This window comes from Embiotoca jacksoni, unplaced genomic scaffold (genome assembly GCF_022577435.1).
Source record: "Embiotoca jacksoni isolate LCO1_2020_lvr unplaced genomic scaffold, fEmbJac1.0.p SCAF_109, whole genome shotgun sequence".
In the NCBI taxonomy this organism is placed as follows: domain Eukaryota; kingdom Metazoa; phylum Chordata; class Actinopteri; family Embiotocidae; genus Embiotoca; species Embiotoca jacksoni.
Window position 1 is genome coordinate 302,903 of NW_027185240.1, and position 64,598 is coordinate 367,500.

The 64,598-nt window shown below is 44.2% G+C and overlaps 5 protein-coding genes across 11 annotated transcripts in view; 4 read left to right on the forward strand and 1 right to left on the reverse strand.

Moving 5' to 3' along the window:
- Positions 1-3,917, forward strand: part of svilb (supervillin b) — a 68,675-nt gene extending 64,758 nt beyond the window's left edge. For 5 of the 7 annotated variants that reach the window (XM_069178043.1, XM_069178070.1, XM_069178096.1 and 2 more), the window contains one exon: positions 3,099-3,917. In XM_069178043.1, coding sequence (XP_069034144.1) covers positions 3,099-3,185 — 87 coding nt within the window. In that variant the 3' untranslated portion in view covers positions 3,186-3,917. Of the gene's footprint in view, positions 1-2,641; positions 2,664-2,876; positions 3,071-3,098 lie in introns of those variants that run through there. The other 2 variants (XM_069178078.1, XM_069178087.1) reach the window with 2 other exon arrangements.
- A 5,018-nt stretch (positions 3,918-8,935) lies between these two features.
- LOC138215767 (acyl-coenzyme A thioesterase 2, mitochondrial-like) lies at positions 8,936-15,766 on the forward strand. Its single transcript, XM_069178122.1, has 5 exons — positions 8,936-9,022; positions 11,948-12,278; positions 12,961-13,439; positions 14,555-14,757; positions 14,847-15,766. Exons 3-5 carry the CDS (start codon positions 12,977-12,979, stop codon positions 15,453-15,455), a joined length of 1,275 nt encoding a protein of 424 aa, XP_069034223.1. The 5' UTR covers positions 8,936-9,022; positions 11,948-12,278; positions 12,961-12,976; the 3' UTR covers positions 15,456-15,766.
- A 5,247-nt stretch (positions 15,767-21,013) lies between these two features.
- LOC138215536 (general transcription factor II-I repeat domain-containing protein 2B-like) lies at positions 21,014-25,170 on the forward strand. The gene is made up of 2 exons (XM_069177763.1): positions 21,014-21,037; positions 24,103-25,170. Exons 1-2 carry the CDS (start codon positions 21,014-21,016, stop codon positions 24,961-24,963), a joined length of 885 nt encoding a protein of 294 aa, XP_069033864.1. The 3' UTR covers positions 24,964-25,170.
- Positions 25,171-36,194: 11,024 nt separating this feature from the next.
- On the reverse strand, positions 36,195-38,427 carry LOC138215560 (acyl-coenzyme A thioesterase 1-like). Its single transcript, XM_069177800.1, has 4 exons — positions 37,950-38,427; positions 37,491-37,683; positions 37,213-37,366; positions 36,195-36,604 (listed from the first exon to the last, which is right to left on the reverse strand). The coding sequence occupies exons 1-4, from the start codon at positions 38,414-38,416 to the stop codon at positions 36,195-36,197; spliced, it is 1,224 nt and encodes a 407-aa protein (XP_069033901.1). The 5' UTR covers positions 38,417-38,427.
- Positions 38,428-42,856: 4,429 nt separating this feature from the next.
- Positions 42,857-46,489, forward strand: LOC138215760 (acyl-coenzyme A thioesterase 2, mitochondrial-like). The gene is given in 5 exon segments (XM_069178109.1): positions 42,857-43,001; positions 43,683-44,161; positions 45,277-45,479; positions 45,569-45,628; positions 45,630-46,489. Coding segments are annotated over 4 exon segments (1,275 nt in total). The 5' UTR covers positions 42,857-43,001; positions 43,683-43,698; the 3' UTR covers positions 46,179-46,489.
- Positions 46,490-64,598: the final 18,109 nt, after the last annotated feature.

Below are 64,598 nucleotides of genomic sequence, written 5' to 3' on the forward strand. Positions count from 1 at the left end.
AAGTAATATAATGTGATGTAATATAAAGTAATATAATGTAATGTAATGTAACATAAAGTAATGTAATGTAATGTAATTTAAAGTAATGTAATGTAATATAAAGTAATATAATGTAATGTAATGTAATATAAAGTAATGTAATGTAATGTAATTTAAAGTAATGTAATGTAATATAAAGTAATATAATGTAATGTAATATAAAGTAATATAATGTAATATAATATAAAGTAATGTAATATAAAGTAACATAATGTAATGTAATATAAAGTAACGTAATGTAATGTAATATAAAGTAACGTAATGTAATGTAATATAAAGTAATATAATGTAATGTAATGTAATATAAAGTAATGTAATGTAATGTAATATAAAGTAATATAATGTAATATAAAGTAATATAACATAATATAATGTAATATAAAGTAATATAATGTAATATAAAGCAATATAATGTAATGTAATATAAAGTAATGTAATGTAATATAAAGTAATGTAATATAATGTAATGTAATATAAAGTAATTTAATGTAATGGAATGTAATATAAAGTAATATAATGTAATGTAATGTAATATAAAGTAATATAATGTAATATAAAGTAATATAACGTAATATAAAGTAATATAATGTAATATAAAGTAATATAACGTAATATAAAGTAATATAATGTAATATAATGTAATGTAATATAAAGTAATATAATGTAATATAAAGTAATGTAATGTAATATAATGTAATGTAATATAATGTAATGTAATGTAATCTAAAGTAATATAATGTAATGTAATATAATGTAATGTAATATAAAGTAAAGTAATATAATGTAATATAAAGTAATATAATGTAATATAAAGTAACGTAATGTAATATAAAGTAATATAATGTAATATAAAGTAATATAATGTGATGTAACATAAAGTAATATAATGTAATGTAATATAAAGTAATGTAATGTAATATAATGTGATGTAATATAAAGTAATATAATGTAATGTAATATAAAGTAACGTAATGTAATATAAAGTAATATAATGTGATGTAATATAAAGTAATATAATGTAATGTAATGTAACATAAAGTAATGTAATGTAATGTAATTTAAAGTAATGTAATGTAATATAAAGTAATATAATGTAATGTAATGTAATTTAAAGTAATGTAATGTAATATAAAGTAATATAATGTAATGTAATATAAAGTAATATAATGTAATATAATATAAAGTAATGTAATATAAAGTAACATAATATAATGTAATATAAAGTAACGTAATGTAATGTAATATAAAGTAACGTAATGTAATGTAATATAAAGTAATATAATGTAATGTAATGTAATATAAAGTAATGTAATGTAATGTAATATAAAGTAATATAATGTAATATAAAGTAAGATAATGTAATGTAATATAAAGTAATATAATGTAATGTAATATAAAGTAATGTAATGTAATGTAATATAAAGTAATATAATGTAATATAAAGTAAGATAATGTAATGTAATGTAATATAAAGTAATATAATGTAATATAAAGTAATATAACGTAATATAAAGTAATATAATGTAATATAAAGTAATATAACGTAATATAAAGTAATATAATGTAATATAATGTAATGTAATATAAAGTAATATAATGTAATATAAAGTAATGTAATGTAATATAATGTAATGTAATATAATGTAATGTAATGTAATCTAAAGTAATATAATGTAATGTAATATAATGTAATGTAATGTAATATAAAGTAAAGTAATATAATGTAATATAAAGTAATATAATGTAATATAAAGTAACGTAATGTAATATAAAGTAATATAATGTAATATAAAGCAATATAATGTGATGTAACATAAAGTAATATAATGTAATGTAATATAAAGTAATGTAATGTAATATAATGTGATGTAATATAAAGTAATATAATGTAATGTAATATAAAGTAACGTAATGTAATATAAAGTAATATAATGTGATGTAATATAAAGTAATATAATGTAATGTAATGTAACATAAAGTAATGTAATGTAATGTAATTTAAAGTAATGTGATGTAATATAAAGTAATATAATGTAATGTAATGTAATGTAATTTAAAGTAATGTAATGTAATATAAAGTAATATAATGTAATGTAATATAAAGTAATATAATGTAATATAATATAAAGTAATGTAATATAAAGTAACATAATGTAATGTAATATAAAGTAACATAATGTAATGTAATATAAAGTAATGTAATGTAATATAAAGTAATATAATGTAATGTAATATAATGTAATATAATGTAATATAATATAAAGTAATGTAATATAAAGTAACATGATGTAATGTAATATAAAGTAACGTAATGTAATGTAATATAAAGTAACGTAATGTAATGTAATATAAAGTAATATAATGTAATGTAATGTAATATAAAGTAATGTAATGTAATGTAATATAATGTAATATAAAGTAAGATAATGTAATGTAATATAAAGTAATATAATGTAATGTAATGTAATATAAAGTAATGTAATGTAATGTAATATAAAGTAATATAATGTAATATAAAGTAAGATAATGTAATGTAATATAAAGTAAGATAATGTAATGTAACCCTATGATCCTCTAACTTCCTCTAACTGTCACCTTACAGATGAGTGTGTAGGTGGATTCAGGTAAGACGAGCTGCTCGTCTCATTCTGTCCTTCTCTGGAGAACCTCACCCTCCTCTTCCTCATCCTCTTCTTTCTCACCCTCCTATTCCTCATCCTCTTCTTCCTCACCCTCCTCTTCCTTACCTCTTAATTTTCACCACACTCTTCCTCATCCTCTTTATCTTCACCACACTCTTCCTCACCCTCCTCTTCATCACCTCTCTTTATCTTCAGCACCCTCTTCATCTTCACCACACTCTTCATCACCTCTCTCCATCCTCACCACACTCTTCATCACCTCTCTCCTCAGAGGTCCTCGGAGGTCCTCAGACCTCCACCAGGTGAACATCTTCACACAGACAGTTCACCTGTAAACGAAACCTTCTGCAGTCTCAGAGACGTGTTGGGTTTTAAAATCAGGAAGTGACGGATGTCGTGTCGTTGTTCCTCCTGCAGAGGGCGCTGGAGATGAAGAGGGAGGAATACGAAGGTCTACCAGGGTGGAAGCAGGTGAACCTGAAGAAGGCCAAAGGACTGTTTTAAAAAGAGGAGGGGACGGACGAGACGGAGACGAGGGGGACGTCCAGGTGGAGCTGGCTGGTCCAGGTGGAGCTAGTCCAGATGGAGCTGGTCCGAAGGAACCAACGCAGCAGGATGAGGAACTCGCTTCTAGTCACGTTTTACTTTTTTAACTACCTGTGATGACAGGTGGAGACACACGGACAGGTGGACACACCCGGACAGGTCCTCCTGCCTGTAGGAGTGTCTCAGGTCACCACTGGGGGACTCGTGAGGAAACAGGAGGTGTGTGGTCAGTGATGCTGTGGTTGTGATCGGTTGTATATAACGTATGTATCTGTGTCAACGTGTGTGTGTGTGTGTGTGTGTGTGTGTGTGTGTGTGTGTGTGTGTGTGTGTGTGTGTGTGTGTGTGTGTGTGTGTGTGTGTATGTGTGTGTGTGTGTGTGTGTGTGTGTTTGTGACTCTGTAAAAACTGTTTCCTGTGCTGTCTGGACTCGACGTGACTCCCTGGGAGTCGAGTCGTGCTGAGCTGTGAGTTCTGGTGTGGGTTCTAGTGTGGGATCTGGTGTGGGTTCTGGAGTAGGTTCTGGTGTGGGTTCTGGAGTGGGTTCTGGTGCGGGTCGGGTGCTGAACATGGATGCAGAGTGCCTTTCCTGCTTTTTGTGTACAGTTTATATCCAGAAATTCTCGTCTGCATTTTCAAGACTTTCTTTGTGATAAAAGACTTCTTAGTGAATTAAAAGCTGAAACGCTCTCCGGTCTCTCGTCTCCTTTACTGCACTCAGAATATAACATTAGTTATCTTTAGGTAACATTGAAGATAGTTTATATCATAACAATCTGAGATTGTGTTTAAGAAATTATAAGTGTCTTAATTTGCTTGTTTTATCCGAACTATGTCCTTCCAGGATTTCACACAATTATTTTGTGATTGTTTCCTGTTGCGGTGAGCTAGCAGCAGTTTGTTTTGATGGTGGGAGGAGAGGGGGCGGAGCCAAAGGAGTTGGCGACTGACTGGGAACACCTGGAGCCTCTGGTGTGTTTCACTGGATCACTCCGGGTCAGTGAGTTCGTTATTCAGTCTGTGGTCAGTTCACAGATTTGGTTTATAAGACTTTACATTTTTAAATGCAAACTTATAAAAATGTTTTTAGAATTAAAGTTTGAAATGATTTTTTTAATTTATATCCACGAAGATTATTAAAAATGACCCAAAACAAAACAAGGTAACTTTTAGGGACAAGAAACAAGCTGTGTCCTCAGATAAGTTTAAAATTCTGTCTATTTATATTCTAACTGTTCTGAGAGGAGCCCACTCATCTCTCTATAAATCAACTCTGATTAAACTTTACAGCCTTTACAAAACCTATTTTCAACAAATTGTATTTTTTTTCAAAAATGTCATGGTTAAATATAATAAATAGTTTCCACCTTTGCAGCCTGAAATGTTCACTTTACCAGCAGAAACGCAGCCCGTCTGTTCCCGACCTTTGGCCTGCAACATGTCTGTGTTGAGTTCAGAGATTATTAACGTGTTATTTGGTGGACGACTTCAATGCTGAATTTTCCAGAAGAACCCAGAGATTCATCACATTTTATCCTGGTTGGATATTATGGCCTTTGTTGTCGCTTATTAATAGAGAAAATTTAAATGGTCATATTTTTGAATGGGATTCTGTTTGAAGGTATTCACATGTCCCTGAGATTGACAGCTGCTGTGGCTGTAATTCCACCCTCAGCCTCCAGTCTGCTGCTGTGTTTATAGCAACACATTAAGGCATTCAACCTCATTAATACTTTATTTATTAAAGTTCAAACTGTCTGCATGAAGTTAAAAAACAAAAAAAATGAATTTATTGAGAGTAACTATAATATGAATCAGCTGTCTTTGTCCCAGAGTGTTCTGGATCTTTAGGTTTCTCTGTTGTCTTACTGACTGTCTGCATGTTGGATGTGTTGTAGTTCCAGACATTTTCCCCTCGCTGGGGGGGGGAGCTACGTGGGGGTTGAACCCATGGGTCTGCTGTGGTCCATGAGGCCTCACACTCTGCACAAGTTCTTCTACAAGAACAAAGCTCTGAACCCCCACGTGGTGAAGTTCTCTGTGCACCAGGAGGAGGGGGAGGGCAGGATGCTGGCGGAGGCGACCAATGAGAGGCTTCTGATGGGAGACGGTGTCAGCCGGTCCCGGTCCAACAGGGGAACCTCCGAGGAGTCCTGTTCACTCCTCCAGGTTGGTGTCCGTCTGTATTTCAGATTCTTTCCAGCTGACTTGAAGACAACGTCCTCCATTAATCCTCCTTTCATCATCCTCCCAGTCGTCTTCACTCACCTGCTGGATCTCAGGTGAGCAGCATCAGTGATGGTTCTGTCCTCACAGAGAGGCAGAGAACCTGAACGCAGCTCAGACCTGCAGGTGATCCGCTGTACATGTTCACTAAAGTGGGAACAAAGCAGTAAACATTCACGATTTGAATGTGATAATTAACAAAAAATACAAATCTTCAACGACTTTGAAGTCATCGGGGAAAACACAGATCATTTATGGCTCCAAAGATCAGAGAAGGTAGAAGGTGAAACACGCAGTGAGACGAGACGGTGTGAAAGATCAACCTGCAGGAGGAGCCGGCGTTCTGCTCTGTTCACGTCTGGGTAGTTTCACTTGTTGCCATGGAAACGGGTTCTATATTCAGTTACAGTGTGCTCTGTTCACGTCTCGGTAGTTTCACTTGTTGCCATGGAAACGGGTTCTATATTCAGTTACAGTGTGCTCTGTTCACGTCTCCGTAGTTTCACTTGTTGCCATGGAAACGGGTTCTATATTCAGTTACAGTGTGCTCTGTTCACATCTCCGTAGTTTCACTTGTTGCCATGGAAACGGGTTCTATATTCAGTTACAGTGTGCTCTGTTCACATCTCCGTAGTTTCAGGCCATACTGAACCGTCTGCAGTGGAGAACAACATCCAGAAAAGCTCCTGGTACTAAAACCTAGTAGAGCCGAGGAGGGTGGAGGAGGCGTCGCCATGGAAACAGGTTCTATATTCAGTTATAGTCGATGGGAACAGACGTGGATGTTGAACTGGTGAAGCTGCAGCAGATTCACTCTAACAGGATGTAAACATGCAGGAGTCCCAGATTCTCTGACCCGTCCTCTCTGACCTGTCCTCTCTTTCTGACCCGTCCTCTTTCTCTCTGACCCGTCCTCTCTGACCTGTCCTCTCTTTCTGACCCGTCCTCTTTCTCTCTGACCCGTCCTCTCTGACCCATCCTCTCTGACCCGTCCTCTCTGACCTGTCCTCTCTTTCTGACCCGTCCTCTTTCTCTTTGACCCGTCCTCTCTGACCTGTCCTCTCTTTCTGACCCGTCCTCTTTCTCTCTGACCCGTCCTCTCTGACCCGTCCTCTCTGACCTGTCCTCTCTTTCTGACCCGTCCTCTTTCTCTTTGACCCGTCCTCTCTGACCCGTCCTCTTTCTATCTGACCCGTCCTCTCTGACCCATCCTCTCTCTCTGACCCGTCCTCTCTGACCTGTCCTCTCTTTCTGACCCGTCCTCTCTCTCTCTGACCCGTCCTCTCTCTCTGACCCGTCCTCTTTCTCTCTGACCCGTCCTCTCTGACCTGTCCTCTCTCTCTGAACCGTCCTCTTTCTCTCTGACCCGTCCTCTCTGACCTGTCCTCTCTCTCGGACCCGTCCTCTCTCTCTCTGACCCGTCCTCTCTCTCTGACCCGTCCTCTCTCTCTCTGACCCGTCCTCTTTCCCTCTGACCCGTCCCCTCTGACCTGTCCTCTCTCTCTGACCCGTCCCCTCTGACCTGTCCTCTCTCTCGGACCCGTCCTCTCTCTCTCTGACCCGTCCTCTCTCTCTGACCCGTCCTCTCTCTCTCTAACCCGTCCTCTTTCTCTCTGACCCGTCCTCTCTGACCTGTCCTCTCTTTCTGACCCGTCCTCTTTCTCTTTGACCCGTCCTCTCTGACCTGTCCTCTCTCTCTTACCCGTCCTCTTTCTCTCTGACTCATCCTCTCTCTCTGACCCGTCCTCTCTGACCCGTCCTCTCTGACCCGTCCTCTCTGATCTGTCCTCTCTCTCTGACCCGTCCTCTTTCTCTCTGACCCGTCCCCTCTGACCTGTCCTCTCTCTCGGACCCGTCCTCTCTCTCTCTAACCCGTCCTCTCTCTGACCCGTCCTCTCTCTCTCTGACCCGTCCTCTTTCTCTCTGACCCGTCCCCTCTGATCTGTCCTCTCTCTCTGACCCGTCCCCTCTGACCTGTCCTCTCTCTCTGACCCGTCCTCTTTCTCTTTGACCCGTCCTCTCTGACCTGTCCTCTCTTTCTGACCCGTCCTCTTTCTCTCTGACCCGTCCTCTCTGACCTGTCCTCTCTTTCTGACCCGTCCTCTTTCTCTTTGACCCGTCCTCTCTGACCTGTCCTCTCTCTCTGACCCGTCCTCTTTCTCTCTGACCCATCCTCTCTCTCTGACCCGTCCTCTCTGACCCATCCTCTCTCTCTGACCCGTCCTCTCTGACCCGTCCTCTCTGACCTGTCCTCTCTCTCTGACCCGTCCTCTTTCTCTCTGACCCGTCCTCTCTCTCTCTGACCCGTCCTCTTTCTCTCTGACCCGTCCCCTCTGACCTGTCCTCTCTCTCTGACCCGTCCTCTTTCTCTCTGACCCGTCCCCTCTGACCTGTCCTCTCTCTCAGACCCGTCCTCTCTCTCTCTAACCCGTCCTCTCTCTGACCCGTCCTCTCTCTCTCTGACCCGTCCTCTTTCTCTCTGACCCGTCCCCTCTGACCTGTCCTCTCTCTCTGACCCGTCCTCTTTCTCTCTGACCCGTCCTCTCTCGTCTCACGTCCTCTCTTGTTTGATGTCCCCCAGGAGACATACGGTTCCCCACCGTGTTGGACCTGTGCACCTTGAGGTGTGACAAGAGAGCGTCTCTGCTGGCCAACAAAGGCAAAGGTTCTGTCCATCTCTGTGTTCCTCAACAAAGAGTCCAGCATGAAGGAGATCCATCCGGATGTCTTTGAAGAGGCCGTGGACTTGTTACAGCAGCAACCGAAGGTCAGACGTCTTTATGGTGGTTTATCATGTTTGAAAGGGGGCGGAGCCACAACTGAGATGGAGATAGTGAACATCACATAATCATACGTGTTAAACATCAGATTTTATTGATTGTTTGTGTTTAACATTTAGGGATGTAAACTTCACAGTGACTTTAAGATCAATATGCTCAATATGAAGCTGTAGCTAACAGCTAACCGCTAACCTCTTCATCTCACTTCATTCTTGTTGGTTGAAACTGAAATAAGTCAGTTTTATTTATATTTATAGGAGACTTTGTGATGTAATGATGGTTTTTACAGAAATATTGCAGGAATTTTGCGAAACTACAAGCTGCTGCAAATATTGTGGAGATTGTTTGAATCTGCGTTAATTAACTGCGACTGAAAGATGGAAGTATTCACTAACATAAAACATATAAGAAGTGTAACTTTGAGGCTCCAAATGTTATCGAATATAATCAGAATTAAAACTGCAAGCAGTGATCTGCGGCCCTCGCACGCTGCAGGTCGGGGATCCAGCTGGTCGGGGATCCAGCGGGTCGGGGATCCAGCTGGTCGGGGATCCAGCGGGTCGGGGATCCAGCGGGTCGGGGATCCAGCGGGTCGGGGATCCAGCTGGTCGGGGATCCAGAGGGTCGGGGATCCAGAGGGTCGGGGATCCAGCTGGTCGGGGATCCAGAGGGTCGGGGATCCAGTGGGTCGGGGATCCAGCGGGTCGGGGATCCAGCTGGTCGGGGATCCAGCGGGTCGGGGATCCAGTGGGTCGGGGCCGCCGGCTTCCCGACGTGCAGCACACGAAGGTCCTCATGTTCCCGCTTGCAGTTTTAATTTTTTTCTTGATCTATATATACAATATACTATTGACAATATACAAAAACACTTTTTACTATTTACTATATACTATATACTATTTACAATGTACTATATACTATATGCTATTTACTATATACTATTTACAATATACTATTTATGATATACTATATACTATTTACTATATACTATTTACAATATGCTATATACAATATACTATATACTATTTACAATATACTACATACTATTTACTATATACTATTTACAATATACTATATACAATATACTATATACTATTTACAATATACTATATACTATTTACTATATACTATTTACAATATACTACATACTATTTACTATATACTATTTACAATATACTATATACAATATACTGTATACTATTTACTATATACTATTTACAATATACTACATACTATTTACTATATACTATTTACAATATACTATATACTATTTACAATATACTATATACTATTTACTATATATTATTTACTATATACTATTTACAATATACTATATACAATATACTATATACTTTTTACAATATACTATATACTATTTACAATATACTATATACAATATACTATATACTTTTTACAATATACTATATACTATTTACTATATACTATTTACAATATACTATATACAATATACTATATACTTTTTACAATATACTATATACTATTTACAATATACTATATACTATTTACAATGTACTATTTACAATATACTATATACTATTTACAATATACTACATACTATTTACTATATACTATTTACAATATACTATATACTATTTACTATGTACTATTTACAATATACTATATACAATATACTATATACTTTTTACAATATACTATATACTATTTACAATATACTATATACAATATACTATATACTATTTACAATATACTATATACTATTTACAATGTACTATTTACAATATACTATATACTATTTACAATATACTACATACTATTTACTATATACTATTTACAATATACTATATACTATTTACTATGTACTATTTACAATATACTGTATACTATTTACTATGTACAAAACACTATATAATATTTACAATATACTATATACTATTTACTATATACTATTTACAATATACTATTTATGATATACTATATACTATTTACTATATACTATTTACAATATGCTATATACAATATACTATATACTATTTACAATATACTATATACTATTTACTATATACTATTTACAATATACTATATACAATATACTATATACTATTTACAATATACTATATACTATTTACTATATACTATTTACAATATACTACATACTATTTACTATATACTATTTACAATATACTATATACAATATACTGTATACTATTTACTATATACTATTTACAATATACTACATACTATTTACTATATACTATTTACAATATACTATATACTATTTACAATATACTATATACTATTTACTATATACTATTTACTATATACTATTTACAATATACTATATACAATATACTATATACTTTTTACAATATACTATATACTATTTACAATATACTATATACAATATACTATATACTATTTACAATATACTATATACTATTTACTATATACTATTTACTATATACTATTTACAATATACTATATACTATATACTTTTTACAATATACTATATACTATTTACAATATACTATATACTATTTACAATGTACTATTTACAATATACTATATACTATTTACAATATACTACATACTATTTACTATATACTATTTACAATATACTATATACTATTTACTATGTACTATTTACAATATACTCTATACAATATACTATATACTTTTTACAATATACTATATACTATTTACAATATACTATATACAATATACTATATACTATTTACAATATACTATATACTATTTACAATGTACTATTTACAATATACTATATACTATTTACAATATACTACATACTATTTACTATATACTATATACAACATACTATATACTATTTACTATGTACTATTTACAATATACTGTATACTATTTACTATGTACAAAACACTATATAATATTTACAATATACTATATACTATTTACTATATACTATTTACAATATACTATTTACGATGTACAAAACACTATACAAATTAGTAGATAGTATATAGTAATTAGTATATTGTAAATAGTATATAGTAAATAGTATATAATATATTGTATATTGTAAATAGTATATAGTAAATAGTAATTAGTATATTGTAAATAGTATATAGTAATTAGTATATTGTATATAGTTAGTATATAGTAATTAGTATATCGTATATAGTAATTAGTATATTGTATATAGTGTATAGTAATTAGTATATAATATATAGTAATTAGTATATTGTATATAGTAATTAGTATATTATATAGTAATTAGCATATTGTGTATAGTAATTAGTATGTAGTAATTACTATATAGTACATAGTAATTAGTATATTGTATATAGTAATTAGTATATAGTAATTAGTATATTGTAGAGTATATAGTAATTAGTATATTGTACATAGTATATAGTAATTTGTATATAGTAATTAGTATATTGTATATAGTATATAGTAATTAGTATATAGTAATTAGTATATTGTAGAGTATATAGTAATTAGTATATTGTACATAGTATATAGTGATTAGTATATTGTATATAGTATATATCAATTAGCATATTGTATATAGTAGATAGTAATTAGTATATTGTATATAGTTGATAGTAATTAGTATATTGTATATAGTAAATAGTAATTAGTATATTGTATATAGTAGATAGTAATTAGTATATTGTATACAGTATATAGTAATTAGTATATTTTATATAGTAATTAGTATATTGTATATAGTAATCCCGCGTCCGTCTTCAGGTGGAGACATCCCGCGTCCGTCTTCAGATGGAGACGTCCCGCGTCCGTCTTCAGATGGAGACATCCCGTTTGTTTGTCTGTAAGGGGATCGGTAACTACACTCCTATACAGTAGGTGGCGGTAATGCACCTTTCGCTGGATGCCATCCGCCATAAAACGCAAAAGAAAAGAAAAGAAGAACACAGCTTCCGGTTTCGTTGGATGTTTACTTTTTCCGAGGAGACGCTGGGAGTTTCTGTCTGTTATCGTTTGTTTTAATATCACAGGGTTTAAAATAAAGAACCGGAAGCAGAGAAGAAGAAGACGAGCTTCACCTGTCCTCCGTGTGCAGGTGAGGCCTCTGTTCCCGCGTTAAATACGAAACAGACTCGCTGGAAAAACTTGTGAGGAGGTTCTGAACGTGTCTGAATGTTTAGTGACGTCAAGTTTACCCAGCGTTAGTGGTGTCCAACATGGGGCTCGGGTCCCCGTCACGTGGCCACAGCTAGAATCTGAGAATTAAAGAGAAAGGAAGCAAAAACATTATTTTAGTTTTATTTATTTCAATAAAAAAAAATTAAAAAAAAATGTGCTTTTGCATGCACGAGAATCATCATAAATTTATTTCATCCAATATTTTGTTTAAAAACATAATTCTATATTCAATCATTTATTATTAAAATGTGTAATAAAAACATCCTTTCACTGACACTGATGTCATCTTCTGTAAATAATCAACTGCAACTCAACAGAGATTAAAAGCGTTTTAATGTCAGTAATTTGAGTCGCTGACCTTTAAAACAGCTGGTTTGGTCTTTATGATGATGATGATCTCACAAAGTATAAAAAAACAACACAAGCTAGTAAGAAATATCTTTGTACATTAAACAGCTTTGATTGGTAAATCAGGAGAAGTGGAAATAAATAGAAAGAAGAAAATATGCAAACAGTCTCAATGATAAACAAAGTGTTTTAATAATAATAATAATAATTAATAAACAGATTCAGAGTGTAATGAAATGGTTTTTTTTTAGTCCAAACCTCCAGAACATGTCCTCCCAGGTGCGACTGAGGCTGCTGCCCAGCGCCAGGTGTTTGTTTGACGAGCCCGTCCAGGTGAAGCTGGGCGGGCTGAGGTCGAGGCAGGTGGTCACCATGAGAGCCAGATCGAGCGACGACAGAGGAGTGGAGTTCAGCTCCTCGGCCTCCTACAGGGCCGACGGGGACGGGGAGGTGGACCTGGACACGGACCCCTCGCTGGGGGGGAGCTACGTGGGGGTTGAACCCATGGGTCTGCTGTGGTCCATGAGGCCTCACACTCTGCACAAGTTCTTCTCCAAGAACAAAGCTCTGAACCCCCACGTGGTGAAGTTCTCTGTGCACCAGGGGGAGGGGGAGGGGGAGGGCAGGATGCTGGCGGAGGCGACCAATGAGAGGCTTCTGATGGGAGACGGTGTCAGCCGGGTCCCGGTCCAACAGGGGAACCTCCGAGGAGTCCTGTTCACTCCTCCAGGTTGGTGTCCTTAAACTCAGAACGTTTATTGTTTTATGAAAAATATTTCCTTATTTTGAATTTGATTCCAGCGACCGGCCTTCAAACAGACACTATTCTGGAGTGGAAATCACTGCATGGGCTCAGGAACACTTGTGGAAACCATCGTCTGTGAACACAGTTCATCGCTGCGTCCACAAATGATGTTAAAACTCTCCAAAGAAGAAACCAGATAGAAACATGATCCAGAAACACCGCCGCCTTCTCTGGACCGAGATCATTGAAGATGGACTGAGGTGAAGTGGACAACTGTCCTGAGGTCTGATGGATCACAATCTGAGATTCTGTTTGGAAATCATGGACGCTGCATCCTCCAGGTTAAAGAGGAGAGGGACCATCCAGCTTGTTATCAGCTCAGTTCTAAAGCCAGCATCTGTGATGGTACAGGGATGCATTAGTGCACATGGCATGGGTAGCTTGAACATCTGGAAGGAAGCATTAATGCTGAATGATATATTCAGGTTTTGGAGCAACATATGCTGCCATCCAGACAACGTCTCTTTCAGGGAAGGTCTTGTTTATTTCAGCAGAACAACGTCCAACCACATTCTGCACGTATTCCAACAGCATGGTTCTCTAGTAGAAGAGTCCGCTGATAAACTGGCCTCCTGCAGTCCAGACCTGTCAATCATTGAAAACATCTGGAGCATCAGGACATGAACAATACAACAAAGGAGACCCTGAACTGTTGAGCAGCTGAAATCCTCTATCAGGCCAGAATGGGACCACATTTCACTTTCAAAACTCCAGAAACTGGTCTCCTCAGTTCCCAAAGGTTTCCAGAGTGTTGTTAAAAGAAGAGTTGATGCAGCTCAGTGGTGAACATGATCCTGGAACAACTTATAGAGACGTGATGCTGACATCAGATTCACAATAAGATATTTTTTATAAAACAATAAAATGTCTCAGTTTCAACATTTGATGTGTTTTCTTTGGTCTGTTTGAGTTTCTGTGATTTACAAATCGTTACATTCTGTTTTTATTGTGTTTTTTGAAACAGGGTTTTCTGATATTTGTAACGACTGCTGGTTCTACTTCATCTCATCAGTCATGTGACTCGTGTCCCGTGTGACTAGGTGGAGGTCCGTTCCCGGCCGTGTTGGACCTGTACACCTTAGGTGGCGGTCTGTCGGAGAAGAGAGCGGCGCTGCTGGCCACCCGAGGGTTCCTGGTTCTGACCGTGTCGCTGTACGGCCGCGACGAGCAGGCGAAGAACACCACGGAGATCCATCTGGACTACTTTGAAGAAGCGCTGGAGTTTTTAAAGAAACAAGACGGGGTGAGTTGTTGGAGGAGCGCAGGACAAACCTCCGATAGGACCGCTTCTATTAAACATGATCTGGGTGTAATGTCCCCGTTGGTCCACAGGTGGGCAGCAGAGGAGTGGGTGTGGTCTCCCTCTCTAAGAGTGGAGACCTGGCTCTGTCGGTGGCGTCCTACCTGCCAGGTGTGGAGGCCACCGTGTGGATCAACGGCTGTTCTGCCAACACAGCTCTCCCCCTCCACTACAGGAACAGCCAGATCCTCCCCACCCTCAAGTTTGAGCCAAAGAAAATAGTTTCCACCGCGTCGGGAGCCGTCATCACCAAACACTGTGTCCCCAGCACGCTAGCGGAGGAGAACCGGGACGCCCTGGTCCCCATCGAACGGGCCACAGGACACTTCCTGTTCGCGGCCGCGGAGGACGACCAGAACTGGGACAGCAAGTCGTACATGGACCAGATGGTGGACAGACTGAAGACACACGGGAAGGACAACTATGAGAGCGTGTCCTATCCTGGAGCGGGACACTTCCTGGAGCCTCCGTACGGACCCTACTGTCCCTCCAGCTTCCACAGCATGGTGGGCCGGCCGGTCCTGTGGGGGGGCGAGCCCAGAGCCCACGCAGCCGCCGAGGTCCACCTGTGGAGGAAGATCCAGGACTTCTTCACAACTCACCTGAGATGTGACGTTTCACCTCCTGAATCCAAGTTATAGAAACAAACAATCAGAAGAGTTCAGAACGAAGGAAATGATTTGATTGGTTGATGATTGATAACTGAGGGAACACGTTGGCCACCAGGGGGAGCCTGTGCGCTGTAGAGCAGATCAGCAGTGATGGAGCAGCAGTTAAACCTCCATCTGAATGTCCCAGCAGGACGTTTCAGGGCGTCCTGTCCAACTGTCCTCGTCTCCTGTTAGAATAGAAACGATCGACTGTGAAACGTTGACTTGTGTGAACATGTAAATTTCTTTTAATAACTTGTGTTGTGATTTAAATCTATAAATAAAATGTTATTGTAAACTTCTCTGTTCTCATTCTGATCTTTTAACTTCAGGTGTGTTTACCTGAAACTTCTTCTGTGTCCAATCTCAGCTGATGGAAAATCTATATGGAGACACATGAGGGACGTTTAAAGACCTCCGAGGATCAATAATCCAATAATCTCATTATTATACAGACTGTTTAAACTAATGCCGTCACAGTTGTTCTTAAAAACCTGTTTTCACTTTTAGTTTTATCGAAATTAATTTGTAAAAGTTAATTTGCTCCTAAATCAGCTGAGCTCTTTAATCTGCTGTCGATGTGCTGCAGTATCTTAAATGCACCAACAGGTGGTGGTGTTGAGCTCACTCTCCTCCAGAGAATCCAGCAGCGCTCACTGTTTGTCCTCCCGGGACACCGTAGATTTCAAATTGAGCGGCGCCATGTTTGTAACGTTTCCTCCCTGATCAGGAAGACGTCGGTTCGTCCAACATGTGAAGCTGCAGTTCAGTTTTCTACCAAAGTGTTATCTTCAATGGTTGGAGCCGTCTGAACCGGACCGGACCGAACCGGACCGTCTGAACCGGACCGAACCGAACCGGACCGGACCGTCTGAACAGGATCGAACCGGTCTGAACCGGGCTGGAGGAGGAGACAAGACAAGACGAGGAAAGGAGACGAGGAGAGGAGACGAGTAGATGAGGAAAGGAGACGAGACGGGGAGAGGAGGAGAGGAGACGAGGAGAGGAGGAAAGGAGATGGAGAGACGAGGAGAGGAGACGAGGAGAGGAGGAAAGGAGATGAGGCGGGGAAAGGAGACAAGGAGAGGAGACGAGGAGACAAGGAGAGGAGACGGGGAGAGGAGAGGAGATGGGGAGACAAGGAGATGAGGCGGGGAGAGGAGACGAGGAGATGAGATGAGAGGAGACGGGGAAAGGAGACAAGGAGAGGAGAGGAGACAAGGAGAGGAGACGGGGAGAGGAGACAAGGAGATGAGGCGGGGAGAGGAGACAATGAGAGGAGATGAGAGGAGACGGGGAAAGGAGACAAGGAGAGGAGATGGGGAAAGGAGACAAGGAGATGAGGAGAGGACACAGGGAGAGGAGGAGAGGAGAGGAGGAAAGGAGATGAGGTGGGGAAAGGAGACGAGGAGACAAGGAGAGGAGACGGGGAGAGGAGAGGAGATGGGGAGACAAGGAGATGAGGCGGGGAGAGGAGACAATGAGAGGAGACGAGGAGAGGAGATGAGAGGAGACGGGGAAAGGAGACAAGGAGAGGAGATGGGGAGAGGAGGAGGCGAGGAGAGGGGACGGGGAGAGGAGGCAGGGAAAGGAGACAAGGAGATGAGGAGAGGAGACAGGGAGAGGAGGAGACGAGAGGAGGAGAGGAGACGGGGAGACAAGGAGATGAGGCGGGGAGAGGAGACAATGAGAGGAGATGGGGAGAGGAGACGAGGAGAGGAGACGGGGAGAGGAGACGAGGAGAGGGGACGGGGAGAGGGGAGGGGGAGAGGAGAGGAGATGGGGAGAGGAGACGAGGAGAGGGGACGGGGAGAGGGGAGGGGGGAGAGGAGAGGAGATGGGGAGACAAGGAGATGAGGCGGGGAGAGGAGACAATGAGAGGAGACGAGGAGAGGAGATGAGAGGAGACGGGGAAAGGAGACAAGGAGAGGAGATGGGGAGAGGAGACGAGGAGAGGAGGCGGGGAAAGGAGACAAGGAGATGAGGAGAGGAGACAGGGAGAGGAGACGAGAGCGGAGACAAGATGAGACAGGGAGAGGAGGAGAGGAGACGAGAGGAGACGGGGAGACGAGAAGAGGAGACGGGGAGACGAGGAGAGGAGGAAAGGAGATGAGACGGGGAGAGGAGGAGAGGAGACGAGAGTGGAGACAAGATGAGACCGAGGAGAGGAGATGAGGAGAGGAGATGGGGAGAGGAGACGAGGAGAGGAGGAATGGAGATGAGGCGGGGAGAGGAGGAGAGGAGATGAGACGAGGAGAGGAGATGAGGAGAGGAGCGCCAGTTCTTTCTCCTGCTTCACGTCCGTCCAACAGAACATCAGCTGTTCACTGAAGAAGTTTCTCAGTCAGAAAAGACTGAAGACGAGACAGAACGTCTCAGCACGTCGCTCCTCCACCTCCACCTCCGGTCCACAACACCTCCACCTCCACCTCCGGTCCAGAACACCTCCGGTCCAGAACACCTCCACCTCCACCTCCGGTCCAGAACACCTCCGGTCCAGAACACCTCCACCTCCACCTCCGGTCCACAACGCCTCCGGTCCAGAACACCTCCACCTCCACCTCCGGTCCACAACGCCTCCGGTCCAGAACACCTCCACCTCCACCTCCGGTCCACAACGCCTCCGGTCCACAACACCTCCACCTCCGGTCCACAACGCCTCCGGTCCACAACACCTCCACCTCCACCTCCGGTCCAGAACACCTCCACCTCCACCTCCACCTCCGGTCCACAACGCCTCCGGTCCACAACACCTCCACCTCCACCTCCGGTCCACAACGCCTCCGGTCCAGAACACCTCCACCTCCACCTCCGGTCCACAACGCCTCCGGTCCAGAACACCTCCACCTCCGGTCCACAACGCCTCCGGTCCACAACACCTCCACCTCCACCTCCGGTCCAGAACACCTCCACCTCCACCTCCACCTCCGGTCCACAACGCCTCCGGTCCACAACACCTCCACCTCCACCTCCACCTCCACCTCCGGTCCACAACGCCTCCGGTCCACAACACCTCCACCTCCACCTCCGGTCCAGAACACCTCCGGTCCACAACACCTCCACCTCCACCTCCGGTCCACAACGCCTCCAGTCCACAACACCTCCACCTCCACCTCCGGTCCAGAACACCTCCACCTCCACCTCCACCTCCGGTCCACAACGCCTCCGGTCCAGAACACCTCCACCTCCACCTCCGGTCCAGAACGCCTCCGGTCCAGAACACCTCCACCTCCACCTCCGGTCCACAACGCCTCCGGTCCAGAACACCTCCACCTCCACCTCCGGTCCAGAACGCCTCCGGTCCAGAACACCTCCACCTCCACCTCCGGTCCAGAACGCCTCCGGTCCACAACACCTCCACCTCCACCTCCGGTCCAGAACACCTCCGGTCCACAACACCTCCACCTCCACCTCCGGTCCACAACGCCTCCAGTCCACAACACTTCCACCTCCACCTCCGGTCCAGAACACCTCCACCTCCACCTCCACCTCCGGTCCACAACGCCTCCGGTCCAGAACACCTCCACCTCCACCTCCGGTCCAGAACGCCTCCGGTCCAGAACACCTCCACCTCCACCTCCGGTCCACAACGCCTCCGGTCCAGAACACCTCCACCTCCACCTCCGGTCCAGAACGCCTCCGGTCCAGAACACCTCCACCTCCACCTCCGGTCCACAACGCCTCCGGTCCAGAACACCTCCACCTCCACCTCCGGTCCACAACACCTCCGGTCCAGAACACCTCCGGTCCACAACACCTCACCTCCACAAGCAGCTGAAACATGCCGGGATTCATTTTCATTCAAAGGAAACTTCACAGAATTGAGTTAAATATCTTCATTTACATCAGAGATGATCACCGTAGAGATGATGGACAGTTGGAGATGAAAGTAAATCTCTTCAATTCAACGAGATTTTTTTCTAAAAGAAGGAAATTGCATTTTTTTGACTTTTGGAGGACGACATCCAGCTGGATCACTTGAACTAAAGCAAAGTATAATCTTTGAATACTCTTCTCTGCTAAAGTTTATTATTACATCTGCTGTTTTAGGATATCTAGACTACTGAAGCTTGGATGTTTTTTGGTAGCTGGAATTGTTTGTGACTGGATTCTTGTTTTCACTCAAGTAACTGTGAGTCAAAGAGAACAAGTTTAGAGTTAAACTTCTGGTCTTTATTTCAATTCTATTAAGGACTAAGTTGTATTTGACTTTCTACCGTTTGAGGTAAAAAGACTCTCTGAGACAAGTTTGGACAAAATCTAGAGACTGTGAAAGTTTTCTTTGTTTAGTAATCAGTGGTGAGTTTCTATTGCTGCATATTTGTAACACCTGGTGACGGGAGGTCTAACGAGCAGGAGGTGTGGTCTAACGAGCAGGAGGTGTGGTCTAAGAACAGGAGGTGTGGTCTAACGAGCAGGAGGTGTGGTCTAACGAGCAGGAGGTGTGGTCTAATGAACAGGAGGTGTGGTCTAACGAGCAGGAGGTGTGGTCTAACGAGCAGGAGGTGTGGTCTAACGAACAGGAGGTGTGGCTAACGAGCAGGAGTTTTGGTCTAACGAGCAGGAGGTGTGGTCTAACGAGCAGGAGGTGTGGTCTAACGAGCAGGAGGTGTGGTCTGATGAACAGGAGGTGTGGTCTAATGAGCAGGAGGTGTGGTCTAATGAACAGGAGGTGTGGTCTAACGAGCAGGAGTTTTGGTCTAACGAGCAGGAGGTGTGGTCTAATGAACAGGAGGTATGGTCTAATGAGCAGGAGGTGTGGTCTAATGAACAGGAGGTGTGGTCTAATGAACAGGAGGTGTGGTCTAACGAGCAGGAGGTGTGGTCGAATGAACAGGAGGTGTGGTCTAATGAGCAGGAGGTGTGGTCTAATGAGCAGGAGGTGTGGTCTAATGAACAGGAGGTGTGGTCTAACGAGCAGGAGGTGTGGTCTGAAGTGTTTGAAGCGTCAGCGAGGACTGGTCATGTGAAGACTCGGAGGATAAAGACAAAGGAGTCTTTCGTTGGAGTCTTCGGGGGACGCTGAGTATAAGTACTACTATCTGAGTATGTGTGTACTTCCCGTCCCTGTGCGTATATCTACTCGTAGATACTACAGGCCTCTCACTCGTTCACACCAACACCGTAACCTTTCCTCTGTTATCTGTCCCACCCGTTCCACTCATACCCAACTCCTCGTCACAGGAGGACTCTGGACTGTCAGTCAGCTGAAGACAGACTTCATCTCTGGACTTCCTTGGTCTCACTGAGACCTGGATCACACTGGACAACATCCACCCTGCTGCTCTCTCCTCTGTCTTCTTCTTCAGCCACACCCCCAGACCTCCTGGTAGGGGGAGGAGGGGGAGGGGGGTACAGGTCTACTCATCTCCCTAAATGGAGGTTTTCTCTTTACCTACTTCCACTTCCTACCTCACTGTCTCTTGAGTTTCATGCTGTGACAGTTACTCACCCGGTACAATTAAACATTGTTGTCCTCTACCGTCCTCCAGGTCCTTCGGGAGATTTCTTGGACGAATTAGACGTCCTCCTGTCAAACGTCCCAGAACATGGTCCTCCACTTGTCCTTCTGGGTGACTTTAACATCCAGACTGAGAAGTCATCTGACCTTGTGCTCTTCCTGTCTTCCTTTGCTGTCTCCCTCAGTCCTTCTCCTCCTCCTCACAAAGGTTGGAACCACCTGGACTATATTTCACCAGAAACTGCTCCACATCTAACCTCACTGTAACTCCACTTCATGTCTCCGACCACTTCTTTATCTCTGACTCTCTCTAACTGACAACCTGACCACATCAACAGACTCTGGACCTGTCAGTCACAACATTCACTCCCTCTCTCCCTCCTCCTCCTCCTCCTCTCCCTCCTCTCTCCCTCCTCCTCTCTCCTCCCTCTCCCTCCTCTCTCCCTCCTCCTCTCTCCTCCCTCTCCCTCCTCTCTCCCTTCTCTCTCCTTCCTCTCTCTCCCTCCTCCTCCTCTCCCTCCTCTCTCCCTCCTCTCCCTCCCCTCCTCTCCCTCCTCTCTCCCTCCTCTCCCTCCCCCTCTCTCCGTCCTCTCTCCCTCCTCTCTCCCTCCTCCTCTCTCCCTCCTCTGTTTTATCTGCCCTCCCTTCAACTGACTCTTTCTCCCTCATGCATCCTAACTCAGCCACAGACACTCTCCTTTCTACTCTGTCTTCCTCTCTTGATTGTCTCTGTCCTCCTCCTCTCTGTCCTCCTCCTCTCTCCTCTCCTCTATCTCTGCAGCCAAAAGCTCATTCTACCAAACCAGAATTCAATCCTCATTTTCCAACACCAAACAGCTCTTCTCCATTTTCTCCATCTTCTCCATCTTCTCCATCTTCTCCAACCTCCTTGAACCTCCCCCCCCTCCCCCTCCTCCCTCCATCAAGCCACTTTGTCAACTACTTTACTAAAAAGATAGATGACATACGCTCCTCATTTTCAAACCCAGCTTCTATAACTACATGTCCATCATCTTCTTCTTCATCCCCTTCGCTTTCCTCTTTCACCCCCCCCCCCCCCCCCGTCTCCCAATCAAGTTGTTACCTTGGTAACCTCCACCCCCCCTCCCCATCCCATCTCACATTCTCCAGTCTATTGCTCCAGACCTTCTTCCTTTTCTCTCCATCTCATCACCACTTCTCTGTCAACGGTCTGTTTCCTGAACTCTCTGAAGGAGAGAGTGAACCCTCTCCTGAAGAAACCCCCCCTCAACCCGTCTGAAGTAAACAACTACAGACCGTCTCTCTTCTTCCCTTTCTTTCTAAAACTCTGGAGCGAGCTATCTTTGACCAACTCTCCTCCTATCTCCACCATAATAACCTTCTTGACCACCAGTCTGGTTTCAACAGACCACTCAACAGAGACGGTCCTCCTTCTGTCTCTGAGCAGCTTCACACTGCTAGAGCAGCCTCTCTGTCCTCTGTCCTGATCCTTCTGGACCTTCTGCTGCATTGGACACAGTGAACCACCAGATCCTTCTTTCCTCCTTCAGGACCTCGGTGTCTCAGGCTCTGCTCTCTCCTTGTTCTCATCCTACCTCAACGACCTCACCTACTGGGTAACTTGGAGAGGATCTGTGTCTGAACCTTGTCCTCTCACTACTGGTGTCCCTCAAGGCTCCGTCCCGGGTCCCCTCCTCTTCTCTCTGTACACCGACTCTCTCAGCTCTGTCCTTCACTCGCATGTCTTTTCCTACCACAGCTATGCTGATGACACCCAACTGATCCTCTCTTTTCCAGATCTGAAACACAGGTAGCAGCATGAATCTCTGTCTGTCTGACTGACATCTCTCAGTGGATGTCCTCACACCACCTGGAAATCAACCTCCACAAGACCGAACTGCTCTTCCTTCCAGAGAAAGACTCTCCCACCCTTGACCTGACTACTACCTTCAACAACTCTGTTATCCCGACTGATAAGAACCTCGGAGACACTCGACAGTCAACTCTCTCTTACTGCTAACATCACTGCAACAACACGTTCCTGTAGATCAGGGGTGGGCAAACTACGGCCCGCGGGCCACATCCGGCCCGTTGGTCTTTTTAATCCGGCCCGCCGAAGATTGGTACAGAATTACCCAAATCAAATCATATCATAATTATGATTGCATTCATTTGACCTTGTCCTGTAATACCTGGCGGTCCACCAGGTGGCGCACTAGGCCGGCTGCTCTCTGTTGTCACTCTGCTGCTGCTCTGAACACATCTGGAACAATGAACGGGCCAAAGAAAAGAAAAGTCGACAGCGAGCCCCGAGTGTTTAATAAGGAACGGACGACTGAATACTTGTTCCCTGAAGTCCGGTCGAAGGCCGTGTGTCTGATTTACCAAGAAACCGTTTCAGTTTTAAAGGAATACAACATCAGACGTCACTTTTCCACCAAGCATGCTAACTGCGCTAACAACCAGTCAACGCTGGAACGGACCGCTCGGAGGTCGGCAGATAGTTTACAGGATCAAGTCTTTCTCCGAAGGGGAGTTTCTCAAAGAGTGCTGGTAGAGACAGCAGGTGTCTGCTGGTAGAGACAGCAGGTGTCTGCTGGTAGAGACAGCAGGTGTCTGCTGGTAGAGACAGCAGGTGTCTGCTGGTAGAGACAGCAGGTGTCTGCTGGTAGAGACAGCAGGTGTCTGCTGGTAGAGACAGCAGGTGTCTGCTGGTAGAGACAGCAGGTGTCTGCTGGTAGAGACAGCAGGTGTCTGCTGGTAGAGACAGCAGGTGTCTGCTGGTAGAGACAGCAGGTGTCTGCTGGTAGAGACAGCAGGTGTCTGCTGGTAGAGACAGCAGGTGTCTGCTGGTAGAGACAGCAGGTGTCTGCTGGTAGAGACAGCAGGTGTCTGGTGTCCTGAGAGAAGAACACGTTAGAAAACAGGAGCTCATCACGCAGGACGGTGACGAAGAGTTAGCTAGCAGGCTAAACAAAACAGCGGAGTCATTTACATGATATTTCTTGGCACTGGACGAAAGTAACGACATAAAGGACACCGCTCAGCTGTTAATGTTTATCAGAGGGATTAATGACCATTTTGAGGTAACGGAGGAGTTTTTGGCCGTGGAATCCCTGAAGGGACACCGCGGGGAGAGGACTCGTATGACGGCGTGTCGGGGGTCATCGAGAGGCTCCAGCTACCTCGGAGTAGCTCGCCAACGTTACCACGGACGGATCGACAAATCTGACTGGAAAAAACATCGGGTTGCTCAAAAGAATCCAGGAGAGGGTGAAAGAGGACAACCCTGAGCAGGAGGACATTTTCTTACATTGTAAATCCGTCCTGCAGCTCGACCACGTAGTGAAGCCGGTTGTAGAAGTGGTGAACTTTGTTGGAGCAAGGAGACTTCACCATCAGGTTATTAAGTTTCTAGAAGAAACTGACTCTGATCACCAGGACTTGCTTCATCACTCCAACGTCCGCTGGTTAAGTTTGGGGAAAGTACGTCAACGAGTGTTGGAGCTCAAACAGGAGATTATCTCATTTATGGAGCTACTTCAGAAAGCTGATGATGTTCCTGAGCTGAGTGACACAGATTGTCTTTGTGATTTGTCTTTTGTTGAGGACGTACTGACACACATGAATGAGCTGAACGTGAAGCTACAAGGGAAAGACCAGTTTGTCCATGAAATGTACACAAACGTCAGAACCTTCAAAACCAAGCTAGCTTTATTCTCAAAGCAAATGTCAAACAAGTCATTTGCTCATTTCCCCACGCTGGCTACGCTGAAAGACGTCCTGGACATGAAGACATACAGGAAATCACTGGACGACCTGCACGGAGAGTTCTGCCATCGGTTCTCTGATTTTGGAAAAATTGACAAAAATTGGGTTCTGTTGCGGGTTCTGGTGTGGGTTCATGAGAGGGTTCTAGTGTGGGATCTGGTGTGGGTTCATGAGAGGGTTCTAGTGTGGGATCTGGTGTGGGTTCATGAGAGGGTTCTAGTGTGGGATCTGGTGTGGGTTCATGAGAGGGTTCTAGTGTGGGATCTGGTGTGGGTTCTGGAGTAGGTTCTGGAGTGGGTTCTGGAGTAGGTTCTGGAGTGGGTTCTGTTGTGGGTTCTGGAGTGGGTTCTGGTGCGGGTCGGGTGCTGAACATGGATGCAGAGTGCCTTTCCTGCTTTTTGTGTACAGTTTATATCCAGAAATTCTCGTCTGCATTTTCAAGACTTTCTTTGTGATAAAAGACTTCTTAGTGAATTAAAAGCTGAAACGCTCTCCGGTCTCTCGTCTCCTTTACTGCACTCAGAATATAACATTAGTTATCTTTAGGTAACATTGAAGATAGTTTATATCATAACAATCTGAGATTGTGTTTAAGAAATTATAAGTGTCTTAATTTGCTTGTTTTATCCGAACTATGTCCTTCCAGGATTTCACACAATTATTTTGTGATTGTTTCCTGTTGCGGTGAGCTAGCAGCAGTTTGTTTTGATGGTGGGAGGAGAGGGGGCGGAGCCAAAGGAGTTGGCGACTGACTGGGAACACCTGGAGCCTCTGGTGTGTTTCACTGGATCACTCCGGGTCAGTGAGTTCGTTATTCAGTCTGTGGTCAGTTCACAGATTTGGTTTATAAGACTTTACATTTTTAAATGCAAACTTATAAAAATGTTTTTAGAATTAAAGTTTGAAATGATTTTTTTAATTTATATCCACGAAGATTATTAAAAATGACCCAAAACAAAACAAGGTAACTTTTAGGGACAAGAAACAAGCTGTGTCCTCAGATAAGTTTAAAATTCTGTCTATTTATATTCTAACTGTTCTGAGAGGAGCCCACTCATCTCTCTATAAATCAACTCTGATTAAACTTTACAGCCTTTACAAAACCTATTTTCAACAAATTGTATTTTTTTTCAAAAATGTCATGGTTAAATATAATAAATAGTTTCCACCTTTGCAGCCTGAAATGTTCACTTTACCAGCAGAAACGCAGCCCGTCTGTTCCCGACCTTTGGCCTGCAACATGTCTGTGTTGAGTTCAGAGATTATTAACGTGTTATTTGGTGGACGACTTCAATGCTGAATTTTCCAGAAGAACCCAGAGATTCATCACATTTTATCCTGGTTGGATATTATGGCCTTTGTTGTCGCTTATTAATAGAGAAAATTTAAATGGTCATATTTTTGAATGGGATTCTGTTTGAAGGTATTCACATGTCCCTGAGATTGACAGCTGCTGTGGCTGTAATTCCACCCTCAGCCTCCAGTCTGCTGCTGTGTTTATAGCAACACATTAAGGCATTCAACCTCATTAATACTTTATTTATTAAAGTTCAAACTGTCTGCATGAAGTTAAAAAACAAAAAAAATGAATTTATTGAGAGTAACTATAATATGAATCAGCTGTCTTTGTCCCAGAGTGTTCTGGATCTTTAGGTTTCTCTGTTGTCTTACTGACTGTCTGCATGTTGGATGTGTTGTAGTTCCAGACATTTTCCCCTCGCTGGGGGGGGGAGCTACGTGGGGGTTGAACCCATGGGTCTGCTGTGGTCCATGAGGCCTCACACTCTGCACAAGTTCTTCTACAAGAACAAAGCTCTGAACCCCCACGTGGTGAAGTTCTCTGTGCACCAGGAGGAGGGGGAGGGCAGGATGCTGGCGGAGGCGACCAATGAGAGGCTTCTGATGGGAGACGGTGTCAGCCGGTCCCGGTCCAACAGGGGAACCTCCGAGGAGTCCTGTTCACTCCTCCAGGTTGGTGTCCGTCTGTATTTCAGATTCTTTCCAGCTGACTTGAAGACAACGTCCTCCATTAATCCTCCTTTCATCATCCTCCCAGTCGTCTTCACTCACCTGCTGGATCTCAGGTGAGCAGCATCAGTGATGGTTCTGTCCTCACAGAGAGGCAGAGAACCTGAACGCAGCTCAGACCTGCAGGTGATCCGCTGTACATGTTCACTAAAGTGGGAACAAAGCAGTAAACATTCACGATTTGAATGTGATAATTAACAAAAAATACAAATCTTCAACGACTTTGAAGTCATCGGGGAAAACACAGATCATTTATGGCTCCAAAGATCAGAGAAGGTAGAAGGTGAAACACGCAGTGAGACGAGACGGTGTGAAAGATCAACCTGCAGGAGGAGCCGGCGTTCTGCTCTGTTCACGTCTCGGTAGTTTCACTTGTTGCCATGGAAACGGGTTCTATATTCAGTTACAGTGTGCTCTGTTCACGTCTCGGTAGTTTCACTTGTTGCCATGGAAACGGGTTCTATATTCAGTTACAGTGTGCTCTGTTCACGTCTCGGTAGTTTCACTTGTTGCCATGGAAACGGGTTCTATATTCAGTTACAGTGTGCTCTGTTCACGTCTCGGTAGTTTCACTTGTTGCCATGGAAACGGGTTCTATATTCAGTTACAGTGTGCTCTGTTCACGTCTCCGTAGTTTCACTTGTCGCCATGGAAACAGGTTCTATATTCAGTTATAGTCGATGGGAACAGACGTGGATGTTGAACTGGTGAAGCTGCAGCAGATTCACTCTAACAGGATGTAAACATGCAGGAGTCCCAGATTCTCTGACCCGTCCTCTCTGACCTGTCCTCTCTTTCTGACCCGTCCTCTTTCTCTTTGACCCGTCCTCTCTGACCTGTCCTCTCTTTCTGACCCGTCCTCTTTCTCTCTGACCCGTCCTCTCTGACCTGTCCTCTCTTTCTGACCCGTCCTCTTTCTCTTTGACCCGTCCTCTCTGACCTGTCCTCTCTTTCTGACCCGTCCTCTTTCTCTCTGACCCGTCCTCTCTGACCTGTCCTCTCTTTCTGACCCGTCCTCTTTCTCTTTGACCCGTCCTCTCTGACCTGTCCTCTCTTTCTGACCCGTCCTCTTTCTCTTTGACCCGTCCTCTCTGACCTGTCCTCTCTTTCTGACCCGTCCTCTTTCTCTCTGACCCATCCTCTCTCTCTGACCCGTCCTCTCTGACCCATCCTCTCTCTCTGACCCGTCCTCTCTGACCCGTCCTCTCTGACCTGTCCTCTCTCTCTGACCCGTCCTCTTTCTCTCTGACCCGTCCTCTCTGACCCGTCATTTCTCTCTCTGACCCGTCCTCTTTCTCTCTGACCCGTCCCCTCTGACCTGTCCTCTCTCTCTGACCCGTCCTCTTTCTCTCTGACCCGTCCCCTCTGACCTGTCCTCTCTCTCAGACCCGTCCTCTCTCTCTCTAACCCGTCCTCTCTCTGACCCGTCCTCTCTTTCTGACCCGTCCTCTTTCTCTTTGACCCGTCCTCTCTGACCTGTCCTCTCTCTCTGACCCGTCCTCTTTCTCTTTGACCCGTCCTCTCTGACCTGTCCTCTCTTTCTGACCCGTCCTCTTTCTCTCTGACCCGTCCTCTCTGACCTGTCCTCTCTTTCTGACCCGTCCTCTTTCTCTTTGACCCGTCCTCTCTGACCTGTCCTCTCTCTCTGACCCGTCCTCTTTCTCTCTGACCCATCCTCTCTCTCTGACCCGTCCTCTCTGACCCATCCTCTCTCTCTGACCCGTCCTCTCTGACCCGTCCTCTCTGACCTGTCCTCTCTCTCTGACCCGTCCTCTTTCTCTCTGACCCGTCCTCTCTGACCCGTCCTCTCTCTCTCTGACCCGTCCTCTTTCTCTCTGACCCGTCCTCTCTCTCTGACCCGTCCTCTTTCTCTCTGACCCGTCCTCTCTCATATCACGTCCTCTCTTGTTTGATGTCCCCCAGGAGACATACGGTTCCCCACCGTGTTGGACCTGTGCACCTTGAGGTGTGACAAGAGAGCGTCTCTGCTGGCCAACAAAGGCAAAGGTTCTGTCCGTCTCTGTGTTCCTCAACAAAGAGTCCAGCATGAAGGAGATCCATCCGGATGTCTTTGAAGAGGCCGTGGACTTGTTACAGCAGCAACCGAAGGTCAGACGTCTTTATGGTGGTTTATCATGTTTGAAAGGGGGCGGAGCCACAACTGAGATGGAGATAGTGAACATCACATAATCATACGTGTTAAACATCAGATTTTATTGATTGTTTGTGTTTAACATTTAGGGATGTAAACTTCACAGTGACTTTAAGATCAATATGCTCAATATGAAGCTGTAGCTAACAGCTAACCGCTAACCTCTTCATCTCACTTCATTCTTGTTGGTTGAAACTGAAATAAGTCAGTTTTATTTATATTTATAGGAGACTTTGTGATGTAATGATGGTTTTTACAGAAATATTGCAGGAATTTTGCGAAACTACAAGCTGCTGCAAATATTGTGGAGATTGTTTGAATCTGCGTTAATTAACTGCGACTGAAAGATGGAAGTATTCACTAACATAAAACATATAAGAATTGTAACTTTGAGGCTCCAAATGTTATCGAATATAATCAGAATTAAAACTGCAAGCAGTGATCTGCGGCCCTCGCACGCTGCAGGTCGGGGATCCAGCTGGTCGGGGATCCAGAGGGTCGGGGATCCAGCGGGTCGGGGATCCAGCTGGTCGGGGATCCAGTGGGTCGGGGATCCAGAGGGTCGGGGATCCAGTGGGTCGGGGATCCAGCTGGTCGGGGATCCAGCGGGTCGGGGATCCAGAGGGTCGGGGATCCAGAGGGTCGGGGATCCAGCTGGTCGGGGATCCAGAGGGTCGGGGATCCAGCTGGTCGGGGATCCAGCTGGTCGGGGATCCAGTGGGTCGGGGATCCAGAGGGTCGGGGATCCAGCTGGTCGGGGATCCAGCGGGTCGGGGATCCAGCTGGTCGGGGATCCAGTGGGTCGGGGCCGCCGGCTTCCCGACACGTGCAGCACACGAGGGTCCTCATGTTCCCGCTTGCAGTTTTAAATTTTTTTCTTGATCTATATATACAATATACTGTTGACAATATACAAAACACTTTGTACTATTTACTATATACTATATACTATATACTATTTACAATATACTATATACTATATGCTATTTACTATATACTATTTACAATATACTATATACTATTTACTACGTACAAAACACTATATACTATTTACAATATACTACATACTATTTACTATATACTATTTACAATATACTATATACTATTTACTATATACTATTTACAATATACTGTTTACGATGTACAAAACACTATACAAATTAGTAGATAGTATATAGTAATTAGTATATTGTAAATAGCATATAGTAAATAGTATATAATATATTGTATATTGTAAATAGTGTATAGTAATTAGTATATTGTATACAGTACATAGTAATTAGTATATTGTATATAGTAATTAGTATATTATATATAGTATATAGTAATTAGTATATTGTATATAGTAATTACTATATAGTATATAGTAATTACTATATAGCATATAGTAATTAGTATATGGTAATTTGTGTATTGTATATAGTGTATAGTAATTAGTATATAATATATAGTAATTAGTATATTGTATATAGTAGATAGTAATTAGTATATTGTATATAGTAATTAGTATATTATATATAGTATATAGTAATTAGTATATTGTATATAGTAATTAGTATATAGTATATAGTAATTACTATATAGTACATAGTAATTAGTATATTGTATATAGTATATAGTAATTAGTATATTGTAGAGTATATAGTAATTAGTATATTGTACATAGTATATAGTAATTTGTATATAGTAATTAGTACATTGTATATAGTATATAGTAATTAGTATATTGTATATAGTATATTAATTAGCATATTGTATATCGTAATTAGTATATTGTATGTAGTAGATAGTAATTAGTATATTGTATAAAGTTGATAGTAATTAGTATATTGTATATAGTAGATAGTAATTAGTATATTGTATACAGTATATAGTAATTAGTATATTGTATATAGTATATAGCAATTAGTATATAGTAGATAGTAATTAGTGTATTGTATATAGTAATTAGTATATTGTATATAGTAACTAGTATATTCTATATAGTATATAGTAACTAGTATATTGTATATAGTAGATAGTAATTAGTATAATTGTATGCAGTAATTAGTATATTGTATATAGTAATTAGTATATTGTATATAGTATATAGTAATTAGTATATTGTATATAGTAGATAGTAATTAGTATATTGTATATAGTAGATGGTAATTAGTATATTGTATATAGTAGATAGCAATTAGTATATTGTATATAGTAATTACTATATTGTATGTTGTATATTGTATATAGTAATTAGTATATTGTATATAGTAATTAGTATATTGTATATAGTATATAGTAATTAGTATATTGTATATAGTAGATAGTAATTAGTATATTGTATATTGTATATAGTAATTAGTATATTGTATATAGTAATTAGTAATTAGTATATTGTATATAGTAGATAGCAATTAGTATATTGTATATAGTAGATAGTGATTAGTGTATTGTATATAGTAAATAGTAATTAGTATATAGTAGATAGTAATTAGTATATTGTATATAGTAGATAGTAATTAGTATATTGTTTATAGCAGATAGTAATTAGTATATTGTATATAGTAGATAGCAATTAGTATATTGTATATAGTAATTACTATATTGTATATTGTATATAGTAATTAGTATATTGTATATAGTAATTAGTATATTGTATATAGTATATAGTATATAGTAATTAGTATATTATATATAGTAGATAGTAATTAGTATATTGCATATAGTAATTAGTATATTGTATTTACTAATTAGTATATTGTATATAGTAGATAGTAATTAGTATATTGTATATAGTAATTACTATATTGTATATTGTATATAGTAATTAGTATATTGTATATAGTAATTCGTATATTGTATATAGTAGATAGCAATTAGTATATTGTATATAGTAGATAGTGATTAGTGTATTGTATATAGTAAATAGTAATTAGTATATAGTAGATAGTAATTAGTATATTGTATATAGTAGATAGTAATTAGTATATTGTATATAGCAGATAGTAATTAGTATATTGTATATAGTATATAGTAATTAGTATAGTGCATATAGTATATAGTAATTAGTATATTGCATATAGTATATAGTAATTAGTATATTGTATATAGTAGATAGTAATTAGTATATTGTATATAGTAGATAGTAATTAGTATATTGTATATAGTAATTAGTATATTGTATATAGTATATAGTAATTAGTATATTGTATATAGTAATTACTATATTGTATATTGTATATAGTAATTAGTATATTGTATATAGTAATTCGTATATTGTATATAGTAGATAGCAATTAGTATATTGTATATAGTAGATAGTGATTAGTGTATTGTATATAGTAAATAGTAATTAGTATATAGTAGATAGTAATTAGTATATTGTATATAGTAGATAGTAATTAGTATATTGTATATAGCAGATAGTAATTAGTATATTGTATATAGTATATAGTAATTAGTATAGTGCATATAGTATATAGTAATTAGTATATTGCATATAGTATATAGTAATTAGTATATTGTATATAGTAGATAGTAATTAGTATATTGTATATAGTAGATAGTAATTAGTATATTGTATATAGTAATTAGTATATTGTATATAGTATATAGTAATTAGTATATTGTATATAGTAGATAGTAGATAGTAATTAATATATTGTATATAGTAGATAGTGATTAGTATATTGTATATAGTAAATAGTAATTAGTATATAGTAGATAGTAATTAGTATATTGTATATAGTAGATAGTAATTAGTATATTGTATATAGCAGATAGTAATTAGTATATTGTATATAGTAGATAGTAATTAGTATGTTGTATATAGTATATAGTAATTAGTATATTGCATATAGTATATAGTAATTAGTATATTGTATATAGTAGATAGCAATTAGTATATTGTATATAGTAGATAGTAATTAGTATATTGTATATAGTAGATAGTAATTAGTATATAGTAGATAGTAATTAGTATATTGTATATAGTAATTAGTATATTCTACATAGTATATAGTAATTAGCATATTGTATATAGTAATTAGTATTTTGTATATAGTAATTAGTATATTGTATATAGTAGATAGTAATTAGTATATTGTATATAGTAATTAGTATATTGTATATTGTATATAGTAATTAGTATATTGTATATAGTAGATAGTAATTAGTATATTGTATATAGTAATTAGTATTTTGTATATAGTAATTAGTATATTGTACATAGTATATAGTAATTAGTATATTGTATATAGTAGATAGTAATTAATATATTATATATAGTAGATAGTGATTAGTATATTGTATATAGTAAATAGTAATTAGTATACAGTAGATAGTAATTAGTATATTGTATATAGTAGATAGTAATTAGTATATTGTACATAGTAGATAGTAATTAGTATATAGTATAAAGTAGATAGTAATTAGTATATTGTATATAGTAGATAGTAATTAGTATATTGTATATAGTAGATAGTAATTAGTATATTGTATAAAGTAGATAGTAATTAGTATATTGTATATAGTAGATAGTAATTAGTATATTGTATATAGTAGATAGTAATTAGTATATCGCTCCTCCTCTCCCTTCACTGGTTACCAGTAGCTGCCAGCATCCGTTTCCAAACATTGGTACTTGCGTACTGTGCTGCGAACAGATCGGGTCCAGTCTACATCCAGGACATTGTCCAACCCTACACCCCAGCCCGTTCACTCCGGTCCTCCTCCTCCTCCTCCTCCTCCCCCTCTTCCTCCTCCCCCTCCTCCTCCTCCTCTGTCCTGGCTCCTAAATGGTAGAATGAGTTCCCCACCAACATCAGGACAGCAGAAACTCTGAACATCTTCCACCACAAACTAAAAACACACCTCTTCCTCTTTTACCTTGAACAGTAGAACTTTAGTATCTTAAAATAGAACTTACTGATAGAACTTTGTAGTTTGGCTTTCTGGAAGAAATGATATTTTCTTGATTCTTGTTGTTCTGGTTTGAACCCTCATGGTTGAAATGAACTTATTGTAAGTCGCTTTGGATAAAAGAGTTAGATAAATGTAATGTAATGTAATGTAATACAATGTAATGTAATGTAATGTAATGTAATGTAAATAACCAGAAATCATGAGTGACAGTTAAGAAGTATGAACAGGTTTAAAGTTTTTAATTAGAAGAACAATTCAGCATTTAGTTGATATTTAATTCATTTCAAATGGTCGCATGTATTTAGAGCATCATAGATTTAACAGATAATTACATTAGACAGGAAATGGACTTCAAATATTTTGTCAAATGTAATAAAAAAAAAAGTAAAGTAAAGTTTCACGATGAAAGTTTGCAGCTCAGAATAAAACAGGAAGAAAAATGAAGTTGATATTCTTTCATCTGTTTATCGAGTGTCTCCGTACGTGAGTCATGTAGCCAGTGGACAGACGTGATTCTGTCGGTCCTGACTGATCCAGATTTACCCAGAATGCATCTGTAAAGTGTCCCTTCTCTTATTTTGAAATATATCTTCAGTCTGTTTTAGTCACAGATAAATTAAATATTTTTAACGTGATTTAGAAGACCGCATCCGGGATGCAGAGTAAGATTTAAATATTCACAAAATCACAACACGTCACCTCGGTTCTTTAACACCGTAAAGTTCTGACAACAGAACCGTAGAACATCGGAGAGGAACCCAGATTCAACACGAGTGACAGCTGGTCTCCTATTGGCTGATTTATTTCCTAATTCCCATGACATCAACTGAAGCCCCCGTATCCCTGGTGATGACAGACTCCTCAGAGAGCTGAGCCCTGACCAACAAGCAGAGAGTGTAATACATCCAGCAGCCCACTAGAGGGCAGCTGATAAGTGGTGTGTTTGCCTCGTGGTTCAGTTTAGGTCACAGACTGGATATAAAACAGTTCGTAGCTTCAGGTAAGGGAGGCTGTGGCTCAGACGGTAGAGTGGGCTGTACACCAATCAGAAGGTTGGTGGTTCAATCCCCAGCTTCTCCTGTCCACTTGTCCTTGAAGAAGACACTGAACCCTGAGTTGCTCCTGATGGTGAACCATCAGTGTGTGAATGTTCTCCTGATGGCAGCACCTTGCATGGAGATCTGTCTCATTAGTGGGTGAATGGAAAACCATGTTAAAGAGCTTATAACTATACAAGGTAGGGTAGGTATTTACTTTATTAATCCCCAAGGGGAAATTTTTTTCGCTACAGCAGCATACAGAAGCAATAAGATAATAATAGAAACAATAGAATAATAGAATAGAATAGAATAAAATATTCTATTCTATTATTTATATATATATATCTGTATTAAGTACAGAGTGTTTACCATTTAGGTCTGTAAAATGGTTCTGATCCAGAAGTGTCTTCAGCTGCAATACCAGCGAGTGCCACTAGAGGTCGGCTCCAAAAAGCCTCCGGCTCCATAGACTCCCATTCAACTTCTCTCATCAAATCCAAAGTGAATCAAATGTGTCCATCAGTTATCTCGGTGTTGTTAGCTAAAGTCACTCCTTCTTATTAGTTTTCTGGAGGTCCATCTGAAAATAATCCCTCATTCATTAGAAAAGAAGATTCAAGAAGACCTGTTTTTGGGGGTGTGTCTGTTTGATTGACAGGCCTGTGGTGCAGTCAGGTTACAGCTATCGGTGGGCAGGACGTAGTATCGTCAGGTTTCCAATCAGATCGGTCAGATCCACCGCTGGCTCCTCCCTCAGCTCGTCCAAATATGGTCACTTCCTGCTCCAAACCGCTCCGAACTAGTAAAGATGGTGACGGACAGAATCTGAACTGGAGGATTCATAACATTCACAAACCAACGATGACATCACTGATGGATGATGACATCACTGCTGGTTGAGTATGACTGGATATGCATCTTCTGCTAACACCTCAGCAACACCAAAAAGCTGCCCTCTAGTGGACTGGTGGGTGAATTACACATTCACAGTCGGTCTGCGTTCAGCTTCATCCTGCAGATCTCGTGTGTTCGTGTCGTTCTGTGATGTTGAACAGAACGTCTTCTGATCCGGAGCGTCGGAGAACTTCAGTTTGTTTGGATCGAACAAGAAAATATAAAATAAGAGTTTGATCAAGGTTTTATTTTAGTGGTTAATTTGTACACCAGAGCAACAGTGAAACTACACACCTCACCACAAGGGGGCACTACAGCTGTGAAACACACATTTCTAGCATCTTATTTTTAAATGTAATCAGCCTGCTGCCGGTTCAGAACCGTCCAACATGATTCTGTTCATTCATCAGAGACGTGATTGTTTGTTTCTATAACTTGGATTCAGGAGGTGAAACGTCACATCTCAGGTGAGTTGTGAAGAAGTCCTGGATCTTCCTCTACAGGTGGACCTCGGCGGCTGCGTGGGCTCTGGGCTTGCCCCCCCGCAGGACTGGCTGGTCCAGCAGTATATGGACTCCAGAGGGACAGTAGGGTCCGTACGGAGGCTCCAGTAAGTGTCCCGCTCCAGGATAGGACACGCTCTCATAGTTGTCCTTCCTGTGTGTCTTCAGTCTGTCCACCATCTGGTCCATGCACGACTTGCTGTCCCAGTTCTGGTCGTCCTCCGCGGCCGCGAACAGGAAGTGTCCCGCGGCCCGTTCAATGGGGACCAGGGTGTCCCGGTTCTCCTCCGCCAGCGGACTGTCCACCGTGTTTGTGACTACGTGGACTCTGGACTCGGCGGTGGTCACCTTTCCTACTTCGTGCATTAACGCCGGGAGGACGCACTGGTTCTGGCAGTAGAGCCGTAGTAGAGCCGCATTAGAGCCGCAGTAGAGCCGCTGTAGAGCCGCATTAAAGCCGTTGTAGAGCCGCAGTAGAGCCGCAGTAGAGCCGTAGTAGAGCCGTTGTAGAGCCGCAGTAGAGCCGCAGTAGAACCGTCGTAGAGCCGCAGTAGAGCCGTAGTAGAGCCGCATTAGAGCCGCAGTAGAGCCGCATTAGAGCCGCATTAGAGCCGCAGTAGAGCCGTAGTAGAGCCGTAGTAGAGCCGTAGTAGAGCCGCTGTAGAGCCGCTGTAGAGCCGTAGTAGAGCCGTAGTAGAGCTGTTGTAGAGCCGTAGTAGAGCCGCAGTAGAGCCGCAGTAGAGCCGCATTAGAGCCGCAGTAGAGCCACAGTAGAGCCGTAGTAGAGCCGTTGTAGAGCGTTGTAGAGCCGTAGTAGAGCCGTTGTAGAGCCGCATTAGAGCCGCATTAGAGCTGCTGTAGAGCTGTAGTAGAGCTGCAGTAGAGCCGTAGTAGAGCCGTAGTAGAGCCGTAGTAGAGCCGCAGTAGAGCCGTTGTAGAGCCGCATTAGAGCCGTAGTAGAGCCGTAGTAGAGCCGCTGTAGAGCCGCTGTAGAGCCGTTGTAGAGCCGCATTAGAGCCGTAGTAGAGCCGTAGTAGAGCCGCTGTAGAGCCGCTGCAGCCGTTGATCCACACGACGGCTTCGACACCCGGAACGAAAGCTGCCAGAGAGAGCGCGATGTCGGCGGCCTTGGACCGGGCCAGCACACCGAGTCCTCCACCGCCCACCTGGCAACGGAGATCAGACAGCTGAGAGATGGAGGCGGAGCCTGCGGTACCGAGTCTGTTCCCGAGTCATCTTCTAGAACAACCAGCTGCTCAACAATAAACCTCATGTTCATCAGAACCTCACCTGAGGACGTCGCTTCAGGAAGTCCGCGGCCTCCTCCAGGCGGTCCAGTTGCAGCTCTCGGACGCTGGACGGTTTGTCGTTGAACACGCCGACAGTCAGAACCACGAAGCCTCTGTTGGCCAGCAGCCCGGCTCGCTTCTCAGAGGCACCGGTGTTCAGATCCATCACAGCACGGACCGGACCGGACCGGATCCTGGACCGGACCGGATCCTGGACCGCAGGGCAGAACGGAGGGAGACGTTCACGTGATGAAATCACAAAAACATTTTTAATAACCCATCAAACTTTCCGGAAGAGTGTTGCTGCCATGAAATTAAAAATTACAAATTCTGTTTCCACATTTGATAAGTTTGGTTTATTTTTAATTAAATATTGTTTTATATGATTTGGAATTCTTTGCATTCTGTTTTTTGTAAACAGAATCTTAATTAGAAGCTCAACAGTTGAACATAAATCCACCAACCTGGAGGAGTGAACAGGACTCCTCGGAGGTTCCCCTGTTGGACCGGGACCCGGCTGACACCGTCTCCCATCAGAAGCCTCTCATTGGTCGCCTCCGCCAGCATCCTGCCCTCCCCCTCCCCCTCCTCCTGGTGCACAGAGAACTTCACCACGTGGGGGTTCAGAGCTTTGTTCTTGGAGAAGAACTTGTGCAGAGTGTGAGGCCTCATGGACCACAGCAGACCCATGGGTTCAACCCCCACGTAGCTCCCCCCCAGCGAGGGGTCTGTGTCCAGGTCCACCTCCCCGTCCCCGTCGGCCCTGGAGGAGGCCAAGGAGCTGAACTCCACTCCTCTGTCGTCGCTCGATCTGGCTCTCATGGTGACCACCTGCCTCGACCTCAGCCCGCCCAGCTTCACCTGGACGGGCTCGTCAAACAAACACCTGGCGCTGGGCAGCAGCCTCAGTCGCACCTGGGAGGACATGTTCTGGAGGTTTGGACATGTTCTGGAGGTTCGGACCGTCGGAGACTTTTAGAAACTATGACACGAAGTTAAATTGTCGTTATGATCAAATCATTTTTTTTACGTTATGAAATGTCAGAAAACGATAAAAACAACATGTTAAAACATTCAAACTGCTGATTCAGTTATTAATGTTCATGAAATCATCAGGACAGTTTCTCAGAGAGAAGCTTTAAATCAGCTCTTATCTTTACAATGATCTCAGACAGTGTGTGTGTGTGTGTGTGTGTGTGTGTCTGTGTGTGTGTGTGTGTGTGTGTGTGTGTGTGTGTGTGTGTGTGTGTGTGTGTGTGTGTGTGTGTCTGTGTGTGTGTGTGTGTGTGTGTGTGTGCGTGCGTGCGCGGGAAAGGGGGGGGCGGGGGAATATGATGTAGCCCCGTGACAGCTCACGTCAAATTGGCTGCAGATCACGAGGTGGAGCCCAGAAACCGGAATTTATGTGTCGGCTGTGCGGGCCGAACCGAACCGAACCGAACTCCCTGGCTACCTTTAGCTGTGTGAGGGTGTGTGTAGTTGTGTGTACTTGTGTGTAGTTGTGTGAGGGTGTATGTAGTTGTGTGTAGTTGTGTGTAGTTGTGTGAGGGTGTGTGTAGTTGTGTGAGGGTGTGTGTAGTTGTATGTAGTTGTATGTAGTTGTGTGTAGTTGTGTGAGGGTGTGTGTAGTTGTGTGTACTTGTGTGCAGTTGTGTGAGGGTGTATGTAGTTGTGTGTACTTGTGTGTAGTTGTGTGAGGGTGTGTGTTGTTGTGTGTACTTGTGTGTAGTTGTGTGAGGGTGTATGTAGTTGTGTGTACTTGTGTGTGGTTGTGTGAGGGTGTGTGTAGTTGTGTGAGGGTGTGTGTAGTTGTATGTAGTTGTATGTAGTTGTGTGTAGTTGTGTGAGGGTGTGTGTAGTTGTGTGTACTTGTGTGTAGTTGTGTGAGGGTGTGTGTAGTTGTGTGAGGGTGTATGTAGTTGTGTGTAGTTGTGTGAGGGTGTGTGTAGTTGTGTGTACTTGTGTGCAGTTGTGTGAGGGTGTATGTAGTTGTGTGTACTTGTGTGTAGTTGTGTGAGGGTGTGTGTTGTTGTGTGTACTTGTGTGTAGTTGTGTGAGGGTGTGTGTAGTTGTGTGAGGGTGTATGTAGTTGTGTGTAGTTGTGTGAGGGTGTGTGTAGTTGTGTGTACTTGTGTGCAGTTGTGTGAGGGTGTATGTAGTTGTGTGTACTTGTGTGTAGTTGTGTGAGGGTGTATGTAGTTGTGTGTACTTGTGTGTGGTTGTGTGAGGGTGTGTGTAGTTGTGTGTACTTGTGTGTAGTTGTGTGAGGGTGTGTGTAGTTGTGTGTACTTGTGTGTGGTTGTGTGAGGGTGTGTGTAGTTGTGTGTACTTGTGTGTAGTTGTGTGAGGGTGTGTGTAGTTGTGTGTACTTGTGTGTAGTTGTGTGAGGGTGTGTGTAGTTGTGTGTACTTGTGTGTAGTTGTGTGAGGGTGTATGTAGTTGTGTGTACTTGTGTGTAGTTGTGTGAGGGTGTGTGTAGTTGTGTGTACTTGTGTGTACTTGTGTGAGGGTGTGTGTAGTTGTGTGAGGGTGTGTGTAGTTGTGTGTACTTGTGTGTAGTTGTGTGAGGGTGTGTGTTGTTGTGTGTACTTGTGTGTAGTTGTGTGAGGGTGTGTGTAGTTGTGTGTACTTGTGTGTAGTTGTGTGAGGGTGTGTGTAGTTGTGTGTACTTGTGTGTAGTTGTGTGAGGGTGTATGTAGTTGTGTGTACTTGTGTGTAGTTGTGTGAGGGTGTGTGTAGTTGTGTGTACTTGTGTGTGGTTGTGTGAGGGTGTGTGTAGTTGTGTGTACTTGTGTGTAGTTGTGTGAGGGTGTGTGTAGTTGTGTGTACTTGTGTGTAGTTGTGTGAGGGTGTGTGTAGTTGTGTGTACTTGTGTGTAGTTGTGTGAGGGTGTATGTAGTTGTGTGTACTTGTGTGTAGTTGTGTGAGGGTGTGTGTAGTTGTGTGTAGTTGTGTGAGGGTGTGTGTGTAGTTGTGTGTACTTGTGTGTAGTTGTGTGAGGGTGTATGTAGTTGTGTGTACTTGTGTGTAGTTGTGTGAGGGTGTATGTAGTTGTGTGTACTTGTGTGTGGTTGTGTGAGGGTGTGTGTAGTTGTGTGTACTTGTGTGTAGTTGTGTGAGGGTGTGTGTAGTTGTGTGTACTTGTGTGTGGTTGTGTGAGGGTGTGTGTAGTTGTGTGTACTTGTGTGTAGTTGTGTGAGGGTGTGTGTAGTTGTGTGTACTTGTGTGTAGTTGTGTGAGGGTGTGTGTAGTTGTGTGTACTTGTGTGTGGTTGTGTGAGGGTGTGTGTAGTTGTGTGTACTTGTGTGTAGTTGTGTGAGGGTGTATGTAGTTGTGTGTAGTTGTGTGTAGTTGTGTGAGGGTGTGTGTAGTTGTGTGAGGGTGTGTGTAGTTGTGTGAGGGTGTGTGTAGTTGTGTGTACTTGTGTGTAGTTGTGTGAGGGTGTGTGTAGTTGTGTGAGGGTGTATGTAGTTGTGTGTACTTGTGTGTAGTTGTGTGAGGGTGTATGTAGTTGTGTGTACTTGTGTGTAGTTGTGTGAGGGTGTGTGTTGTTGTGTGAGGGTGTGTGTAGTTGTGTGAGGGTGTATGTAGTTGTGTGTACTTGTGTGTAGTTGTGTGAGGGTGTATGTAGTTGTGTGTACTTGTGTGTAGTTGTGTGAGGGTGTGTGTTGTTGTGTGAGGGTGTGTGTAGTTGTGTGAGGGTGTGTGTAGTTGTGTGAGGGTGTATGTAGTTGTGTGTACTTGTGTGTAGTTGTGTGAGGGTGTATGTAGTTGTGTGTACTTGTGTGTAGTTGTGTGAGGGTGTATGTAGTTGTGTGTACTTGTGTGTAGTTGTGTGAGGGTGTATGTAGTTGTGTGTACTTGTGTGTAGTTGTGTGAGGGTGTGTGTAGTTGTGTGTACTTGTGTGTAGTTGTGTGAGGGTGTGTGTTGTTGTGTGTACTTGTGTGTAGTTGTGTGAGGGTGTGTGTAGTTGTGTGTAGTTGTGTGAGGGTGTGTGTAGTTGTGTGTACTTGTGTGTAGTTGTGTGAGGGTGTGTGTAGTTGTGTGTACTTGTGTGTAGTTGTGTGAGGGTGTGTGTAGTTGTGTGTACTTGTGTGTAGTTGTGTGAGGGTGTATGTAGTTGTGTGTACTTGTGTGTAGTTGTGTGAGGGTGTGTGTAGTTGTGTGTAGTTGTGTGAGGGTGTGTGTAGTTGTGTGTACTTGTGTGTAGTTGTGTGAGGGTGTGTGTAGTTGTGTGTACTTGTGTGTAGTTGTGTGAGGGTGTATGTAGTTGTGTGTACTTGTGTGTGGTTGTGTGAGGGTGTGTGTACTTGTGTGTACTTGTGTGTAGTTGTGTGAGGGTGTGTGTACTTGTGTGTACTTGTGTGTAGTTGTGTGAGGGTGTGTGTACTTGTGTGTACTTGTGTGTACTTGTGTGTAGTTGTGTGAGGGTGTGTGTACTTGTGTGTATAATAAATTGCGGTATTGAACTCTTGTTAAAATGTAACTTTGAAATCTCTAACTGTCAATCAAACTTTCACCAACAGGTGCTGTCAATCTGGAAAATGATTCATCAGCATAAGTTGGGTGTTAATGTCCCGCTGAGGGACATCTCAGTAGAAGGACATCTATTCATCCCTGAAATGATGAGACGCAGCATCCGGAACAATATCTTATATTTTGTATCTTTTATTATTAACAATAAAAAAACTAAAACATACAAAGTTCAGTCGTTGATTTCAGTCCTGAACACAGAAGGACGGTTTAATTTACACGTTCTATTAGATTAAGATTTATTCTACAAATATAAATTTACATTTTCACTTTTACAATTAAACAAACTAAAAGATGAACATCCTGAAAATAAAAAGAGAAATTAAATCAGTCTGGAAGTATTTTGGGCCGAAAACAAGTGTTCAGACGGGAGACTCCGAGGACACCGAGGACACCGCCGTCCGTCCTCCCCGAGGACACCGAGTTGAACCGCTACTTTAATCTGACACAAACTGCTTCACGTGTTCGTCTGGAAAGTTGATTTAAAAGAAAAACACGGAAATTAATGAACGGAAAAGAAACAAAAAGAGTCAAATCGTTCACTTTAAAGCCACAAAATAATAATTGTCCAGTTTCCATTTCAAATCTCATCTGATTCCTTTGGAGCTTCGTGAAATGAAAAATAGACGTCCCGCTTCCGTCTTCAGGTGGAGACATCCCGCTTCCGTCTTCAGATGGAGACGTCCCGCTTCCGTCTTCAGATGGAGACATCCCGTTTGTTTGTCTGTAAGGGGATCGGTAACTACACTCCTATACAGTAGGTGGCGGTAATGCACCTTTCGCTGGATGCCATCCGCCATAAAACGCAAAAGAAAAGAAAAGAAGAACACAGCTTCCGGTTTCGTTGGATGTTTACTGTTTCCGAGGAGACGCTGGGAGTTTCTGTCTGTTATCGTTTGTTTTAATATCACAGGGTTTAAAATAAAGAACCGGAAGCAGAGAAGAAGAAGACGAGCTTCACCTGTCCTCCGTGTGCAGGTGAGGCCTCTGTTCCCGCGTTAAATACGAAACAGACTCGCTGGAAAAACTTGTGAGGAGGTTCTGAACGTGTCTGAATGTTTAGTGACGTCAAGTTTACCCAGCGTTAGTGGTGTCCAACATGGGGCTCGGGTCCCCGTCACGTGGCCACAGCTAGAATCTGAGAATTAAAGAGAAAGGAAGCAAAAACATTATTTTAGTTTTATTTATTTCAATAAAAAAAAATTAAAAAAAAAAGTGCTTTTGCATGCACGAGAATCATCATAAATTTATTTCATCCAATATTTTGTTTAAAAACATAATTCTATATTCAATCATTTATTATTAAAATGTGTAATAAAAACATCCTTTCACTGACACTGATGTCATCTTCTGTAAATAATCAACTGCAACTCAACAGAGATTAAAAGCGTTTTAATGTCAGTAATTTGAGTCGCTGACCTTTAAAACAGCTGGTTTGGTCTTTATGATGATGATGATCTCACAAAGTATAAAAAAACAACACAAGCTAGTAAGAAATATCTTTGTACATTAAACAGCTTTGATTGGTAAATCAGGAGAAGTGGAAATAAATAGAAAGAAGAAAATATGCAAACAGTCTCAATGATAAACAAAGTGTTTTAATAATAATAATAATAATTAATAAACAGATTCAGAGTGTAATGAAATGGTTTTTTTTAGTCCAAACCTCCAGAACATGTCCTCCCAGGTGCGACTGAGGCTGCTGCCCAGCGCCAGGTGTTTGTTTGACGAGCCCGTCCAGGTGAAGCTGGGCGGGCTGAGGTCGAGGCAGGTGGTCACCATGAGAGCCAGATCGAGCGACGACAGAGGAGTGGAGTTCAGCTCCTCGGCCTCCTACAGGGCCGACGGGGACGGGGAGGTGGACCTGGACACGGACCCCTCGCTGGGGGGGAGCTACGTGGGGGTTGAACCCATGGGTCTGCTGTGGTCCATGAGGCCTCACACTCTGCACAAGTTCTTCTCCAAGAACAAAGCTCTGAACCCCCACGTGGTGAAGTTCTCTGTGCACCAGGGGGAGGGGGAGGGGGAGGGCAGGATGCTGGCGGAGGCGACCAATGAGAGGCTTCTGATGGGAGACGGTGTCAGCCGGGTCCCGGTCCAACAGGGGAACCTCCGAGGAGTCCTGTTCACTCCTCCAGGTTGGTGTCCTTAAACTCAGAACGTTTATTGTTTTATGAAAAATATTTCCTTATTTTGAATTTGATTCCAGCGACCGGCCTTCAAACAGACACTATTCTGGAGTGGAAATCACTGCATGGGCTCAGGAACACTTGTGGAAACCATCGTCTGTGAACACAGTTCATCGCTGCGTCCACAAATGATGTTAAAACTCTCCAAAGAAGAAACCAGATAGAAACATGATCCAGAAACACCGCCGCCTTCTCTGGACCGAGATCATTGAAGATGGACTGAGGTGAAGTGGACAACTGTCCTGAGGTCTGATGGATCACAATCTGAGATTCTGTTTGGAAATCATGGACGCTGCATCCTCCAGGTTAAAGAGGAGAGGGACCATCCAGCTTGTTATCAGCTCAGTTCTAAAGCCAGCATCTGTGATGGTACAGGGATGCATTAGTGCACATGGCATGGGTAGCTTGAACATCTGGAAGGAAGCATTAATGCTGAATGATATATTCAGGTTTTGGAGCAACATATGCTGCCATCCAGACAACGTCTCTTTCAGGGAAGGTCTTGTTTATTTCAGCAGAACAACGTCCAACCACATTCTGCACGTATTCCAACAGCATGGTTCTCTAGTAGAAGAGTCCGCTGATAAACTGGCCTCCTGCAGTCCAGACCTGTCAATCATTGAAAACATCTGGAGCATCAGGACATGAACAATACAACAAAGGAGACCCTGAACTGTTGAGCAGCTGAAATCCTCTATCAGGCCAGAATGGGACCACATTTCACTTTCAAAACTCCAGAAACTGGTCTCCTCAGTTCCCAAAGGTTTCCAGAGTGTTGTTAAAAGAAGAGTTGATGCAGCTCAGTGGTGAACATGATCCTGGAACAACTTATAGAGACGTGATGCTGACATCAGATTCACAATAAGATATTTTTTATAAAACAATAAAATGTCTCAGTTTCAACATTTGATGTGTTTTCTTTGGTCTGTTTGAGTTTCTGTGATTTACAAATCGTTACATTCTGTTTTTATTGTGTTTTTTGAAACAGGGTTTTCTGATATTTGTAACGACTGCTGGTTCTACTTCATCTCATCAGTCATGTGACTCGTGTCCCGTGTGACTAGGTGGAGGTCCGTTCCCGGCCGTGTTGGACCTGTACACCTTAGGTGACGGTCTGTCGGAGAAGAGAGCGGCGCTGCTGGCCACCCGAGGGTTCCTGGTTCTGACCGTGTCGCTGTACGGCCGCGACGAGCAGGCGAAGAACACCACGGAGATCCATCTGGACTACTTTGAAGAAGCGCTGGAGTTTTTAAAGAAACAAGACGGGGTGAGTTGTTGGAGGAGCGCAGGACAAACCTCCGATAGGACCGCTTCTATTAAACATGATCTGGGTGTAATGTCCCCGTTGGTCCACAGGTGGGCAGCAGAGGAGTGGGTGTGGTCTCCCTCTCTAAGAGTGGAGACCTGGCTCTGTCTGGTGGCGTCCTACCTGCCAGGTGTGGAGGCCACCGTGTGGATCAACGGCTGTTCTGCCAACACAGCTCTCCCCCTCCACTACAGGAACAGCCAGATCCTCCCCACCCTCAAGTTTGAGCCAAAGAAAATAGTTTCCACCGCGTCGGGAGCCGTCATCACCAAACACTGTGCCCCCAACACGCTAGCGGAGGAGAACCGGGACGCCCTGGTCCCCATCGAACGGGCCACGGGACACTTCCTGTTCGCGGCCTCGGAGGACGACCAGAACTGGGACAGCAAGTCGTACATGGACCAGATGGTGGACAGACTGAAGACACACGGGAAGGACAACTATGAGAGCGTGTCCTATCCTGGAGCGGGACACTTCCTGGAGCCTCCGTACGGACCCTACTGTCCCTCCAGCTTCCACAGCATGGTGGGCCGGCCGGTCCTGTGGGGGGGCGAGCCCAGAGCCCACGCAGCCGCCGAGGTCCACCTGTGGAGGAAGATCCAGGACTTCTTCACAACTCACCTGAGATGTGACGTTTCACCTCCTGAATCCAAGTTATAGAAACAAACAATCAGAAGAGTTCAGAACGAAGGAAATGATTTGATTGGTTGATGATTGATAACTGAGGGAACACGTTGGCCACCAGGGGGAGCCTGTGCGCTGTAGAGCAGATCAGCAGTGATGGAGCAGCAGTTAAACCTCCATCTGAATGTCCCAGCAGGACGTTTCAGGGCGTCCTGTCCAACTGTCCTCGTCTCCTGTTAGAATAGAAACGATCGACTGTGAAACGTTGACTTGTGTGAACATGTAAATTTCTTTTAATAACTTGTGTTGTGATTTAAATCTATAAATAAAATGTTATTGTAAACTTCTCTGTTCTCATTCTGATCTTTTAACTTCAGGTGTGTTTACCTGAAACTTCTTCTGTGTCCAATCTCAGCTGATGGAAAATCTATATGGAGACACATGAGGGACGTTTAAAGACCTCCGAGGATCAATAATCCAATAATCTCATTATTATACAGACTGTTTAAACTAATGCCGTCACAGTTGTTCTTAAAAACCTGTTTTCACTTTTAGTTTTATCGAAATTAATTTGTAAAAGTTAATTTGCTCCTAAATCAGCTGAGCTCTTTAATCTGCTGTCGATGTGCTGCAGTATCTTAAATGCACCAACAGGTGGTGGTGTTGAGCTCACTCTCCTCCAGAGAATCCAGCAGCGCTCACTGTTTGTCCTCCCGGGACACCGTAGATTTCAAATTGAGCGGCGCCATGTTTGTAACGTTTCCTCCCTGATCAGGAAGACGTCGGTTCGTCCAACATGTGAAGCTGCAGTTCAGTTTTCTACCAAAGTGTTATCTTCAATGGTTGGAGCCGTCTGAACCGGACCGGACCGAACCGGACCGTCTGAACCGGACCGAACCGAACCGGACCGGACCGTCTGAACAGGATCGAACCGGTCTGAACCGGGCTGGAGGAGGAGACAAGACAAGACGAGGAAAGGAGACGAGGAGAGGAGACGAGTAGATGAGGAAAGGAGACGAGACGGGGAGAGGAGGAGAGGAGACGAGGAGAGGAGGAAAGGAGATGGAGAGACGAGGAGAGGAGACGAGGAGAGGAGGAAAGGAGATGAGGCGGGGAAAGGAGACAAGGAGAGGAGACGAGGAGACAAGGAGAGGAGACGGGGAGAGGAGAGGAGATGGGGAGACAAGGAGATGAGGCGGGGAGAGGAGACGAGGAGATGAGATGAGAGGAGACGGGGAAAGGAGACAAGGAGAGGAGAGGAGACAAGGAGAGGAGACGGGGAGAGGAGACAAGGAGATGAGGCGGGGAGAGGAGACAATGAGAGGAGATGAGAGGAGACGGGGAAAAGGAGACAAGGAGAGGAGATGGGGAAAGGAGACAAGGAGATGAGGAGAGGACACAGGGAGAGGAGGAGAGGAGAGGAGGAAAGGAGATGAGGTGGGGAAAGGAGACGAGGAGACAAGGAGAGGAGACGGGGAGAGGAGAGGAGATGGGGAGACAAGGAGATGAGGCGGGGAGAGGAGACAATGAGAGGAGACGAGGAGAGGAGATGAGAGGAGACGGGGAAAGGAGACAAGGAGAGGAGATGGGGAGAGGAGGAGGCGAGGAGAGGGGACGGGGAGAGGAGGCAGGGAAAGGAGACAAGGAGATGAGGAGAGGAGACAGGGAGAGGAGGAGACGAGAGGAGGAGAGGAGACGGGGAGACAAGGAGATGAGGCGGGGAGAGGAGACAATGAGAGGAGATGGGGAGAGGAGACGAGGAGAGGAGACGAGGAGAGGGGACAATGAGAGGGGGAGGGGGAGAGGAGAGGAGATGGGGAGACAAGGAGATGAGGCGGGGAGACGAGGAGAGGAGATGAGAGGAGACGGGGAAAGGAGACAAGGAGAGGAGATGGGGAGAGGAGATGGGGAGAGGAGACGAGGAGAGGGGACGGGGAGAGAGGAGACGAGGAGAGGGGACGGGGAGAGGGGAGGGGGGAGAGGAGAGGAGATGGGGAGAGGAGACGAGGAGAGGGGACGGGGAGAGGGGAGGGGGAGAGGAGAGGAGATGGGGAGACAAGGAGATGAGGCGGGGAGAGGAGACAATGAGAGGAGACGAGGAGAGGAGATGAGAGGAGACGGGGAAAGGAGACAAGGAGAGGAGATGGGGAGAGGAGACGAGGAGAGGAGGCGGGGAAAGGAGACAAGGAGATGAGGAGAGGAGACAGGGAGAGGAGACGAGAGCGGAGACAAGATGAGACAGGGAGAGGAGGAGAGGAGACGAGAGGAGACGGGGGAGACGAGAAGAGGAGACGGGGAGACGAGGAGAGGAGGAAAGGAGATGAGACGGGGAGAGGAGGAGAGGAGACGAGAGTGGAGACAAGATGAGACCGAGGAGAGGAGATGAGGAGAGGAGATGGGGAGAGGAGACGAGGAGAGGAGGAATGGAGATGAGGCGGGGAGAGGAGGAGAGGAGATGAGACGAGGAGAGGAGATGAGGAGAGGAGCGCCAGTTCTTTCTCCTGCTTCACGTCCGTCCAACAGAACATCAGCTGTTCACTGAAGAAGTTTCTCAGTCAGAAAAGACTGAAGACGAGACAGAACGTCTCAGCACGTCGCTCCTCCACCTCCACCTCCGGTCCAGAACACCTCCACCTCCACCTCCGGTCCAGAACACCTCCGGTCCAGAACACCTCCACCTCCACCTCCGGTCCACAACGCCTCCGGTCCAGAACACCTCCACCTCCACCTCCGGTCCACAACGCCTCCGGTCCAGAACACCTCCACCTCCACCTCCGGTCCACAACGCCTCCGGTCCAGAACACCTCCACCTCCGGTCCACAACGCCTCCGGTCCACAACACCTCCACCTCCACCTCCGGTCCAGAACACCTCCACCTCCACCTCCACCTCCGGTCCACAACGCCTCCGGTCCACAACACCTCCACCTCCACCTCCACCTCCACCTCCGGTCCACAACGCCTCCGGTCCACAACACCTCCACCTCCACCTCCGGTCCAGAACACCTCCGGTCCACAACACCTCCACCTCCACCTCCGGTCCACAACGCCTCCAGTCCACAACACCTCCACCTCCACCTCCGGTCCAGAACACCTCCACCTCCACCTCCACCTCCGGTCCACAACGCCTCCGGTCCAGAACACCTCCACCTCCACCTCCGGTCCAGAACGCCTCCGGTCCAGAACACCTCCACCTCCACCTCCGGTCCACAACGCCTCCGGTCCAGAACACCTCCACCTCCACCTCCGGTCCAGAACGCCTCCGGTCCAGAACACCTCCACCTCCACCTCCGGTCCAGAACGCCTCCGGTCCACAACACCTCCACCTCCACCTCCGGTCCAGAACACCTCCGGTCCACAACACCTCCACCTCCACCTCCGGTCCACAACGCCTCCAGTCCACAACACCTCCACCTCCACCTCCGGTCCAGAACACCTCCACCTCCACCTCCACCTCCGGTCCAGAACGCCTCCGGTCCAGAACACCTCCACCTCCACCTCCGGTCCAGAACGCCTCCGGTCCAGAACACCTCCACCTCCACCTCCGGTCCACAACGCCTCCGGTCCAGAACACCTCCACCTCCACCTCCGGTCCAGAACGCCTCCGGTCCAGAACACCTCCACCTCCACCTCCGGTCCACAACGCCTCCGGTCCAGAACACCTCCACCTCCACCTCCGGTCCACAACACCTCCGGTCCAGAACACCTCCGGTCCACAACACCTCACCTCCACAAGCAGCTGAAACATGCCGGGATTCATTTTCATTCAAAGGAAACTTCACAGAATTGAGTTAAATATCTTCATTTACATCAGAGATGATCACCGTAGAGATGATGGACAGTTGGAGATGAAAGTAAATCTCTTCAATTCAACGAGATTTTTTTCTAAAAGAAGGAAATTGCATTTTTTTGACTTTTGGAGGACGACATCCAGCTGGATCACTTGAACTAAAGCAAAGTATAATCTTTGAATACTCTTCTCTGCTAAAGTTTATTATTACATCTGCTGTTTTAGGATATCTAGACTACTGAAGCTTGGATGTTTTTTGGTAGCTGGAATTGTTTGTGACTGGATTCTTGTTTTCACTCAAGTAACTGTGAGTCAAAGAGAACAAGTTTAGAGTTAAACTTCTGGTCTTTATTTCAATTCTATTAAGGACTAAGTTGTATTTGACTTTCTACCGTTTGAGGTAAAAAGACTCTCTGAGACAAGTTTGGACAAAATCTAGAGACTGTGAAAGTTTTCTTTGTTTAGTAATCAGTGGTGAGTTTCTATTGCTGCATATTTGTAACACCTGGTGACGGGAGGTCTAACGAGCAGGAGGTGTGGTCTAACGAGCAGGAGGTGTGGTCTAAGAACAGGAGGTGTGGTCTAACGAGCAGGAGGTGTGGTCTAACGAGCAGGAGGTGTGGTCTAATGAACAGGAGGTGTGGTCTAACGAGCAGGAGGTGTGGTCTAACGAGCAGGAGGTGTGGTCTAACGAACAGGAGGTGTGGCTAACGAGCAGGAGTTTTGGTCTAACGAGCAGGAGGTGTGGTCTAACGAGCAGGAGGTGTGGTCTAACGAGCAGGAGGTGTGGTCTGATGAACAGGAGGTGTGGTCTAATGAGCAGGAGGTGTGGTCTAATGAACAGGAGGTGTGGTCTAACGAGCAGGAGTTTTGGTCTAACGAGCAGGAGGTGTGGTCTAATGAACAGGAGGTATGGTCTAATGAGCAGGAGGTGTGGTCTAATGAACAGGAGGTGTGGTCTAATGAACAGGAGGTGTGGTCTAACGAGCAGGAGGTGTGGTCGAATGAACAGGAGGTGTGGTCTAATGAGCAGGAGGTGTGGTCTAATGAGCAGGAGGTGTGGTCTAATGAACAGGAGGTGTGGTCTAACGAGCAGGAGGTGTGGTCTGAAGTGTTTGAAGCGTCAGCGAGGACTGGTCATGTGAAGACTCGGAGGATAAAGACAAAGGAGTCTTTCGTTGGAGTCTTCGGGGGACGCTGAGTATAAGTACTACTATCTGAGTATGTGTGTACTTCCCGTCCCTGTGCGTATATCTACTCGTAGATACTACAGGCCTCTCACTCGTTCACACCAACACCGTAACCTTTCCTCTGTTATCTGTCCCACCCGTTCCACTCATACCCAACTCCTCGTCACAGGAGGACTCTGGACTGTCAGTCAGCTGAAGACAGACTTCATCTCTGGACTTCCTTGGTCTCACTGAGACCTGGATCACACTGGACAACATCCACCCTGCTGCTCTCTCCTCTGTCTTCTTCTTCAGCCACACCCCCAGACCTCCTGGTAGGGGGAGGAGGGGGAGGGGGGTACAGGTCTACTCATCTCCCTAAATGGAGGTTTTCTCTTTACCCACTTCCACTTCCTACCTCACTGTCTCTTGAGTTTCATGCTGTGACAGTTACTCACCCGGTACAATTAAACATTGTTGTCCTCTACCGTCCTCCAGGTCCTTCGGGAGATTTCTTGGACGAATTAGACGTCCTCCTGTCAAACGTCCCAGAACATGGTCCTCCACTTGTCCTTCTGGGTGACTTTAACATCCAGACTGAGAAGTCATCTGACCTTGTGCTCTTCCTGTCTTCCTTTGCTGTCTCCCTCAGTCCTTCTCCTCCTCCTCACAAAGGTTGGAACCACCTGGACTATATTTCACCACAAACTGCTCCACATCTAACCTCACTGTAACTCCACTTCATGTCTCCGACCACTTCTTTATCTCTGACTCTCTCTAACTGACAACCTGACCACATCAACAGACTCTGGACCTGTCAGTCACAACATTCACTCCCTCTCTCCCTCCTCCTCCTCCTCCTCTCCCTCCTCTCTCCCTCCTCCTCTCTCCTCCCTCTCCCTCCTCTCTCCCTTCTCTCTCCTTCCTCTCTCTCCCTCCTCCTCCTCTCCCTCCTCTCTCCCTCCTCTCCCTCCCCTCCTCTCCCTCCTCTCTCCCTCCTCTCCCTCCCCCTCTCTCCGTCCTCTCTCCCTCCTCTCTCCCTCCTCCTCTCTCCCTCCTCTGTTTTATCTGCCCTCCCTTCAACTGACTCTTTCTCCCTCATGCATCCTAACTCAGCCACAGACACTCTCCTTTCTACTCTGTCTTCCTCTCTTGATTGTCTCTGTCCTCCTCCTCTCTGTCCTCCTCCTCTCTCCTCTCCTCTATCTCTGCAGCCAAAAGCTCATTCTACCAAACCAGAATTCAATCCTCATTTTCCAACACCAAACAGCTCTTCTCCATTTTCTCCATCTTCTCCATCTTCTCCATCTTCTCCAACCTCCTTGAACCTCCCCCCCTCCCCCTCCTCCCTCCATCAAGCCACTTTGTCAACTACTTTACTAAAAAGATAGATGACATACGCTCCTCATTTTCAAACCCAGCTTCTATAACTACATGTCCATCATCTTCTTCTTCATCCCCTTCGCTTTCCTCTTTCACCCCCCCCCCCCCCCCCCCGTCTCCCAATCAAGTTGTTACCTTGGTAACCTCCACCCCCCTCCCCATCCCATCTCACATTCTCCAGTCTATTGCTCCAGACCTTCTTCCTTTTCTCTCCATCTCATCACCACTTCTCTGTCAACGGTCTGTTTCCTGAACTCTCTTCAGGAGAGAGTGAACCCTCTCCTGAAGAAACCCCCCCTCAACCCGTCTGAAGTAAACAACTACAGACCGTCTCTCTTCTTCCCTTTCTTTCTAAAACTCTGGAGCGAGCTATCTTTAACCAACTCTCCTCCTATCTCCACCATAATAACCTTCTTGACCACCAGTCTGGTTTCAACAGACCACTCAACAGAGACGGTCCTCCTTCTGTCTCTGAGCAGCTTCACACTGCTAGAGCAGCCTCTCTGTCCTCTGTCCTGATCCTTCTGGACCTTCTGCTGCATTGGACACAGTGAACCACCAGATCCTTCTTTCCTCCTTCAGGACCTCGGTGTCTCAGGCTCTGCTCTCTCCTTGTTCTCATCCTACCTCAACGACCTCACCTACTGGGTAACTTGGAGAGGATCTGTGTCTGAACCTTGTCCTCTCACTACTGGTGTCCCTCAAGGCTCCGTCCCGGGTCCCCTCCTCTTCTCTCTGTACACCGACTCTCTCAGCTCTGTCCTTCACTCGCATGTCTTTTCCTACCACAGCTATGCTGATGACACCCAACTGATCCTCTCTTTTCCAGATCTGAAACACAGGTAGCAGCATGAATCTCTGTCTGTCTGACTGACATCTCTCAGTGGATGTCCTCACACCACCTGGAAATCAACCTCCACAAGACCGAACTGCTCTTCCTTCCAGAGAAAGACTCTCCCACCCTCGACCTGACTACTACCTTCAACAACTCTGTTATCCCGACTGATAAGAACCTCGGAGACACTCGACAGTCAACTCTCTCTTACTGCTAACATCACTGCAACAACACGTTCCTGTAGATCAGGGGTGGGCAAACTACGGCCCGCGGGCCACATCCGGCCCGTTGGTCTTTTTAATCCGGCCCGCCGAAGATTGGTACAGAATTACCCAAATCAAATCATATCATAATTATGATTGCATTCATTTGACCTTGTCCTGTAATACCTGGCGGTCCACCAGGTGGCGCACTAGGCCGGCTGCTCTCTGTTGTCACTCTGCTGCTGCTCTGAACACATCTGGAACAATGAACGGGCCAAAGAAAAGAAAAGTCGACAGCGAGCCCCGAGTGTTTAATAAGGAACGGACGACTGAATACTTGTTCCCTGAAGTCCGGTCGAAGGCCGTGTGTCTGATTTACCAAGAAACCGTTTCAGTTTTAAAGGAATACAACATCAGACGTCACTTTTCCACCAAGCATGCTAACTGCGCTAACAACCAGTCAACGCTGGAACGGACCGCTCGGAGGTCGGCAGATAGTTTACAGGATCAAGTCTTTCTCCGAAGGGGAGTTTCTCAAAGAGTGCTGGTAGAGACAGCAGGTGTCTGCTGGTAGAGACAGCAGGTGTCTGCTGGTAGAGACAGCAGGTGTCTGCTGGTAGAGACAGCAGGTGTCTGCTGGTAGAGACAGCAGGTGTCTGCTGGTAGAGACAGCAGGTGTCTGCTGGTAGAGACAGCAGGTGTCTGCTGGTAGAGACAGCAGGTGTCTGCTGGTAGAGACAGCAGGTGTCTGCTGGTAGAGACAGCAGGTGTCTGCTGGTAGAGACAGCAGGTGTCTGCTGGTAGAGACAGCAGGTGTCTGCTGGTAGAGACAGCAGGTGTCTGCTGGTAGAGACAGCAGGTATCTGCTGGTAGAGACAGCAGGTGTCTGCTGGTAGAGACAGCAGGTGTCTGCTGGTAGAGACAGCAGGTGTCTGCTGGTAGAGACAGCAGGTATCTGCTGGTAGAGACAGCAGGTGTCTGCTGGTAGAGACAGCAGGTATCTGGTGTCCTGAGAGAAGAACACGTTAGAAAACAGGAGCTCATCACGCAGGACGGTGACGAAGAGTTAGCTAGCAGGCTAAACAAAACAGCGGAGTCATTTACATGATATTTCTTGGCACTGGACGAAAGTAACGACATAAAGGACACCGCTCAGCTGTTAATGTTTATCAGAGGGATTAATGACCATTTTGAGGTAACGGAGGAGTTTTTGGCCGTGGAATCCCTGAAGGGACACCGCGGGGAGAGGACTCGTATGACGGCGTGTCGGGGGTCATCGAGAGGCTCCAGCTACCTCGGAGTAGCTCGCCAACGTTACCACGGACGGATCGACAAATCTGACTAGAAAAAACATCGGGTTGCTCAAAAGAATCCAGGAGAGGGTGAAAGAGGACAACCCTGAGCAGGAGGACATTTTCTTACACTGTAAATCCGTCCTGCAGCTCGACCACGTAGTGAAGCCGGTTGTAGAAGTGGTGAACTTTGTTGGAGCAAGGAGACTTCACCATCAGGTTATTAAGTTTCTAGAAGAAACTGACTCTGATCACCAGGACTTGCTTCATCACTCCAACGTCCGCTGGTTAAGTTTGGGGAAAGTACGTCAACGAGTGTTGGAGCTCAAACAGGAGATTATCTCATTTATGGAGCTACTTCAGAAAGCTGATGATGTTCCTGAGCTGAGTGACACAGATTGTCTTTGTGATTTGTCTTTTGTTGAGGACGTACTGACACACATGAATGAGCTGAACGTGAAGCGACGAGGGAAAGACCAGTTTGTCCATGAAATGTACTCAAACGTCAGAACCTTCAAAACCAAGCTAGCTTTATTCTCAAAGCAAATGTCAAACAAGTCATTTGCTCATTTCCCCACGCTGGCTACGCTGAAAGACGTCCTGGACATGAAGACATACAGGAAATCACTGGACGACCTGCACGGAGAGTTCTGCCATCGGTTCTCTGATTTTGGAAAAATTGCCAAGTCACTTCAGCTGGTGTCGTGTCCCTTCAGCTGGTGTCGTGTCCCTTCAGCTGGTCTCATGTCCCTTCAGTCACTCAGCTGGTCTCATGTCCCTCCAGCTGGTCTCATGTCCCTTCACACAAGACCCTGAAACGGCGCCACAGGAGTTTCAGTGTGAACTGATTGATCTCCAATGTGACACCGTCTTCAAGGAGAAGTTCAACTCTCTTAAACTGGATGAGTTTCATGCTTCATTAAAGCAGCCAAATTTCCAAACATCCAGAAGATGTCCCAGAAGATGTCCCAGAAGATGTCCCAGAAGATGCTGGTGTTGTTTGTCTCTACTGTGTGTGAACAGACTTTTAGTGTGATGAACACCAACAAAGCACCTCACAGATCCCAGCTGAGTGACGAACACCTCAGATCTGTTCTGAGAACACAACAAAACTAACAGCAGACTTCGATGCTCTGACAGAGAAGGTGATCAACAACACTGTTCCCACTAAAAGTGAATGTACGTATGAACACTGTAACGCCTTTTTTATGTTTCTGTTTGATATGTCTGCATCTGGTGCTGGCCCGGCCAGTCTGTCAAATTTTAAAAGTCAATGTGGCTCCTGAGCCAAAAAGTTTGCCCACCCCTGCTTTAGATACATGCTGCACAACATCAGGAGAATACGTCCTCTTCTCACTCAGAAGGAGGTGCAGGTTCTAGTCCAGGTTCTGGTCCAGGTTCTGGTCATCTCACATCTAGACTACTGTACCTCCCTCCTGGCAGGTCTACCTGTTAGTACCATCTGACCTCTGCAGCTCATCCAGAATGCAGCAGCTCGACTGGTCTTTAACCTCCTAGATTCACTCACACTACTCCTCTTCTCCTCCTCCTCCTTTTCTCCTCCTCCTCCTCCTCCTCTGTCCTGGCTCCTAAATGGTAGAATGAGTTCCCCACCAACATCAGGACAGCAGAAACTCTGAACATCTTCCACCACAAACTAAAAACACACCTCTTCCTCCTTTACCTTGAACAGTAGAACTTTAGTATCTTCAAATAGAACTTACTGATAGAACTTTGTAGTTTGGCTTTCTGGAAGAAATGATATTTTCTTGATTCTTGTTGTTCTGGTTTTGTACCCTCATGGTTGAAATGAACTTATTGTAAGTCGCTTTGGATAAAAGAGTCAGATAAATGAAATGTAATGTAATGAAATGAAATGGCTTTTTTGCATTTTGATGAAAGAAAACAGGAAACAAAGGTTTTGATCGTCTCCTTTAATGATCTTCTTCCTCTTTTATTTTAGACTTGGAGGAAGTCTTCATCAGTAACTCAGAGAACGTCTTCATCAGCTCCCCCTCAAACATTAAAGTGACTGAATATGAAACGAGATGCGGAGAAACATCCAGAAATATCCAGAAACATCTAGAAACATTCAGAAATATCCAGAAACATTCAGAAACATCCAGAAACATCCAGAAACATCTAGAAACATTCAGAAATATCCAGAAACATTCAGAAATATCCAGAAACATTCAGAAACATCCAGAAACATTCAGAAATATCCAGAAACATTCAGAAACATCCAGAAGCATCCAGGAACATTCAGAAACATCCAGAAACATTCAGAAACATCCAGAAACATCCAGAAACATTCAGAAACATCCAGAAACATTCAGAAATATCCAGAAGCATTCAGAAATATCCAGAAGCATTCAGAAATATCCAGAAACATCCAGAAACATTCAGAAATATCCAGAAACATTCAGAAATATCCAGAAACATCCAGAAACATCCAGAAACATCTAGAAATATCCAGAAACATTCAGAAATATCCAGAAACATCCAGAAACATTCAGAAACATCCAGAAATATCCGGAAACATCCAGAAACATTCAGAAACATCCAGAAACATCCAGAAATATCCAGAATCATCCAGAAGCATCCAGAAACATTCAGAAACATCCAGAAACATTCAGAAATATCCAGAAACATTCAGAAATATCCAGAAACATTCAGAAACATCCAGAAATGTCCAGAAACATTCAGAAACATCCAGAAGCATCCAGAAACATCCAGAAGCATCCAGAAATATCCAGAAACATTCAGAAATATCCAGAAACATCCAGAAACATCCAGAAACATCCAGAAATATCCAGAAACATCCAGAAGCATCCAGAAATATCCAGAAATATCCAGAAACATCCAGAAATATCCAGAAATATCCAGAAACATTCAGAAATATCCAGAAACATCCAGAAACATCCAGAAATATCCAGAAACATTCAGAAACATTCAGAAACATCCAGAAACATTCAGAAACATCCAGAAGCATCCAGAAACATTCAGAAATATCCAGAAACATCCAGAAACATTCAGAAACATCTAGAAACATTCAGAAACATCTAGAAGCATCCAGAAACATCTAGAAACATTCAGAAACATCTAGAAACATCTAGAAACATTCAGAAACATCCAGAAATATCCGGAAACATCCAGAAACATTCAGAAACATTCAGAAACATCCAGAAATATCCAGAATCATCCAGAAGCATCCAGAAACATTCAGAAACATTCAGAAATATCCAGAATCATCCAGAAACATCCAGAAACATTCAGAAATATCCAGAAACATTCAGAAATATCCAGAAACATTCAGAAACATCCAGAAATATCCAGAAACATTCAGAAACATCCAGAAGCATCCAGAAACATCCAGAAGCATCCAGAAACATTCAGAAATATCCAGAAACATTCAGAAATATCCAGAAACATCCAGAAACATTCAGAAACATCCAGAAACATCCAGAAACATTCAGAAACATCCAGAAGCATCCAGAAACATTCAGAAATATCCAGAAACATCCAGAAACATTCAGAAACATCTAGAAACATTCAGAAACATCTAGAAGCATCCAGAAACATCTAGAAACATTCAGAAACATCCAGAAACATCTAGAAACATTCAGAAACATCTAGAAACATCCAGAAACATCTAGAAACATTCAGAAACAGCACCAGTCTAATGGGTCACATGATCTCACATCACTTCATCTGTTGTGGAGCCAGACTGTGTGTGTGTGTGTGGTGTGTGTGTGTCTGTGTGTGTGTGTGTGTGTGTGTGTGTGTGTGTGTGTGTTTGTTTGTTTGTGTGTTTGTGTTTGTGAGGCGCCTCCTGCTGTTCACCTCATACCTGCAGGCTGACCTGATTTGTGGCATCACTGCAGCTCCGGACAGACGAGGTCACCTGACCTTGAGGATGGCATGGTGGTGCAGTGGTTAGCACTGTCGCCTCACAGCAAAAAGGTTCCGGGTTCGAATCCGGTCCTGGGCCTTTCTGTGCGGAGTTTGCATGTTCTCCCTGTGCTTGCGTGGGTTCTCTCCGGGTTCTCCGGCTTCCTCCCATCATCCAAAAACATGCACCTCAGGTCAGGTTACCTGGCGCCGCGCTAGTGGCAGCCTGCTGCAGCAGCTCCCCCCTGAGAGCCCCCCTGCTGTAGTGAAGACATTTCCCCTCGGGGATTAATAGAGTGAAATAAAAAAAAAATTTAAAAAATGACCGCCTCCTGCTGACCTCGTTACCACGGTGGCCGTCTTGAGCTTCTAGGCAGGGAAACTTTACTTCCTGTTAAAGTTGGACTGATGAAAACTATATAAACACACGACCTCATCTCTGTCTGCAGGCGTCACACCAGCGAACTCTATTTCCCAGCATGCAACACGGTGCTGCCTCCGAACACTCCGCTTATTCTGTTCTTCTGACCGGAAATCTGAGATTTACAGGCCTGTTGGAAACACAGCATGCAGCAGGGTACTCAGACAGTACTCAGATAGTACTCAGACAGTACTCAGATAGTACTCAGATAGTAATCAGAGTACTCAGATAGTACTCAGAGTATTCAGATAGTACTGAGGCAGAGCTGAAACCTCGGCGGAGCTGCAGGATGCCGGTGGCTCTACGAGGTGTGTTTGTAACGCCACTAATCCTTCCCCTCTTTTTATTCCCGGATTCGGCAGGTTAACATGATATTATTGTGAATCCGTCCCCCGAGGTCTCAGCCCTGATCTTAGCCCCAGTGCATGATGGGATAGAGCGTGGAGCTCAGTGTAAAACGTCCCCGTGACTCATCCCGCTCAACATTATTGGAGATGAAAGTCAGACTTGCTGCTCGTCATGCTGCCGCTGGCGACTGGAGGGAAGCAAGAGTTCAAAGAAACAGAGAAAACACATTTATTATTGACGCAGTAAATAGAAGCAGAACAAGACGACGGCTTTAATCTGCAACATTCATCTGTTTCATATCTGACAACGTTCAACATGTCCATCACTGCTTTTAATCAATTAGTTCATTATTGATCACCATTAATGAGGAAAACAGCTGGAACTGAAGCATGGAAACCAAAAACATTAGCCAAAAGAGGCTTAAAAGCTACACACACACAAACACACACATACACACATACACACAAACACACAAACACACACACAAACACACACCTACATCCACACACACACAAACACACACAAACACACACACACACAAACACACACACAAACACACACCTACATCCACACACACACACACACACACACACCTACATCCACACACACACACACATACACACAAACACACACCTCCATCCACACACACACACCTACATCCACACACACACACAAACACACACAAACACACACACACACACACACACAAACACACACACAAACACACACACCTACATCCACACACACACACCTACATCCACACACACACACACACACACACCTACATCCACACACACACACACACACACACCTACATCCACACACACACACACACACACACACACACACACACACACACACCTACATCCACACACACACACCTACATCCACACACACACACACACACACACACACATCCACACACACACACCTACATCCACACACACACACACACACACACCTACATCCACACACACACACACACACACACACACATCCACACACACACACCTACATCCACACACACACAAACACACACCTACATCCACACACACACACACACACACACACACACACACACACACACACACCTACATCCACACACACACAAACACACACCTACATCCACACACACACACACACACACACACAAACACACACCTACATCCACACACACACACCTACATCCACACACACACAAACACACACCTACATCCACACACACACACCTACATCCACACACACACACACACACACACACACACAGACACACACCTACATCCACACACACACACCTACATCCACACACACACACACACACACACACACACCTACATCCACACACACACACCTACATCCACACACACACACCTACATCCACACACACACACACACACACACACACACACACACCTACATCCACACACACACACCTACATCCACACACACACACACACACACACACACACACACACACACACACACCTACATCCACACACACACAAACACACACCTACATCCACACACACACACCTACATCCACACACACACACACACACACACACACACACACACCTACATCCACACACACACAAACACACACCTACATCCACACACACACACACACACACACACACACACACACACACACACACCTACATCCACACACACACAAACACACACCTACATCCACACACACACACACACACACACACACACACACACACACACACACACACACACACAAACACACACACAAACACACACCTACATCCACACACACACACACCTACATCCACACACACACAAACACACACCTACATCCACACACACACACCTACATCCACACACACACACACACACACACACACACACAGACACACACCTACATCCACACACACACACCTACATCCACACACACACACACACACACACACACACACCTACATCCACACACACACACCTACATCCACACACACACAAACACACACCTACATCCACACACACACACCTACATCCACACACACACACACACACACACACACACACAGACACACACCTACATCCACACACACACACACCTACATCCACACACACACACACACACACACACACCTACATCCACACACACACACCTACATCCACACACACACACACACACACACACACACACACACACACACACACACACACACACACACCTACATCCACACACACACAAACACACACCTACATCCACACACACACACACACACACACACACACACACACACACACACACACACACACACACCTACATCCACACACACACAAACACACACCTACATCCACACACACACACACACACACACACACACACACACACACACACACACACACACACACCTACATCCACACACACACACCTACATCCACACATACACACACACACAAACACACACCTACATCCACACACACACAAACACACACCTACATCCACACACACACACCTACATCCACACACACACACACACACACCTACATCCACACACACACACACACACACACACACACACACACACACACACACACCTACATCCACACACACACACACACACACACCTACATCCACACATACACACACACACAAACACACACCTACATCCACACACACACACACACACACACACACACACACACACACACACACACACACACACACACACACACTACATCCACACACCTACATCCACACATACACACACACACAAACACACACTTACATCCACACCTCCTCCTCCTCCTCCTCCTCACAGGAGAGCAGAAGAAAAGCTGTGAGCCTGACATTCATGTCAATACCGAATTTGCATCGAATGAAAGCCTCCATTTCCTCTTTCACCTCCCAGCCCCCCCCCCCCCCCCCCACACACACACACACACCTCGCAGCCCCCCCCCCCAGCACACACACACACACACATCCTGCCAGTGGGAGATTCAGTTAAGGGGGGGGGGGGGGTAATCATGTCCATCATGCTGCAGTTTATAAATCTGTTATTTTGTGGTATTTGAATATAAATATGACAGATTGTTGTCTGTGGAATAAAACTTTAATTTTTATATACAGCTGCATTTATTAAAGTCTGTGTTGTTTATGGAGAAAACAGTGAACACAGAATCAGCTGACACCTCCTGATTTTTAGTTTCCACGTGGTTCTGCTGCTCCAACGGTACCTGAGGCCTACATTTCCCACAATGCACCTCCATCTCTCAGTCCCCAGACTGAAACACAGGTCTGATGATGTCATGAAGGGGATTGGTTCAGATCTCAGAGCCCTGATGACATCACTGATCGAAATCTGCTGAGTCATTCTCCTCATGGAGAGGAAATAGATTTTGAACGGAGAACTTCGGGTTTTCTGCTGAAAACATTTACTGTAGTCTATGGAGACAGCCCCTAGTGGTCCTCAGTGGTACTACAGATGGAGTCTACGGAGACAGCCCCTAGTGGTCCTCTGGTACTACAGATAGAGTCTATGGAGACAGCCCCTAGTGGTCCTCGGCGGTACTACAGATGGAGTCTACGGAGACGGCCCCTAGTGGTCCTCGGCGGTACTACAGATGGAGTCTACGGAGACGGCCCCTAGTGGTCCTCGGCGGTACTACAGATGGAGTCTACGGAGACGGCCCCTAGTGGTCCTCGGCGGTACTACAGATGGAGTCTACGGAGACGGCCCCTAGTGGTCCTCGGCGGTACTACAGATGGAGTCTACGGAGACGGCCCCTAGTGGTCCTCGGCGGTACTACAGATGGAGTCTACGGAGACGGCCCCTAGTGGTCCTCAGTGGTATTTACCATCTCAGACGTAAGACTTTATTGAGAACTCAGTTTTTGAGTTGTTTGCAGATATTTACAGAAACAGAAGTTAGTTTTTTGTTGGATTAGTAAATAATATATTTCCATTGTAGTCGTAGAGTTTTCCTTCGTACTTTAATAAAGCGTCCGAGGAGATTGTTGACATTCCTTCCAACATTGTTCAGTCTCCTGTTCAGAGGCTCGTGATCATGAGATGATGTGATTGGTTGTTTCTTAAATTTTAGCTAAATAAGAAACTTCAGCATCAAACTATTGAGAGTGCATTTATTTAGTAAAACACTGATCACAGACTTAATCTGCTTTATAAAGTCAAGTATTAAACTTTATTTCACCTTCTGGTCATAAATAGATGTTTCTAAATATTTCAGGCTTGAATATGTGATCAGAATAAATGAAATATGTTTAAACTTTTAATTTAATCGTCCCTCCTGAGCTTTAATAACTGAAAAGAAACATCCTCAGAACAATAAGAAACCTTTTTGCAGCTCGTAGTAAATGTTTGACTGTAAACACTGATGTGTTTCTATGAATTAAACCGGAGACTTTAGAAGGAGATTGATGTTAACAGTGTTCGTCCTCTCATGTGAAACCTGTCGGTTTCCACTGAACATCAGAAATAACCTGCAGCTCTCTGTTCAGTCTGATTCCAGCGCGTCCGGACGTCCAGCAGCTCGCTGAGAGACCGGCGGGTCGGCAGCACCTGGTGTGTCTGAACTGGAAACCTGATCGCCGGCAGGTACAAGAATAGCTCGGCGGGACGACACTCGGCGGGCCGCTGCTCTGACCTGCCGTGAACCGCCATCGGACGTCTGTCGCCACCGAGGACGAGTCCTGCTCGGAGCTTCGAGGTGAGGAATCTGAACTCCAATAAATCACTCTGGAGATGAAGTTCGTTTCCTGGAAAAGTAAATTGCGTCTGGAGTCCTTCTGACATCGTCTCTGAATACTTCACGACTCAGAAGTCGATTTTTATTCAGCACGAAACAGGAAGAATAAACGTTTCTTTCAGTGTAAGAGGAGATGAAAGTTATTAAGATCCAAACATGAGAAAAAAAAGAGATGAAACCCGACGACCGTCCGTCCACCTTTACAAAAACATCACAGCAGGTGAATCAGGAGAGTTTGGATTCATAGAAATCTGCTTCATGGATAGAAAACATCTCTAAGAATTGTAGAAGATGAGCTTCTTATTTCTCTCATCAGCATCTATAATGTGTAGATGAAAATATACTTTAGAAACACCGTTAATGCTCCTTTAATCTCCTGCAGCACT

Coding starts and splice junctions, on each gene's coding strand:
- LOC138215767 (XM_069178122.1), top strand. CDS start 12,977: ATGTCCTCCCAGGTGCGACTGAGGCTGCTGCCCAGCGCCAGGTGTTTG. Junction 13,440..14,554: donor AGTCCTGTTCACTCCTCCAG/GTTGGTGTCCTT, acceptor CCGTGTGACTAG/GTGGAGGTCCGTTCCCGGCC. Junction 14,758..14,846: donor TTTTAAAGAAACAAGACGGG/GTGAGTTGTTGG, acceptor GTTGGTCCACAG/GTGGGCAGCAGAGGAGTGGG.
- LOC138215536 (XM_069177763.1), top strand. CDS start 21,014: ATGGTCCTCCACTTGTCCTTCTGG. Junction 21,038..24,102: donor TCCTCCACTTGTCCTTCTGG/GTGACTTTAACA, acceptor ACCTCGGAGTAG/CTCGCCAACGTTACCACGGA.
- LOC138215560 (XM_069177800.1), bottom strand. CDS start 38,416: ATGTCCTCCCAGGTGCGACTGAGGCTGCTGCCCAGCGCCAGGTGTTTG. Junction 37,684..37,949: donor CTGTTCACTCCTCCAGGTTG/GTGGATTTATGT, acceptor GGTCCGGTCCAG/GATCCGGTCCGGTCCGGTCC. Junction 36,605..37,212: donor ACGGCTCTACTACGGCTCTA/ATGCGGCTCTAC, acceptor CGGCTCTACTAC/GGCTCTACTGCCAGAACCAG.